At 46.9% G+C, this 63,059-nt stretch overlaps 1 protein-coding gene across 6 annotated transcripts; it reads left to right on the forward strand.

Moving 5' to 3' along the window:
• Positions 1-42,711: 42,711 nt before the first annotated feature.
• Positions 42,712-60,726, forward strand: ZNF275 (zinc finger protein 275). Of its 6 annotated transcripts, none has more exons than XM_064574692.1 (6): positions 42,712-42,853; positions 47,406-47,520; positions 52,812-52,912; positions 53,370-53,476; positions 54,246-54,334; positions 54,653-60,726. In XM_064574692.1, exon 6 carries the CDS (start codon positions 54,676-54,678, stop codon positions 55,837-55,839), a length of 1,164 nt encoding a protein of 387 aa, XP_064430762.1. In that variant the 5' UTR covers positions 42,712-42,853; positions 47,406-47,520; positions 52,812-52,912; positions 53,370-53,476; positions 54,246-54,334; positions 54,653-54,675; the 3' UTR covers positions 55,840-60,726. The 6 variants fall into 6 exon arrangements, with proteins under 6 accessions (XP_064430762.1, XP_064430763.1, XP_045739805.1 ...); XM_064574693.1 differs by having other exon boundaries at positions 52,838-52,912; XM_045883849.3 differs by lacking the exon at positions 52,812-52,912.
• The last annotated feature ends 2,333 nt before the right edge of the window (positions 60,727-63,059 follow it).

The raw sequence follows: 63,059 nt of genomic DNA on the forward strand, positions 1-63,059 counted from the left end.
TACCATCTGACTAGAAGCCACATGATTCTCCCTATTGCAGTCATCTGCTCATGTCCCTCTCATCTCCCATCTCTCGTCTTCCCCACCACTACTTCTCTCTTGGCTCCTCAGGACTCCAGAATTCTCATAAATGGTTTGTCCAATACTTTGGTCTCTCCATTCCTTGTCTTGCTCAACTCCTAAGATCATCTCAGCCACCCACTGCTACAGTCATACCCCTTACCTCTCACTACCACCAACTGCTACCAAGAATCCCACTCCCCAGCCACCCCTTCTATCTCACTTCCACACTCACCTTATTCACCAACAATTGCTCAGCCCCACCACTGTGCCTCCCACCTACTCAATAGCCCCAACCCGGCATATCATCACATTCCTGCTTGCCCAGCTTAAACTCTACAGACCAGCATAATGATCACTCCTTTATTCCACTCTCCTCACATCACACTCACCTGGTCAAATCCCAACACAGTGATGCCAAATGGTTTCCCTTTAAATGGGCCACCACTAATCTGAAGTCACTCCTTAATACCACCCAGCAATCCACTACATGTTTCTGGTCAGTTCATTCTTCTACTTGCCTATTTCACACATTTCCTCTCTTCAAACCTACCACTCTTCCTCCTCATCTCAGCTGATCATAACAGTACATGATAATATTGCCCACCTTGAAGAAACAAGAGTCTCTCTCCATCCCACATTCCACTCCAGCTTCCATCCCATCTCTCCATCCCTTTGCACAGAAACACTCCTTGAAAGATCTGTTGCCACTCCCTCTCTCCACCACCTCCCCTCCCATTCTTTCTTTAACCACTGTATTAACCGCCCATCCATACCCACCACTGCAATGGCTCTTGCCAAATCACCAATGAATTTTCTCTTGCTAAATCCAGTATCATTTCTCAGCCCTCAGCTCTCAAATTCTTTGGCAACATTCGAAGTAGTTGATCACTCCTGCTTTTTAAAACTCTCTTCACCCAAGCTTCTGGGACATTACAATCACATGCTCTTAACCTGTCTCCCAAGCAAGGTGGTGGGGCAGTCCTTTGTCAGGTGCTCCTGCCCTCTCTCCAACTTACCTCTGCTGGTTTTCTATACCACAGTCCTGGGGGGATGCCCCCTGGGAGAGCCCTGCTGACCAAGAACTATGTGATTCAACTTCTTAGGGTCCAAGACTATCTCAGCCTAGTAACCTGAAAAGATACTATCAGAAATAATTCATGTTTTCCTCTTCTTTATTTTTTTATTTTTTAAGTTCAATTAGCCAGCATATAGTACATCATTAATTTTTGATGTAGTGCTCAATGATTCATTAGTTGCATATAACAGCCAGTGCTCATCACATTACATGCCCTCCTTAATGCCCATCACCCAGTTAACCCATCCCCCCCTCCCTTCTGCAACCCTTAGTTTGTTTCCCGGGAGTCCAGAGTCTCTCATGGTTTGTCTCCCTCTCTGATTTCTTCCCATTCAGTTTTCCCTCCCTTCCCCTGGGGTCCTCCGTGTTATTCCTTATGTTCCACATATGAGTGAAACCCTATGATAATTGTCTTTCTCTGCTTGACGTATTTCACTTAGCATAATACCCTAAAGATTTTATTCATTTATTTGAGATAGTGAGCGAGAGAGAGAGAGAGAGAGTGCGCACAAGCTGGGAAGAGGCAGAGGGAGGGAGAAGCAGACTCGCTGCTGAGGAGAGAGCCCAATGCAGAACTCGATCCCAGGACGATGGGATCATGACCTGAGCTGAAGGCAGAAGCTTAACAACTGAGCCACCCAGGTGCCCCATGTTTTCCTCTTCTTTAAATGGAAATTATACTACTCATGTTGGAAAGTCTTCAAACCAGAGTCAGCCTTCGGAGACGTCCTGTGTCTCCCAAAATGTGTCTGGCTTTGGTGCCCCAGCAGCACTCAGCCATTAAAGGGAAGCAGGGCAAACATGATAATAGACCTCAGAAGAGAGTGACCAGAATGGCAAAGGGGCACCAAGTGGAGCCACAATGAAAAGCCAAGGGAACATGGGATATCTACCCTGGAGGAAAAGATGTAGGCAGATAAGGTAGCCACTTGGGTATGGCTCAAAAAAGGAGAGCTGGACTTTAGCTTCTACTGCTGACAGAATGACAGACCTCTCATCATACACCACTATAAAACAGGATCAAGGAGATGAAGTGACTGTTTTCTCCACTGGAGAATTGGCAGCCTAGACTGCACAACTGAGAGAAGAGAACCCACCCTAGGCCCCACCATTGCTGCAACCCTCTCCCTGAGAAGGGCCTGGAATCTGCATAGCAAGCATATGAGGAGGGAGCTGTGCAAAACCAGGGAGCCCCAAAGTGTGTATAGGGGTTCCTCATGAGTCCCTGGGCCACGGCAGAGCTGCACATGCAAGAGGGCAGTGGACACCAGGCCGAGAAGCTGTGCCTGCTGAGGGGTTGAGAGCAGAACAGGACCTGAGGCACAGCTATGGCCGAAGATCTACCTGGACTCTTCATCAAACCTAGACAGCTAGATAAAACCCCAGAAAGGTCACACATCAGGAAGGAGAACCATGACCAGGAGAAAAGGACTATCCTAGACCTGCCCAAACAAAGCCTAAAACTACACTTTGGCAAGAGGCAGGGGTAAGACAGATTGTGGAGAATGAGTCCTGACAAGTAAGAGAGACCCTCCATCAGGTCAGCCCCCCTCCTTTGGTCCTTCATGTCACCCCTCTTTATGCCTCCCTGAGGACCAATGTGCAAGCATTCTGGACATGTCTGTGGGCATGGTCCCAGGGATCCAGAGCCACGTCCAGAATTGCCATGAGGCGCTGCAGATGAGGGACCGCCCTGGGCTTGAGATGCTGCTGGAGGAACAGCAGGCCAGTCTACTTGCTCCGTGCCCCCAGCAGGCCCCTGCCCTGGCGCTGGTGTGTAGGTATTTATTCATGTTCCTGCAGCCCCGGGTCTGACTGACAAGGAGACCACCCAGGCGGGGGCTCCAGTTGCAGGGTCAGGGCCCGAATCCTCCCAGAGGGGAGCTGCACTGGGAGGGAAGGCCTCGGGGAATGCATGGAGAAGCAGCCCCGTCATGCGGAAAGGAGCCCCTGAAGGGGGCAGGGGGTGCATGCGTCTCTCAGAGCTCCTGGCCTGGTGGGAGCACAGGGTGCTCCAGGTGGAGGTAGCCTGGCCGACAGGTAGAGAGGCCCATGGGGCCTTTGGGAGGGCCTGGAAGGGGCAAGACAGGGAGCAGGTCAGGGGAGAGCCAAGCCACCTCCCGGGAGGGCAAAGACTCCTGGCACCTGGGGCCCTGGGCTCTGACTGTGGCAAAGTCCCTGTTGCTGCACATCACTAGGCAACCCCCACAGAGGAGGGGGGCCGCTGGGGCTGCCAAGGCCAGAAGGGCCTGGAGGGAAAGAAGGAGCCAAGGACAGGGGGAGTGACTGAGAGGCGAGCACCACCCTGCGCGCCCTGCAGGTGGCCTCCGTGGTGACTCAGGGCCCCATGTAGTTGCGTGTAGGGCTGCAACTGCCTTCCACCTCTGCGGGACACACCTGCTCAGAGGAGGGGTCAAGGACACATCCTGGGCGGGGGGATCTGCTTCTTTCACTGCTGACCCAGAGGGGGACCCAGGCCCAGGGCATCCGTCTCCCAGAGATGGGCCCTGGGAGGTCCTGGAAGGGGTGTGTGGTGGGGGGGGCATCAGTGGGGTCTGTTGCTGGCCTGTTCCCTCACATCTCCAGGTGGCTGTTCTATTCAGTCAGGCCAGCCCTTGTGCCAGGGCTCCAGGACTCCACTGTCTCTCAGAGGAGAGGCAAGGGAGGGTTTTGCCATCACCATAAAGGTCTAAAGGCGTTGGGACAGACTGGGCCCAATTAACTCTCAAAACCTCCTTCCACTGAGGAAAAACTACTGGGAGCAGAATACCAATCAAGCAAGATAGGAATGGTAGGGTCAAAGAAAAGAGGTCCAGATAAAAGTGAGGGAGAACAAATTGAGATGATCACAGAAAGTAAGTGGACATATTTTTTACAGTTCTCAAAATCAACAGAAGAGGGTGCTCTTTATATGTGAAATTAGAAAATCTATATATATTTTTTTAACCCTCCTCTACAATTGCAAGAAAACTAATTTGGGGTGAAAAAGAGTAACAGAAAAAGATCAAAGGCAAATCTCACACAAAGTTATTAGGATAAAACAAAAAATACAGGACATCCCTCTAGACATTGAAAGCATCCTGGAAAAAAATGTGCACAAAACAGATGGAACTACAATCCTTCATTGTAAAGCAAGTTAAGGCATTAAGAAAATGATTTAAGACATGAAAGAACAACATAAATCAGAATGGAAAAACTCAGGAATAAGATGATAGACTCAGGAAAGAATAGGAAATAAAAGATTTTTTTAAAGATTTTATTTATTTATTTATTTATTTATTTATTTATTTATTTATTTATTTGAGATAGAGAATGAGAGAGAGCATGAGGCGGGGTGAGGGACAGAGGCAGAGGGAGAAGCAGACTCTCCACTGAGCAAGGAGCCTGATGTGGGACTCAGTCCCAGGACTCTGGGATCACGACCTGAGCCAAAGGCAGACGCTTAACCAACTGAGCCACCCAGGTGTCCCAAAATAAAAGATTTTTAAAATTCCTTTAAATTTCAAAACTGAAGACTAAAGTAAAAGGAACTGAAGAATGCATAAATGCCACATATAATGCCTTAAGAGAACTAGAAGAAAATAAGGGAATTGTTTAAAGAGGAAAGATGAATAAAAATATGAAGAGTATTTGAAAGAAAATGACAAACTCAGGAGAAAAGCAAGAAAAAAAAATCTAATATACATATAATAGGAGTCCACAAAAATTAAAAACCAAAGAAAAGGAAAAGAAAATAATTCAAGAAAACTTTCCTGGCACAAAACCAGATTCAAAATTACAAATTGACAGATTACACCAGATACCCATGAAAATCACCCCAAAACAAGCAAAATTGAAACATATTCTAGTAAAATTATTGGATTAAAGAAACAAAATTTCTTTGGATATCTAGGCAGAAAAGAATAAGTATATAATGGAAAGAAAACAAGACTCTCTTCAAAATTTCAACAGTGATGCTTTCCACCAGAAGAAAATTTAAGATAGTCATCAAGGGAAAATAATCTGAGCCAAGAATTTTATATCCAACCAAGCTCACTTTCAAGTATAAACACAGCAAATTCTCACCAACGTGAAAACTTGGAGAATGGTGTGTTGCCATGACTTCTTTCTTACAAATCTATTACAGAATGAACTTCAGACAACCAAAATAAATGAAGGGACACCAGTAAAGGCTGGTGGCAAGGATTAAATATGTATTTGCATGTAGAATAATGCATAAATAAGGGACATGGGAAGAAAGGGGAATATATAGTGGCTATATGTCAGAATAGTTGAACGTAGGGCAACTGGTGTACAAAGGAGTGAGGACAGTGGAAAAAGTGTATGCACAATTTTTAAAACTCTTTTCTTAGGGTGCCTGGGTGGCTCAGTTGGTTGGGCATCTGCCTTCAGTTCAGGTCATGATCCCAGGGTCCTGGGATCCAGCCCCCAGTTGGGGTCCCTGCTCAACGGGGAGCCAGCTTCTCTTTCTGCCCCTCTCCCCCGCTCGTGCTCTGTGTGTGTGTGTGTGTGTCTGAAATAAATAAATAAAATCTTAAAAAAAAAAAACTCTTGGGCACCTGGGTGGCTCAGTTGGTTAAGCGACTGCCTTTGGCTCAGGTCATGATCCTGGAGTCCCGGGATCGAGTCCCACATCGGGCTCCCTGCTCAGCAGGGAGTCTGCTTCTCCCTCTGACCCTCCCCCATCTCATGCTCTCTCTATCTCATTCTCTCTCTCAAATAAATAAATAAAATTTAAAAAAAACTATTTTCTGTAATCATGGTGATGAAAGAGCTGGTCTTGTTATACTAAACATGTTCTTTTATCAGTAGTTTATTTATTTAGTATTTAGTGTTATTTATTTAATATTATTATTTATTTATTATATAAAATTGTAACACCAAAATATTGTTTTTGCAATTTATAATTATGTGCTGGTATAAAAATTAGTTCTATTAAATTTTATTAATAATAAAGTATTTTTAAGTAAAAATGGTCTATATTTTGCTATGTCTAACTGCACATTTTTTCCTATTTCTTAAAAAATTATTTTACTGCAGTAAGAACAGTGAACATGAAATCTACCCTATTAACAAATGTTTAAGTGTACAATAGATTATAGTTGACTATAAATACAATGTTGTGCAGCAAATCTCTAGAGCTTACTCATCTTCTTAACTGAAACTTTGTCTGTTGATTAGCAATTCTCGCATTTCTTCAACCCCTCAGCCCCTGGTAACCAGCATTCCTCTCTTTGCTTCTGTGAGTTTGACTATTTTAAATACCTCATATAAGTGGAATCATGCAGTAAATGTATGTCCTTCTGTGACTGGCTCATTTCACTGAGCATAATGTCTTCCAGGTTCATCCCTGCTGTTACATAGTGCAGAATTTCTTTTTTTTTTTTTTTCTTTTGAGGCTAAATAATATTCCATTGTATGGATGGACCACATGTTCTTTATCCAGTCATCTGTCAATGAACATTTAGGTTGTCTCCACCTCTATGCTACTGTGAATAACGCTGCAATGAATATGGGAGTGCAGAGATCTCTTCCAGATCCTAATTTCAGTTCTTTTGGACAAATACCCAAAAGTGGAGTTGCTGGATCATATGGTAGTTCTATTTTTAATTTTTTGAGGAGACTCTATATTGTTTTCCACAGTGGCTGCATCATTTTCCATTGCACCAACAGTGAGGAACGGTTCAGTTTCTCCACATCCCCACCAACACTTGTTATCTATTTTGTTTGTTTGTTTTGGGTATCAACCATCCTGACAGGTATGAGATGAATATGTGAATATGTGACCTTACATAGCAAAAAGGACTTTGCATATTGATTTAGTTAAGGGTCTTTAGATGGGGAGATTATTCTGGAGTATCCAGGTATACCCAATCTAATCACATGGGTCTTTAAATGCAGAAGAAGGAGGCAGAAAACTCAGAGTTAGAGAAGGAGATGTGATCACAAAAGCAGAGGTTAGAGTGATAAGGCCATAAGCCAAGGAATGCAGCTGACCTTCAGATGCCAAAAAAGATGAGAAACAGATTCTCCCCTAGAGCCTCCAGAAGGAGAGCAGCCCTGCCCACACCTTGACTTTAGCCCAGGGAGACCCATTTCATATTTCTGGCCTCCAGAATTATAAGACATTTGTGTTGTTTGAACACACTACATCTGTGGTCATTTGTTACAGAAGTAATGGGAAGTGAATACAGGGTCTGTCTAGAGAAGTGTGTATTTGTCTTCTATTTATCTCTAGATGTGTTAGATTATCAACTGCCTGAGGGGAGGGACTGAATTGGTCTTCTTGGTCTCTCCCTGGCATCTGGCAGAGTGCCTTACACATTAACCACGTTTAATCAAGTTCTGAGAATATTCTAATTAAGAAGCATGGAGAAGATTGCATTAAAATAAAGTAACAGATATCAGTGAGAAACATTCTTCTGTTTTCCCTAGATTTGTTTTATTATTATTATTAACTGTCTTGTGAAGTATCCTATTGAATCATTATTTAAATTTGATAATGAGATTTCATTTCCTTTGTGTTCATCTTACATCCTCAGTGGGTTGATTACTCCTTGGGGAAGAAATTATTGCCTAGATTTCTCAGCACTCTGGCAGTACATCCACATCTTGCAGTGGGTGACTTAAACAGAAATATCTTGTCTCACAGTTCCGGAGGCCAGAAGTGGGAGATCAAGTTGTTACAGGGTTGCTTCTTTCAAGGGATAGTGAAGGATGAATCTGTTCCAGGCCTGTCTCCTTGGCTTGTAGATGAGCATCTTCTCCCTGTGTCTTCACACTGTCTTCCATCTGTGCATGTCCATGGCTATGTCCAAATGTCCCCTTTTCATAAGGACACCAGTCATATTGGATTAAGACCCACTCTTATTACCTCATCTTAAGTAATTACGTCTGCAGTGGCCCTATTTCCAAATGAGATCACATTCTTTTTTTTAAGATTTATTTATTTATTTGAAAGTGGGGAGGGGCAGAGGGAAAGAATCTTCAAGCAGACTCCCTGCTGAGCGCAGAGCCTGATGTGGGGGGCTAGATCTCACAACCCATGAGATCATGACCTGAAGCAAAACCAAGAGTCAGACACTTAACCAACTGAGCCACCCAGGCACTCCAATATCACATTGTGAGGTACTGGGTATTAAGACTCCAACATATCTTTTGGAGGGAAACACAATTCAACCTATAGCAGTCCCCAAACACCCGCTAATTGTAATCATCCCACATTGGTAGTATGATGATATAATTATTGCCTCCCACATTGCAAATCAGGTTCGATTCCCAAACACTTCCTTTTCTTTTTTTTCTTCTATTTTATTTTTTTAATTTTTTATTGTTATGTTAATCACCATACATTACATCATTCGTTTTAGATGTAGCGTTCCATGATTCACTGTTTGTGCATAACATCCAGTGCTCCATGCAGAATGTGCCCTCTTTAATACCATCACCAGGCTAACCCATCCTCCCACCCCCCCTCCTCTAGAACCCTCAGTTTGTTTTTCAGAGTCCATCGTCTCTCATGGTTTGTCTCCCCCTCCGATTTCCCTCCCTTCATTCTTCCCCTCCTGCTATCGTCTTTTTTTTTTCTTAACATATATTGCATTATTTGTTTCAGAGACCTCACACCAGTCAGAATGGCTAAAATTAACAAGTCAGGAAATGACAGATGTTGGAGGGGATGCGGAGAAAGGGGAACCCTCCTACACTGTTGGTGGGAATGCAAGCTGGTGCAGCCACTCTGGAAAACGGCATGGAGGTTCCTCAAAAAGTTGAAAATAGAGCTACCATATGATCCAGCAATTGCACTCCTGGGTATTTACCCCAAAGATACAAATGTAGGGATCCGAAAGGGTATGTGCACCCCGATGTTTATAGCAGCAATGTCCACAACAGCCAAACTGTGGAAAGGGCCAAGATGTCCATCGACAGATGAATGAATAAAGAAGATGTGGTGTATATATATACAATGGAATATTATGCAGCCATCAAGAGGAATGAGATCTTGCCATTTGCAATGACGTAGATGGAACTGGAGGGTATTATGCTGAGTGAAATAAGTCAAACAGGGAAAGACATGTATGATATGACCTCACTGATATGAGGAATTCTTAATCTCAGGAAACAAACTGAGGGTTGCTGGAGTGGGGGGTGGGGGGGAGGGATGGGGTGACTGGGTGATAGACACTGGGGAGGGTATGTGCTCTGGTAAGCGCTGTGAATTGTGCAAGACTGTTGAATCCCAAACACTTCCTTTTCCAGGACTCAGATCATGTCAAGGAAAAAAGGGGTCCTCATCAAATCTCCTCTCCAAGCCAGAGGTTGGGCATTGTGCAGGGGCTCAAAGAATGACTGGCAAATAAGAGAATTAAGTCTGCTGTTTTTGAACAGTAGTGACAGGACACCCAAGGTCACTGATGGGCTGGGATGTGAAAAGTTTACCAGAATGTTGAGCCCTGAGATGAGCAACTATGACCTGGGCGCAAGAAGAGGCCACAGGGCAAATGGAATGAGGCAGAGCCCAGGGCCTTCTAGCCTAGAGTTAGAGAGAGGCCATGCTGGAGGTGGGAAGGCTGTGCTGGGGAATGCAGGGTCACAAACACCTTTGAGAACTAGATGGATTCTATGGGTCATAACCTGGAAAAAGGAACATAGACACACACGGTTGCCTCCTTGAAGGGCATTCACAGGCACCCTGGCACCATTCATGGCCTCAATTTGAGCATGACTTGCTCCTGACATCAACATCAGCAAAACTGAGCTGAGGGATGGAAGAGAAAGGAAGCTCTATGCTTTTCCTATAATGATACATTGTCATTGTAATAGGTCCTAAGGAAAAAGCAAAGCAAAAATAATCAATTATTATATTTATTAAAAGAATTTTATTATTTTATTTCAAAGTTTAGGAGAGCTTCGGTTGTTTTGTTTTGTTTTGTTTTAAAGAAAAGTTAGTACACAGTATGATCGTTCCCCAAAATATTAAACATAGAATGACCATACAATCTAGCAATTCCACTTCTGGGTATCCACTCAAAGGAATTGAAAGCAGGGTCTCAAGGAGATAGAGTTGAATCTTGAACAATGTGGGGGTTAGGAGCACCGACCCCTGGTACTGTCAAAAATCCACGTATAATAATTCTTCACTCCCCCAAAACTTAACTACTAGCAGCCTACCCTTGACCAGAAACCTTACCAATAACACAGTCAATTAACACGTATTTTGTATGTTATGTGTATTATATACTGTATTCTTACCATAAAATAAGCTAGAGAAAAGAGATTATTATTCAGAAAATTATAATGAAGAGAAAATACATTTACAGTACTGTATTTACTATAAGTGGACAGTGTAGTTCAAACCCGTGTTTGTACACCCATTTTCTTAGCAGCATTATTCACAATAACTAATTCATGGAAGAAACCCAAGTGTCCACTGATGGGTGAATGGACAAATAAAATGTGGTCTATCCATACAATGAAATATTACTTAACTTCAAAAAGAAAGGAAATTCTGACACATGCTACAACATGGATGAATCTCGAGGACATTATGCTAAGTAAATAACCCAAACAAAAAAGGAGAAATAGTATACATTTCCAGTTCTACAAGGTCCTTAGAGTCATTAAATTCATAAAGACAGAAAGTAGGATTGTGGTTGCTAGGGGCTGGGGGAGAGGGATAGGAGGTTGTTGTTTAGTGAAGACAGGGTTTCAGTTTTACAAGTTTGGCAAGTTTTGCAGTTTTGAAAAAGTTTTGTAAATTGGTTACACAACAGTGTGAATATACTTAAACTACTGAAATGTATACTTAAAATGACTAAAATGGTAAATTTTATGTTATATGTATTTTACCACTATTAAAAATGTTTTAAAAAGACAAAAGCTAGGGGCGCCTGGGTGGCTCAGTGGGTTAAGTGTCTGCCTTCAGCTCAGGTCATGATCCCAGGGTCCTGGGATCGAGGTTTGCATTGGGGGAGGGGGGGGACCCTGTTCACCAGGGATGGGGAGTCTGCTTCTTCTTCTCCCTTTGCCTCTCTCTCTCTCTCAAATAAATAAAATCTTTGTGTATGGTGTTAGAGAATGGTCGAGTTTCATTCTTCTGCATGTGGCTGTCCAATTTTCCCAGGACCATTTGTTGAAGAGACTGTCTTTTTTCCATTGCATGTTTTTTCCTGCTTTGTCGAAGATTATTTGACCATAGAGTTGAGGGCCCATATCTGTGTTCTCTATTCTGTTCCATTGGTCTGTATGTCTGTTTTTGTGCCAGTACCATGCTGTCTTGGTGATCACTGCTTTGTAATATAGCTTGAAATCGGGCAACGTGATGCCTCCGGCTTTGTTTTTCTTTTTCAACATTTCCTTGGCGATTCGGGGTCTTTTCTGATTCCATGCAAATTTTAGGATTGTTTGTTCCAGCACTTTGAAAAATGTCATTGGAATTTTGATCCGGATGGCATTGAAGGTATAGATTGCTCTGGGTAGCATAGACATCTTAACAATGTTTATTCTTCCAATCCATAAGCATGGAATGTTTTTCCATCTTTTTGTGTCTTCTTCAGTTTCTTTCATGAGTGTTCTGTAGTTCCTAGAGTATAGATCCTTTACCTCTTTTTAGGTTTATTCTGAAGAATCTTATGGTTTTTGGTGCTGTTGTAAATGGAATCGTTTCTCTAATTTCTCTTTCTGCAGTTGCATTGTTAGTGTATAAGAAAGCAACTGATTTCTGTGCATTGATTTTGTATCCTGCCACATTACTGAATTGCTGTATGAGTTCTAGTAATTTGGGGGGGGGAGTCTTTTGGATTTTCCACATAAAGTATCATGTCATCTGCGAAAAGGAGGGTTTGACTTCTTTGCCATTTTGAATCCCTTTTATTTCTTTTTGTTGTCTGATTGCTGTTGCTAGGACTTCTAGTACTATGTTGAACAACAGTGGTGAGAGTGGGCACCCTTGACGTGTTCCTGATCTTAAGGGAAAGGCTCTTAGCTTTTCCCCGTTGAGGATGATATTCGCTGTGGGTTTTTCATAGATGGATTTTATGAACTTGAGGAATATTCCCTCTATCCCTATACTCTAAAGAGTTTTAATCAGGAAAGGATGCTGTATTTTGTCAAATGCTTTTTCTGCATCAATTGAGAGGACCATATGGTTCTTCTCTCTCCTCTTATTAATGTGTTCTATCACATTGATTGATTTGCGAATGTTGAACCACCCTTGCATCCCAGGGATAAATCCCACTTTGTTGTAGTGGATGATCCTTTTAATGTATTGTTGGATCCTATTAGCTAGGATTTTGTTGAGGATTTTGGAATCCATATTCATCAGGGATATCGGTCTGAAGCTCTCCTTTCTAATGGGGTCTTTGCCTGGTTTGGGGATTAAGGTAATGCTGGCCTCAACCATTCTCTAACACCATACACAAAGATAAACTCAAAATGGATGAAAAACCTCAATGTGAGACAGGAATCCATCCAAATCCTAGAGGAGAACATAGGCAGTAACCTCTTTGACATTGACCACAGCAACTTCTTTCAAGATACAACTCCAAAGGCTAGTGAAACAAAAGCAAAAATGAACTTTTGGGACTTCATCAAGATAGAAAGCTTCTGCACAGCAAAGGAAACAGTCAACAAAACAAAGAGGCAACCCACAGAATGGGAGAAGATATTTGCAAATGACACTACAGATAAAGGGCTGGTATCCAAGATCTATAAAGAACTTCTCAAACTCGACACCCAAAAAACAAATAATCAAGTCAAAAAATGGGCAGAAGATATGAACAGACACTTCTCCAAAGAAGACATACAAATGGCTAACAGACACATGAAAAAATGTTCATCATCATTAACCATCAGGGAAATTCAAATCAAAACCATATTGAGATACCATCTTACACCAGTTAGAATGGCAAAAATGGACAGGGAAAGAAACAACAAATGTTGGAGAGGTTGTGGAGAAAGGGGAACCCTCTTACACTGTTGGTGGGAATGCAAGTGGGTACAGCCACTTTGGAAAACAGTGTGGAGGTTCCTCAAAAAATTGAAAATAGAGCTACCCTATGACCCAGCAATTGCACTCCTGGGTATTTACCCCAAAGACACAGATGTAGTGAAAAGAAGGGCCATATGCACCCCAATGTTCTTAGCAGCAATGTCCGCAATAGCCAAACTGTGGAAAGAGCCAAGATGCCCTTCAACAGAAGAATGGATAAAGAAGATGTGGTCTATATATATAATGGAATATTAGCCATCAGAAAGGATGAATACCCAACTTTTGCATCAACATGGATGGGACTGGAGGAGATTATGCTAAGTGAAATAAGTCAAGCAGAGAAAGTCAATTATCATATGGTTTCACTTATTTGTGGAACATAAGGTATAGCATGGAGGACATTAGGAGAAGGAAGGGAAAAATGAAGGGAGGGAAACCGGAGGGAGAGACGAACCATGAGAGACTATGGACTCTGAGAAACAAACTGAGGCTTTTAGAGGGGAGGGGCATGGGGGAATGGGTTAGCCTAGTGATGGGTATTAAGGAGGGTACATACTGCATGGAGCACTGGGTGTTATACGAAAATAATGAATCGTGAATCACTACATCAAAGATTAATGATGTATTGTACGGTGACTAACATAACATAATAAAATAAAATTTATGAGACCAGTGCTCTAACCCCTGAGCTACGGAGCCCCGTCAGTAAAATAAAATTTAGAAATAAAAAATAAAGTAGGCCATTGAAAAAATTTTTAAAAAATAAATAAATAAATAAATAAAATCTTTTTTTACAAAAAGACAAAAGCTAGCTAAGCATTTTAATTTCAGTACATTGATAGCCCATGTTACAAGGACAAGCAATTTCAACCACATGGATTTGAGAAACACTGAAGCTGCTGACAGCTAGTTAGAACCACTCGTGCCAATATTTCTGGTCTGCAGGCCATCTGGGAGGCAAGCCTCTCAATATCCAGCGTTGCCCTGTGGAGGCAGTGGCCGCCGGGCCCGCAGGACCACAGCCGGCATCCTGAAACCACGGGAGGAAAGTCCAAGACAAGGGGAAGGAGCCTCAAGAAATAGCTCCACCATTGCTGTTTTATGGACAGTGACATCACTGACCCGCTAGAAGTCTACTAAGCAAATATAGTCTTTGGCAATTACTGAAAGAAGAGTCTTTTCTTCTAATGTACCCAGAATGCTTAGCCTGAGTAGCCTGACCTGATGTGGCCTCCTGAGGCTGCAGTGTGTGGACTGGGAACCTCTAGGGACCAGCTCCGTTAGCAGTGTGGTTGCATGGACTCCTCCCTCCTCTGTGCTGAGTAAAAATACATATACACATGTAGAATGCAAAACATTTTTGTCTTTGGATTGATTCAGTCTAGACTGGAAACATTGAGGCTTAAGATCAGCAGGAACATTGCTCTTTCTTTTCCAGTCTCTGAAGAAGCAGGAATGTAAATGGAGTTATACCAGTTGGCCACCAAGTTGAGTTCTAAAGTTTATCTAACTGAAAGCCTATTTAATTTTAGCACAGAGACACATTCATCCATTCAATAATCACTTCTGGAGCACCTCCACCATGCCAATGACTGGGCTGGGGGCTGAAATTACCACACACTCTCAGCCCAGCGCACGCAAACCAGTGCCCAGTGGAGGACATGCTGAAACATGTACTTGTAAATCAGGAGATGTGTGCTGCTCGGATCCAAGATGAGGGATACCAGGGGACTGTAGAAGGTGATGGCAAGGGCACCCTCCCTTACGTAGCCAATAGCGAAGTCTTCCAGGGGGAATTTTAAGCAGGAAAAGGGTAGGCGTTAGCCAGGCCAGGGAGGTGGGAATACAAGGCAGGGAGAAGCCCTCACAGGTAAAAAGGAGCACAGTGAGTTAAAGGTGGGGATGCCAAACTGTTTCTGGAAAGGACCAAAGGGTAAATATTTTTACCTCTGTGGGCTCAACTCTGCCAGAAATGAATTGTGCCAGTACAACTTTATTTATGGGCACCAACTTTTGGATTTCATATATTTTCACGTGTAACAAGGTGTTATTCTTCCTTTCATTTTTTCCAACCATTTAAAAATATTAAAACCATTCTTAACTCGCCAGTCACGCAAAAACAGGCAATGGGTCAGATTTGAGAAGGAAAACAGAAACGGTACATACGATGCACACTGTTCTTCTTTCACATATCTACACAGTTTGGAATCCTTTCCACACCAGTGTAGAAGTAGCCTCAGTCTTTTTGTACACTGCCTGGTAATCCAATATGTAGATATGCCTCAATTATTTAATCTCCTATTGTGGACATTTAGATGGTACCAATCTCATGCTATTACGAACTATGCTGCAGTGAAGATCTTATATATACCTCTTTCACCCATGAGAGTGTTTATCTATAGAATAAATATTCCTACTAGTACAACGATTTGATCAAAAGCTTTGTGCATTTGGATTTTCAGTGGATATTGCCAACTTGCTCTCCATAGGTGTGGTACCAATTTCTACTCCAGCCTTAGCCCTGGGTGTGGGCCTATGGTACCAACTCCAGAGCTCTTCTTCTGCTCTCTGGGTAGCTGTTAACCACAACTTAGATTTATCCTTGCTGTGTTGGCTCTCTTCTTCTGGCTCAATATTCTTAAAGTATTTATTTGGCTATGGTGAGTGCCGTGAATTGTGTAAGACTGATGAATCACAGACCTGTACCTCTGAAACAAATTATACATTATATGTTAAAAAAAAAAAAAAAGAAGATAGTAGGAAGGGAAAAATGAAGGGGGGGGAATTGGAGTGGGAGATGAACCATGAGAGACTATGGACTCTGAGAAACAAACTGAGGGTTCTAGAGGGGAGGGGGGTGGGGGGATGGGTTAGCCCGGTGATGGGTATTAAAGAGGGCACATTCTGCATGGAGCACTGGGTGTTATGCACAAACAGTGAATCATGGAACACTACATTAAAAACTAATGATGTGCTGTATGGTGACTAACATAACATAATAAAATAAAATTAAAGAAATAAAAACATCAAACAGTAAAAAAAAAAAATTTATTTGGTACCTGGCATTGTGCTACAATCTAGGGATACACATGGAGAAAGCATTGTCTCTGCCTTTGGAAAAGACTCTACTCCTAAGGCTGGAGAATGAATGAATGAATGAATGAATGAATGAATGAATGAATGAGGTGCCAGGCAGAGAGGAACCTTTTCCACACCCAAGCCTCCTTCCTTGGCCTGCTCTTCTCAATATGCTTCCCCAGCTCCAAATACTGCTAAATAAGCTTATACCCAGTCTTCAAGGCCAGCAGTCTACAAACCAGGTGGCAGGGCCAGGTAGGTGGGGGCAGAAGAAGGGGGCAATAGTGCATTTTTCTATGGCTCTTACATCATTTTAAGTGTCTAGCTTGTAGGTATTTTATAGTGTAGTACATACTATATTACAGTAGTAACACGTATATGATTTAGAAATAGTTACGTACACGCATCTTTAGGCGGAGGGTGTCAGGTGACTCAAGTCCTGACCATTCAATATTCACCTCTGTCACTGTCATTACTGTGCAGTTTGCTCATGGACTTCAGCCTCCTTTATCTTTATGCCACTTCACATGCTCAGTAGTAATGACTATATCATCCAGTGCCTTTCATCTATGTTTCTCATTAACATACATGAATATTTATTTACCTGTTCATTCTCAGGCCAGGTCATTCAGTTCCAGTGCTAAACCACACACGTCCACATCAGGAGTCCTACACACAAGAATGGTTTCTGGTTACCTAACTATTGAACACATCACTTAAACAGATTTTTAATTCCAAAGGATTTGAATATGATAAAACACTAAAATTATGTTTTAAAATTACACTCAGGGGGCTCCTGGGAGGCTCAGTTGTTAAGCAGCTGCCATCGGCTCAGGTCACGATCCAAGGGTCCTGGGATCGAGCCCCGCATCAGGCTCCCTGCTCAGCGGAAAGCCTGCTTCTCCCTCTCCCACTCCCCCTGCTTGTGTTCCCTCTCTCGCTGTGTCTCTCTCTGTCAAATAAATAAATAAATAAATCTTTAAAAAAATAAATAAAATTACACTCAGAAGTTTGGAGTCTTGGTCAATTCTAAAACCTCCTGGAGCTTTCAAAGGCCATCTTTCAAGGCTTTAGCCTTGCATATGCTGCCCCCATGACATTAGAATAGCAGCTTCACTTGTATATATACTAATATACAATGGAATATTACTCAGCCATCAGAAAGGATGATATCTTACCATTTACATGGACGTGGATGGAACTGGAGGATATTATGCTGAGTGAAATAAGTCTGTCAGAGAAAGACAATTATCACGTGGTTTCACTCATATGTGGAATAGAAGAGACAGCGCAGAGAACCACAGGGGAAGGGAGGGAAAATGGAATGGGAAGAAATCAGAGAGGGAGACAAACCATGAGAGACTCTGGACTCTGGGAAACAAACTGAGGGTTACAGAAGGGCAGGGAGTGGGGGGATGGCGTGACCAGGTGATGGCACATGTTGGGATGAGCACTGGGCATTATAAGCAACTAATGAATCGTTGAACACTACATCTGAAACTGATGATGTACTATATGTTGGCTAATTGAATTTAAATAAAAAAGAATAGCAGCTGCACGGGAGAAGACCACCAGTGCCGACCTGCCTGAGTTTCTAACGTGTTTCTCCCCATCCCCCTGCCCACGTGACCAAATGCAGACTCCAGGGCCCCACCACTGGGAGTCTGATTTGGGAATCTCAGCTGAAGCCCTGGCCTCTGGATTAGCACAGGCCCCTGAGGGCCTGGATGCATGCTCTCCTACTCCGTGGGAGTCCAGCCCTGCCATCAATCAGAGCCTTGGCGCTGGGAAGACGCAAGGAGCTCACTGTGCCTCCCTAAAACCCGAGGTCGCACCTCCCAGAGCCAGCAGACAGCCTGTTTGCCCACATGCCCATCCGCCCCAGGGACCCGTCAGATCCCCAACGGCGGCTCTCCGGCCACGCCCCCCGCAACCTGGGCCCTCGCTCTCGGAACCTGAGGGGCAGCTCACACATCGGGAGGCTGGTTTCGGCTGGTCCGGGTACGGTTAGGGCTTTCAGCTGTCCTTCTGGGAAAACCACAGGACTTCTTCCCACTCCAGCCCTGAGCACCGCTGGGGGAAAGAGTGCCCTGCCCCCTGGAGGCGCTCCTGCCGGAGAGTGATGCTGAGGACACAGAAGACAGTACCAGCAACAAAAAAAAGGACCAAGAGAAGGGTGGGGATCAGTGTGCTGGAGAGGTCTCCTGTAATCCCACTTCCCCGCTCCATCCCGAGTGTGCATTTCATGATCGCCATTCTGAGGAATGAATAAGGAAACAAACTGAGGACCAGAGGAGGGCCAGGGAAATGGTGTTTATTCATTCCAGTGAAATAGGTAATCACCAAAAAGTAAGTCAACCGAGGAACGGGACATGCTTGAGTGCGCCTAGTTTCATATCAAGAGAGGGTTCCTCAGTCTGTCAGCTCATCCATGGACAGCGCTCATGGAAGCAGCTCAGGGCTGCATCCAAGACCAGCCTGAGTGCTGTATATGCACAGTTCTATCCAAGCCTTTCTGCACGCCTGTCAGGGAGAAATCTTCAGCATGGTCGTTTCATAGTTGCAGAAATTGAGGTTCGAATAGGTTGAGAGTATTGCTCAGGATCACAAAGCTGCTAAGGGGTGGAATTGGACTTAGAATCTACACAGTCGCACAAAACCCTGCTGGGCTACAGTGATTCTAGAACTGTCTTCCCTGTCAGAACCACTTGGAGAGCTTGTTAGGACTCAAGAGTGCTGGGCTCCACTCCCAAACTGTCCAGAGTGGGGTAAGGCCTGAGAATTTGCTGTTTCTGGAGTTCCCAGGTCTCCACCTCACCTCATAGCCCACCTCCAGCACTGGCTCAGCAGTGCCCTCAATATTGCCTGCTTTGAGGCAGGTCCTTTGCCCTTTCTGGAATGTTCCCTGCCAGGGTCACCCCAGGAAAATCCTCCAGATCTGCCCACAGGAGATATCTTTCTCTGTCCTGTCCTCCCCCTGCAACAATCCTTCCCGACATTCTATTGCTACTCCATGGAACAATGATCTTGTGGTTTTGCACATACTTACTTTTGTCTTTATCTGTTTCCCATGCTGAGATCTTACTTTTTTTAAAGGAAGTGACCTTGTTCTATTTATCTTTTTATGCCCAACAGCAAGTTTTACAGAAATGCTCGTTCACAAATGCATGACTCCATCCTCCCTTTCAGGTCCCTCCATAGCGCTGGCCTAACCACTGTTTCATTCTTATCTTTTTGGCATTCTTTTGACTCACCCTGCTGCTCCATATTGCTTTCCATGCAGTAACAGCATCAGACAGGACAGATGGAGTGATGAACATCTACAAACGTAACGTGTGTAATTAATCCTAACAGTGACCAGTCAGTGCAATAAATGCATCCCAAGGACCTAGGAAGTAGGGAATAACACAGGAATTCTCAAAGCAGACTCTGGGGAACCCCGAGGAGTCCTTAAGACCCCTTCATGCAGGGGTCCACAAGATCAAATCTCCTTTCATAATGATGTTTAAGATGTTTTTGCTTTGCTCTTTCTTTCCCAAGGGTAAAATGGAGTTTTCCAGAGGCTACCTAAACGTGATACCATGGCAGACTGAAGTCAGAAACAGATATGATTACTCAGCTGTCTCCTATTAAGCCAGACATCGAAGAGAGTTGCAAAATGTAAAACTCTTCCCACTAAATTTCATTTGTTTTGTATAGATTTTTTTCATAAAATATTTATTTTTATTTTTTAATTTTATTTCATTATGTTAATCACCATACATTACATCATTAGTTTTTGATGTACTGTTCCATGATTCATTGCTTGCGTATAACACCCAGTGCTCCATTCAATACGTGCCCTCCTTAATGCCCATCACCAGGCTAACCCATCCCCCCACCCCCTCCCCTCTAGAACCCTCAGTTTTGTTTCTCAGAGTCCATAGTCTCTCATGGTTCTTCTCCCCCTCCGATTCCCGCCCTTCATTTTTCCCTTCATAAAATATTTTATGTTAACATACAATAGTTTTATTGCTGTCATCTTTAAATGAGTGAAGTTTTTAAATTTCTCACTTTAGATTTAAATACAGCAAATAATTCATATGTATAACTCACATAAACGAGAGCTCCTTGGGGTCCTCAGTAAGCGTTAAGAGTACAAAGGAGTCCTGAGAACAAAAAGTTTAAAAACCTGCTTTGATGTTCCACACTGGAATGAAGAAAAGAAAAAAAATCTTTCATAGTATATTTGGTTATGGGGGAGATCTTTACATTTTTAAAGATTACCTTATGTTTTTTTCCCCTCGTGATGGCAGTGCAGGTACCACAGAATATAAATTTAGAACAGCAAGCTTGGAAAATTTTTGTAAAATCCATGCAAAACATCAGGTATTTTCACTAACAATTTCTATGCCTTAATTTAAAAAATTCTCTTAATTCATTTTTACATGGGAAGGGTATATAAATAAATTACAATTAAGGAAATATGGCTTAAGCTGGAATACTGCCTGTGATAAAGAAATTGGTTGCATTACATTGCTGTAACCAAGCACCACAAACTGAGTGGCTTAAACAACAGAAATTTATTGGCTCAGAGTCCAAAACCAGGCTTCCAAGATCAAGGTACTGGGGCAGGACTTGCTCCAGGCTGCTCTCCTAGTTTCTCCTGGGTTTGCAGAAGCATTACTCTGATCTTTACAGAGTGCTCTCCCTGTGCACATGTGTGTGTCTAAATTTCCCCTTTTTATAAGGACACCCATCCTATTGGATTGAATCCACCCTAATGACCTCATTATAAGTCTTTATCTTTGTGAAGACCCTGTCTCCCAATAAGGTCACATTCTGAAGCACTGGGGATTAGGACTTCAACATATCCTTTTAGGGGGACACAATTCAACCCATAACAATGGACAATGATACAAGTTAGAGAAATTATAAAAGAAAGAGGTATGAGTTAAAACCATGGGGTTCAAGTCAAGGAAACCAATTCCATATTTTGGTCCATGGTAATGAAGAGCTGAGGTTCCCATGGCTGAACGTTAAATTTTCTTGTTGTATCGTTATTTGTCACCACGTGCATGAAAAATGTTACTTGGTAACTGGGTCTTCTGCTGTTAAGCTCCTTGCTGGACCTCACAGATGCCAGGAGGATCTGCTGGTCTGGGGGAGAAAGTTCACATTGTTTTACGCCGTTCCTGCTCAGGTGATTCAGGTGCATGGGGGATGATCTGGACCTGCAAGTTGTAGAACCAATCCTAATACCTTTCCCTCAAAAGTCTGGGGGAAAAAAAAAGTCTGGAATAAGAGGGGAATATGGAGGAGGAGAAAGAAAAAAGAAAAGTGGAGTCTTACAAAACTCTAAAATATTCTAAAACTTGGGGCCTCACAGCCATTTAAAGATGCAGCTTGTGGTGATGAGCAATGTTGCTAGGAAGGAAATGAGTTTGGTCAGTGACTATAGGGAAAGAGACCTTGTAAAGAAAGACAATGAGGCAGAAAACCCTGCCGAACTGTGCATTGTTGCAACCAAAGTAGTGAGCTGAGCCAGGAAAACAGTTGAAAGTTGACCAAAAGGAGCCAGGAGACTGAGGGACATTGAGCCCAGTGCCCACCATTCCTCTGAGCCTCAGTGTGGTGGAGAAAATCTATACCCATGGGCCACACCCATTGGAAGGAGCCGCATTTACAGGAGGAATGGTAGGCTGGCTACCTAATCCAGCCTCATATAACCAACCACTACAAATTTAGAAGCTTAAAATCATGCCCATTTATTATGCATAATTGCCCTGGGTCAGGAGTCCAGGCATGGCCTAGTTCCCAAGGCTGCAATCAGAGAGTCAGCTGGCTGGGGGTCTTTTCTGGAGGTTTTGGGGGACAATCTTCCCCGGTTCACTAGGGTTGTTGGCAGACTCCAGTTCTAGTCGGTTGTCAGTCTGGGGTCCCCATTCCCTTGCTGGATGCCATCCAGGAACCACTCTCCACTCCTAGGGACCACCCACATTCCTTTGCACATTTGTTCCCCTCCATCTACAAACAAGCTTCACATCTCTCTGAATTCCCTTTGTGCTTCAGCAGGGAGAAGGCTTTCCTCATGTAGCTCCCGCCAGAGAATCCTAGACAATCTCCCTATCATAAGGCAACTGATTAGTAACCTTAATTACATCTGTCATGCAACTTGGCACATTCATGGGCATGACACCAGGAGGCAAGGGTCATGGGACCAAAAGCCTGCCCACCACAGAGGGCAAGCCTGTGTCTCAGGGAATGCTATCTTTGGAGTCTATATATTTCATTCATCAGAGGATTGTTTTAGTTCTATCCTCAAAATCTCTCCATCCTTCCAAATTGCTTGCTAGCCACTTTTAACTTGTAATCACAGCAGTTCCTTTAGAAGCAACTCAAGTTGGCAACCTGATGCAAACCACCTTTGTGTATTTTTCCACAGAATGTCCTTCCATAGCAGCTTTCAAAAGAATGTTCTACCTGTTGTGAAAAACTTCATTATCAGTTGCTGCTTGCTGCGGAAGCACCCTAAGATGTGAGGGAACAGGCCAGCAACAGACCCCACTGATGCCCCCCCCCACCACACACCCCTTCCAGGACCTCCCAGGGCCCATCTCTGGGAGACGGATGCCCTGGGCCTGGGTCCCCCTCTGGGTCAGCAGTGAAAGAAGCAGATCCCCCCGCCCAGGATGTGTCCTTGACCCCTCCTCTGAGCAGGTGTGTCCCGCAGAGGTGGAAGGCAGTTGCAGCCCTACACGCAACTACATGGGGCCCTGAGTCACCACGGAGGCCACCTGCAGGGCGCGCAGGGTGGTGCTCGCCTCTCAGTCACTCCCCCTGTCCTTGGCTCCTTCTTTCCCTCCAGGCCCTTCTGGCCTTGGCAGCCCCAGCGGCCCCCCTCCTCTGTGGGGGTTGCCTAGTGATGTGCAGCAGCAGGGACTTTGCCACAGTCAGAGCCCAGGGCCCCAGGTGCCAGGAGTCTTTGCCCTCCCGGGAGGTGGCTTGGCTCTCCCCTGACCTGCTCCCTGTCTTGCCCCTTCCAGGCCCTCCCAAAGGCCCCATGGGCCTCTCTACCTGTCGGCCAGGCTACCTCCACCTGGAGCACCCTGTGCTCCCACCAGGCCAGGAGCTCTGAGAGACGCATGCACCCCCTGCCCCCTTCAGGGGCTCCTTTCCGCATGACGGGGCTGCTTCTCCATGCATTCCCCGAGGCCTTCCCTCCCAGTGCAGCTCCCCTCTGGGAGGATTCGGGCCCTGACCCTGCAACTGGAGCCCCCGCCTGGGTGGTCTCCTTGTCAGTCAGACCCGGGGCTGCAGGAACATGAATAAATACCTACACACCAGCGCCAGGGCAGGGGCCTGCTGGGGGCACGGAGCAAGTAGACTGGCCTGCTGTTCCTCCAGCAGCATCTCAAGCCCAGGGCGGTCCCTCATCTGCAGCGCCTCATGGCAATTCTGGACGTGGCTCTGGATCCCTGGGACCATGCCCACAGACATGTCCAGAATGCTTGCACATTGGTCCTCAGGGAGGCATAAAGAGGGGTGACATGAAGGACCAAAGGAGGGGGGCTGACCTGATGGAGGGGACAGTGGGTCTTTTAGGAGTTTTCTCCAGTTTCTCTTTGTCTATGTTACCATGCCATGATCATGTGGGAACATAATCCAGGGTCACCTAAATGTAGTCTTACCATCCCTTAGTGGTATAGATTGGAGGACTTTGATGTGGCTTTTTCCCTGTGCCCTGCAGTACCAGACTCAGGTGGTGTTTCCTAAAGCTCAACAGATGTGATGGGAGAATGACACATGGAAACACTCTTTGGCGTATGTGTAGGAAACAGTCACAATGGCCACTGCAACTTCACAGTCTGGTTCTGTGTGCTGGGGCAGGTCAGTTTAGGAGCTGTTGTGGCCTCCAGTATAAAGAAATCCCTTGGTCTTGCGGAAGGAGAAGGGACCTTTCCCACAAGTGGCTCCTCCCCACCCCCACTGCCCAGTGGCCACAGCACCCCTGAGCCCCCACAACAGAAGAGGGACACTCAGGCCCTCTTCCGGGGCAATGGCAACATGAAAGGGGAACCTTGGCTCCGGTCAAGGTTGGATTGGATGGACTCGGTGGGACGGTACCCTCTGAACTAGGGTGTTGTGAATGCCACTCCCACCCCTCCGTACTTGAACGACAGAGAAAAGGAGGACCCCCTTCCCGCCACACATACATCAGCAGCTGCTGTGCACCAAGTTGGGCCCGGAGACAACCACTAAGAGCCCGAGGTCCCTCAGGAAATCCTGGGGAGAGAGAGACAAGGCCCGAGGCAACAGGCCCCAGCTCAGAGCTGCACAGCTAGAGCCCCAAGAGAGGGAGGAGTTGTCCCAGATCCACCAGGGATGTGGGTGAGGGGGCAGTGGGGAGGGGGGCAGTTGTCCCCAGGGCTGTGCCCGACAAGGTGGAGGGCCTCCAACAACAGGCAATGTGCTTGGCTCTGGGTCAAGGAAGCCCAGCCCTGGGAACACCAAGTGCAATCTAGGGGACAGGAGCTCCCTGTTTCACACTGCGTGGTTGCTGCAGGCTGAAGGGGGAGGTGAGAGGCCTGGCAAGGAACACAGAGTCCACAGCGCGTATGTGGGCAGTGGGCTAACCCTGCTCACCCCAAGGCCTGCCTGGGGCCTTCCTCGGGCCTCTCCCAGGGTCTAGTTTTCTGCCCCAGGAAGGACCCCAAAGGCTCTGGGACGAGGTGGGCAAAGGTGCCCCTTCAGCCAAGCTCAAACCTACTGGCCCCACGGGAGGCTCCCCATCTTCTTGTGCAACCTCATCCGGCCCCCTGCCCATGTGTCCAGGTCCCCTCCAAACCATAAGGCCGTGCCAAGCCCTTTCAGTCCTGCTCCTTGGTCTCTACCAGGGAGCCTGACTCCCAGGATGGAGTGGGAGTGGACGTGGGGGCATGAGTCTCGCCTGACATGCACCTCATTCCAGAACCACCGATCTGGCTTCCTTCAGAATCCCAGCACTTCCACTGAGGGACTATGTGACACTGAGCAAGCCTTTAAATCTCACTGTGTCCAGTGTCCTCATCTGTAGAAGAGGGGACATAACAGGGCTCCTCTGAGGACTCTTGGAGAGAGAGCAGGCCCAGTTGCTCCTCCCAGTGCCTGGGGTGTAGTCAGTGCTCAAAGATGGAAGCTCACTTTTCTCCAAGGCTCTAAACCCTTCAGCGCTTTTGGCGTGGCCAGCTGGGATCATGGCTCTGATTGCCATGGGGGGCTAGAAGCAAAATGTGGGGGTACCATGGAAGACAGTGGCAGGAGCAGTCCCACAGAAAGCATAGCATGGAGGGCATGCAGCGTAAGGATGACCCTGTGTAGAGCCCACATGGGCATGTGCTAGAACACCTGGGTCTGGACTCAAGAGAAGATCAGGGCCTGGTCTTCGGCAGCACAACATGCCCCGGAACAGGACCAGAGGCCCCGAGGGTACTCTCAGCTGGCTGTCTGCCTTAGCCACACCCTGGCATGGGAAAGCAATGTGCTTAGAGGGCTGACCTTCCTTGTGATGTGGATCATGGCTTGCAAGGAGGTGCTAGGAACTTAGGGACCTATGGATTTCTACTGTGAGAATGGGAATCATGAGTTTGAGCCCAGGTGATCAACTGGGGCCAGGAGCAGGGTAGCCAAAGTACTCATGGGAAGGATTCCTGTGTTCAGGGATAGCAGGTCTGGCTGTGAAATAAGCCCTGCTCTGGGATCCATGAGGAAGGGTTGGGGTCTAGAGGAGGATGGTAGCCTTGAGAGGAGCTGCACCCCAAATGACGGGGCTTTGGGCATGGAAAAGCAGAGGGCAGGCTCCTGGTCATGGCACAAGCCTGGCTGGGGAGGAACGCAGGGTACACAGCTGTGGGGTCTCCAGCAACAGGGGAACTGGGCTCATTGCCCAGGCCTGGGGAAGTGGCGGGCAATCACACGGGCTTGGAACCTTGCCCTGCTAGCCTTAGGTGGAGAGGCCAGGGGCCTGGACATGGCGATCCTGCAGAACAGGCAAAGGTAAAAGGAAGAAAAGTGCACATTCATCTCTTTCCAAGTTCTTTCACCACGAGGGGATAAGACAATGAAAGCCTGGGAGAGGGTAATCACCAGGAGCCTCTCTCTTCGGAGCCAGCCCCAGAAAGAGGACAGATTCCCAGGGCCAGACTTGGGCCAGCCGGCCTGGGGACCAGCCCTTTTCCTGTGTCCCCTCCTCCAGAGGGGTGGGAGAGTGGCTGCCCCACTCAATCCTAGAAGGATTCAAAACCCACCAACCCCCCAACACACGCGGGCACACACCTTCTCACACACATTCTATGACACACACTCCTACTCACACATTCACACTCGTGCCCACGCACACACTCTCACATACTCAGGTCTTCTCACATTCACTCACACTTGCACACTCGCACACAATCACTGACACTCACTCACACACACACACTCACACCTGCCCAGGGAATACACATGCACAGGTATACTCCGAACGAGGGAGAGACAAGGGACCAGCCCCACTCCCATCCCTTCTCCTCTTGTCCTGCCTCCTAACCCAGATCCCAAAAAGTTGGTGGAAAGTGGCCAGTTGCCATGGCCCTGCTAAGACACACAGGACAGACGTGCTTAGGGTGGTGCCTTGCCTGAAGAAGGCAAGGAGAACAGAGCCCGCCTGGGGACCTCACCCCAATCCTGCAGCACACCCCGGTGGGACACATCCAAGTGTCCGCACGACATGGGGCCAAGCCCCCGGCACAAAGCGGCTGCAGGCATGGCCCTGATGACCCCCTTCTCAACAACCTCCTACAACCCTCCTTCCATTGCCCGTGTGTCTCATTACCCAGCATCTCCAGGGGCCCCTTCATCCACGCAGCCCCACCGTCCGCAGCTCTTGCCACGCGGCCCAGGTCTCCCTAGATGTGTGGTTCCTGCAGGCTGGTTAAGCAGCTGCAGGCCTGGGCCTCAGCTCTCTGCGAGGTTCTCGCTCTGGCTCCTTGGCTGCTCGGGGACTCGGTCCTTCATCTGTACCATGGGGGTGATCAGAGCCCCTGTCCCTTCAAAACAGCTGGAGAACATCTGTGGGCACAGACTGAGTGAGCGCCCAAGGACCCCTCACCACTTCCAGGTGAACAGTACTATCCCCTCCTCGAACACATGCAGGGAGGGGCCTGACTGCTCCTTCTCTTAAACGCTCAATCAGTTCAAAGGCAGACAGTGGCCTGCCCTCAATTTGTGGAGGGCAGGGCCCAGGAGGGTTGGGACAGGCAGCTCCTGACTCCTCGGTCCTCGTGATGGCCCCCTCCAAGAACTTCCCCTCCAGCCACAGCACTCGGGAAGGGGATTCCCGGATTAGCAGTGCCCTCCACCCTGGACGGGTGCCCTCCTCAGGTGGCACTGAGGGCTCTGTGAGCTGCAGAGATTCAGAGCTCACCTCCAAGCAGGAAGAGGCCACTTCCCAGGCCCTGTCCACAGTCCCCACTCGGGCCCCACTGCCCCGTGCCTGCTCCCAGGACATAGGACTGGTGCCCTCAGAGTTGGTTGGGTGCTCCTTCCCCCCTGGGGACCACCCTGCCCAGGATTCAGAGTGGAGGGCACCTCTCCCTGCCTTTCCTCCTTCCTGGCAAAGCAGAAGCACTGTGAAAACCCTGCCCAGCCTGCTGTCTGTCCCTTGACGTCACAGCTCCCAAGGTACCCCAGTCTTCCTCGGTGGCTAGACTGACTGGCCACTTGTCAGCTAGCAGGGCTAGGCTGATCACAAATGGAAGGGATACTCCCTCATCTTCTGCTCCTTCCTCACCTGCAGCTCCCTCCTCATCTGACACTCCTCCCTCTTCTGCTCCTGCCTCACCCAGTTCCTTCCTCAAGTGCAACTTCTTCCTCACCTGCAGCTCCTGCCACACCTGCCTGGCCAACCCCTTCATGCCTCTGGGGCTGTGCAGGGAAATCTGGTCTATCCTGTGACTCTGAGTCGTGGGCCTGGGGCAGAAAGACCACAGGCCAGGGTCCTCCCTTGCCTGGTATTTGTCGGGGAATCAAACTTCGGTTTAAATACTGAGCAAACTCGACCAAGGCGACCCTGCATCCGAGCTCCTTTCTGAACACTTTGCCCAGCACTCGGTACCTGCCCAGGGGCCATAGGGCAGTGCGCATGGCCTTCTGGAATTCCTCGTCCCCATAGTCGTCAGGGATGCCCAGGATGAGCAGGGAACGGAGCGTGCTCTCGCCCATCCACCTGCACCAGTCACCCAGAATTGTCAGTGGCAGGGCAGATACCTGGCGGGAAAGGGAGCATAACGGGACAGGGGCACGCAGAATGTCGCACTCTGTAGTGGTGGCCTGTGAGTGCAAAGAGGAGAGAGGGACATTGGTGCCAGACAGCCCACCCCACCGCCCCCCACAGCGACCTGGATCTCCTCCCTGGCCAAGTCACTCCCTCCATGCCCCAGCTCAGAACCCACACCAAGCACCCCTCAGCTCTGCAGCAAGGAGACCCCCTTTCGCCCAAAGCCCCTGACCGGGCCACTGCAGCCTGAGCCCCAGCCGCCATCACCTGCAACCCCGCAGCTGGGAGCCCTCCCTTCCTGATGCCTGCAGCCAGGAGTCCTCCCATGGTCTCTTTCCTAGCGCCTGCCCCAGAGGACCTCTGCTCTGCACGGGCAACCTTGAAACCTGGTCCCGCGCCCCCACACCCTGAGTCGGAACCCCGCCCTCTCCCACCAGTACCTGCTCCTGCAGAGTCGCCCTCCGCAGCCCGGAGCCCTTCCCACCGGTCCCCTTCAAGGCAGGTTGGGATCCCCCTCTGCCACCCCCCGCCTGCAGTGATCCAGCCCTTACCCAGGGTGCCCCGTAACTCTAGGGTCCCGTCCGAGCAAAGCCCTTGGTCTCCTGCTCACTTTCTCTGACTCTGCAGGCGCTGCCTGGCGGGAAACACCGCCTGCGGGCTGCGGGGCGACTCTGAAGCGAAAGAATCGGAATCACCTCAATGCCCTGGAGCGAGAGAATCAGCAGACTACACCTCAGCTGCGCAGCCCAGGGCTGCACGGTCCAGAGGGTCTCCCAAGTCCTCGGGGATAAGGCCACGTGGGCTTCCCAGTGCTCCCAGAAGCCCCAGGTAGATGAAGGAGAAAGATCTGGGCATCTCTGTGCAGGGCAAATGCCTGAATCAGGAGAGCATGGGAGGAAGCATCGGTGTTGCCATGGCAATGGGACCTGCTCGGTAAAGGCTTGATGTGACCAGAAGCAACAGGCACACCCACTGGCCCTCCAGCAGCAAAATAGCCCCATCAATAATTGCGACCATTGTGGGGGGCTGCAGACCGGGAGTCAGGGGGCAGAGGAACCTATGAACAAGTCCCTAGTACCATTCTGTACTCCAGCCTTCCCTCATTTAGCCTGGAATCTCCACGGCAGACACAGGTTGGGTGTTCCCATGTCAGGAGCTCATCACACCTTTTTACATTGTAAAGCCAGCCCTGAACCACCCAGGCCGCCATTGCATTGGAAAGTGTGTGGCCTTGTGTTATGTGAATATAGATTCACCTAACAGCTGGGTGCCCTATACAGGTCACTGAACATCTTGTGCCCTGAATCTGTAAATAGGCAATAGAAAAACTTTCCTTTTTATATAGTGCTGGATTTGATTTGCTGATAGTTAAGGATTTTTCCTATACTGTTCTTGAGGGTTATTTTTCCATAATTTTCTTTTTCTACATAATATTTTATCAAGATTTATACTAGCTCAGAAATGAGTTAGGAATTGTCCCCTGCTCTTCAATCTTCTGAAAGTGGTTGTGTAAGACTGATGATTTTCATTCCTTGAGCATTTGCTAGAACTCACCCATGAAATCATCTGGGCCTGGACTGTTCTTTTGTTGTGCTTGCTTGTTTTGTTTTTAGGAAAGTTTTTTGGTAGTAAATTAAATTTATTTATAAGAGGGCGCCTGGGTGGCTCAGATGGTTAAGCGGCTGCCTTCAGCTCAGGTCATGATCCCGGGGCCCTGGGATCGAGTCCCACGTCGGGCTCCCTGCTCAGCGGAGAGACTGCTTCTCCCTCTGCCTCTCTCTCTCTTTCTCTCTCTCTGTCTCTCATGAATAAATAAATAAAATCTTTTTTTAAAAAAATCTATTTATAAGAAATAAGGCTATTCATATTTTCTGTTTAATCTGTTGTCAGTTTTTGTAAATTGCTTTGTTTCCAAGAAATTTGTCAATTTTATCTAAGTGATCAAAATTACTGGCATAAGGATCATCCTAATAGTCCCTCATTATTCTTTTAATACCTATATGATCTGTGGTGATATCCCTCTTTCATTCCTCATATTGATTAGTGTACTTCCTCTTTTTCTTGATTAATCTTTCTAAGGGTTATATATTTCATTGCTTTTTAAAAAATGTATGGCTTTGGGGGCGCCTGGGTGGCTCAGTCAGTTGGACACCTGACTCTTGGTTTCAGCTCAGGTCATGATCTCATGCATTGTGGGATCAAGCCCCATGTGGGGCTCGCGTTCAGCAGGAAGTCTGCTTGAGATTCTCTCCCTCTGTCCCCCCCACACACATTCATGTTCTCCCTCTCTCTCTCTCTCTGGCTCTCTCTCAAATAAATGGATAAATCTTACCAAAAAAATGTGTGGCTTTGTAGGGGCGCCTGTGTGGCTCAGTTTGTTAAGCGACCGACTCTTGATTTCACTCAGGCCTCTGGGTGGTGGGATCAGATCTGCCTGAGATTCTCTCTCTCCCTCTCCCTCTGCCCCACCCACCCCTGTTCATGCTCTAAATAAATAAATAAATAAATAAATAAATAAATAAATAAATAAATAAATAAATAAAATCTTTTAAAAAATATATGGCTTTGCTAATTTTCACCATAGTTTTCTGTTTCATTTATTTCTGCTCTTATCTGTATTATTTCCTTTTTAAAAACTTATTTTGGATTTACCTTGCTTTTCTTTTTCTAGCTTCTTTAGATGAAGCATTAGGGCATTGATTTTATGCCTTTCTTCTTTTCTAATATAAGCATTTAAAGCAATAAATTGTCCTCTAATCACTTTTTTACCTGCCTCCCATTAATTTTAATGTTTTATTTTTAGTTATTCCATATGAAATATTTTCTAAGTTCCTTTGTGTTTTCTTCTTTGATCCATGGGTTTTTTGTTTTTTTTTAGAAGTGTGATGTTGAAATCCAGATATTCAGAGATATATTATTGCTGTTAATTTGTAATGGAACTCCACTGTGGACTCAAATAACTTATTATGTAAAATTTCAGATTTTCTAAATTTGTTGAGACTTGTTTTATGGCTCAGCATTTGATCTATCCAGGTGAGTGTACAATGCGTCCTTGTAAAGAATATATACTGCAGTTGTTGGGCATGGTGTTTTATAAATATTAATTAAGTAAATGTGGTTGACAATGTCATACAGATATTCTATATATTTACTGATTTCTTGTCTAGTTTTATCAACTGCTGAGGGAAGGGTGTTAAAATCTCCAACTATAATTGTGAAAATATCTCTTTCTTTCCTTGTTCTGTCAAATTTCATTTTACATATTTTGAAGCTCTGTTATGAGGTGCATACAAATTTATGAATTATTTGTGGTTCTGATTAATTGACCCTTATATCTCAGGTAATAATCTTCGTCTTTAATTGTACTTTGTCTGGTACTAATATAGCCATTCTCACTTTTTTTATGCTTACTCTTTGCATGGTGTATCATTTTGCATCCTCTTACTATCAACCATTTGTGTCTTATATTAAAACTGCATCTCTTTGTAGACATCAAAAGCCTTGCCCATTTATCTGTTCTGAAAGCTCTGCCTTTTAAGTGCTTAGCCCATTTACATTGAATACAACTGTTGATATGGTTGGACCTAGGTCTATCCTTTCTCTATCTGTGCCCTCTATTTTGTTCTATGTTCCCTCTTTCCTGCCTGAGTTAATCAAATTTTTTTAGATTTCCATTTCCTCTTATATTTTTGGCTATACCTTTTTGCATTGTTTTTTAGTTGTTGCTCTAGACATTAATATATATCCATGTCCTTAACTTTCCACTATCTTCTTAGAGTTAATATTGTACATAAATGTAAGAATCTTTCCACCATACAGATTCATTTCCCCTCTACCCCATCCACTATGCTATAATTGCCGTATGTATTACATCTACATATGTTACAAAATCTATAATGCACTATTACGTTTTTTACTTTAAAAAGTCATATGTATTATAAAGAAATTAAGAGAAAACTTGCTTTAATATTTACTCGCGTATTTACCATTTCTGGTGCTCTTTATCTCTACCCAAAGATCAAGGTTTCCCTCTACTATTATGTTTTTTCAGATTGAAAGACCTCCTTTAGCATTGCTGTTAGTGCAGGCTGTTGATGAATTCTCTTAGCTTTCACTTATCTCAAAATATACTTATTTCACCTTCATTTCCAAAGAATATTTTCCTCAGATATAGATTCTGGATTGGAAGTTCTTTTTTTCTTTCATCACTTTAAAGATGTTGTTCCACTGTCTCCTCAGCTGTTCATGTCTGCCTTTTTCTGTTGTTTTCTGATGCATGCATGGGACTAGAAAACATTCAGACCCTGAGGCTCATGGAACCTGACTTTTTTGGCAGGATGGCTTAATTATTGGTTTTGGTTGCTGACTTAATTTTAAAAATCTATTTGGAAGTTTATGGCCCTTTTCTGACCCTTTATAAATAATTTTATCATTTCTAATAAATGTCTCATAAATCAGTAAAAAAAAAGATTTTTCTCATTAGGCTTTGTTTTCAGTAGTTTGACTACAGTGTGCCTAGATGTGGTTTTTCTTTGAATTTATGCTCTTTGGGGTTCACTGAGCTTCTTAAATTTATAAATAATCTTTCTTCAAATTTTGGGAATTTTCACCCATTATTCCTTCAAGTAGTTTGTTTGGTTTTTTTTTTTAAGATTTTATTTATTTATTTGACAGAGAGAGACATAGTGAGAGAGGGAACATGAGCAGGGGAGTGGGAGAGGGAGAAGCAGGCCTCCCGCCGAGCAGGGAGCCCGATGCGGGGCTGGATCCCAGGACCCTGGGATCATGACCCCAGCCAAAGGCAGACGCTTAACGACTGAGCCACCCAGGCACCCCTCAAGTAGTTTTTCTTCCCCATTCTTTCTATTCTCTCCTGGGATTCTAAATAACCATGTGTTAGACCTTTTGGTATTACTCCACAGACTACGTTTTAAAACAAGATGTTCTGTTCTTTTTTTAAATCTTTGTTCCTCTTGGTGTATCAGAATGGATCATTTCTATTGATCAACCTTTAAGTTTATGATTCTTCTGTCATCTGCAATCTGTCGTTAAGACCATCCAGTGGGGTGCCTGGGTGGCTCAGTTGGTTAAGGGTCCTGGGATCAGCTAAATCTCAGGCTCCCTGCTCAGTGGGGAGCCTGCTTCTCCCTCTCCCTCTGCCCCTCCCCCCTCTCATGCTCCTGCACATGCTTGCTCTCTCTCTCAAATAACTAAATAAAATCTTTTTTTTTAAAAGACCATCCAGGGGCGCCTGGGTGGCTCAGTCGTTAAGCGTCTGCCTTTGGCTCAGGTCATGATCCCAGGATCCTGGGATTGAGCCCCGCATCGGGCTCCCTGCTCGGCGGGAAGCCTGCTTCTCCCTCTGCCACTCCCCTGCTTGTGTTCCCTCTCTCGCTGTGTCTCTCTCTGTCAAATAAATAAATAAAATGTTCTTTTAAAAAAAGACCATCCAGTGAATTTTTCACTGCAGACATTGTATTTTTCAATTCTAGAATTTACAGTCTGTTCTTTTCAATAGTTTCTTTTTTTCCCTGTTAAAATTTTCTATTTCATAAATTCATTATTATTCCCTTGGAGCAGGTATTTCTTGCATTTACATTTTGACATTTTACATTTTTACATATTACACTTTATATTTACATTTTACATTACACACTTGATAATATGTTCATCATAATAAACATAATGGCCAAGGTGTTAAGTAGTAGGGTTGGTGCATATAATCCATTCTTTATTTATTCATGTATTCACCATTCAACAAGCATCGACTGTGTACCTACTGTGTCAGGCATTGTTCTACTTGCTAAGAATTTGGAGACAAACTAGAAATGGTCCCTGTTCTCAAAGAGCTCTCAGAATGGTAAGAAGAGGCAGGCATGTAAATGAATTGGCTGATTTGATATTGGGGGGGGGGGTAGGGTTTATACAGAGTACAGCAGGGACACCAAGTGGGCCAATCTACCTTGGGAGGGTCAGGAAAGCCCTTACAGAGAACGTGACCCTTGCACTGGCATAGAGGAGCTTAAAGAACATCAAAAGGAAGGTGACCAGTGGGCAGACAGACATCGAGATTTGAAAAGCAGAAGAGAATTTGGTCCTGGACATCCAGGTTTGATAGTCTATAGCTTTCAAGTGGTTGTGTGAGGCTGAAGGAATGGCTGAGATTCCGCCCGATGGCATGACAGGCAGCCTAAGAAGATGAGCGTGAAACAGAGTTGGTCTGAGGCTTAGTCAATGAAGGATACTGGGGCAGATTGTGTTGGAACTGAGGACCAGTCCCCAAGTCTGAGATACTCAGAATTAAGCTTATCCTAATACTTTAAGAACACAGACTCTGGACTCAGACAGATCTGAGTTCTCTGTCAGCTGTGTGGCCTTAAAGAGATTGCTTAAACTCTTATTTGGCTCAGTTCCCATAACAATAGAATGGGAGTAATAATAGTACCTGCCTCAGGGTCATTATAAGAATAAGATGAAATAATATTTATAAAACAGTGCCTGGCACATAACGAACAATTATCAAATAGTAGCTGGTGTTATCGATTCATTATTTAAATGGATGTGAAAGACTAGGAACAAATTTTAATTTCTTTACCACTAGACTGGAACACGGATGCACTCATTTATTCAAGAAATATTTTTCAAGGGGCACCCGGGTGGCTCAGTTGGTTAAGAGTCTGACTCTAGATTTTGGCTCAGGTCATGATCTCAGGGTCATGGGATGGAGCCCTGTGTCAGGCTCAATGCTCAGCACAGAGTCTGCCTGAGTTTCTCTCCCTCTTCCCCACCCCGCTCTAAAATAAATAAATAAATCTTGGGCGCCTGGGTGGCTCAGTTGGTTGGGCGACTGCCTTCGGCTCAGGTCATGATCCTGGAGTCCCGGGATCGAGTCCCGCATCGGGCTCCCTGCTCGGCGGGGAGTCTGCTTCTCCCTCTGACCCTCCTCCCTCTCATGCTCTCTCTCATTCTCTCTGTCTCATATAAATAAATAAAATCTTTAAAAAATAATAATAATAAAATAAAATAAATAAATAAATCTTTAAAAAGAGAAATATTTATTGAGTGCTTACTATATGCCAGGCATGGTTTTTTTGTTCTACTTGGGAAAAACAGCATCTGTGACCTTAAGATCTTAACCTGACATTAAGAACCCAAGGGATCTGAAATTTGAGTGGGGGAAAATGTCTTCTTTTTACTAAACTAATTAAAATTTAGCATTTCCTTCAATTATGAATGTAGACAAACCATGGTATTAGCAGCATATGTGACTTTGTCACCACCAGAAATATTTTCATATCATGTTAGTTATTGTAGATATCTAGAAATATTTGCTAGAAATAGCATTACTTCAAAATTAGGGAGTTGGTAGACCATTTTAGATACTGTTATTTTATATGGTAATGAAGAAGTATATATATATCACTGCAAAAATATAATTATTAGCATGATTTATGTCCATAAGCATATTTAGAATAGCTGCTTTGAAAATATTGTCTGTGAATTACAGAGTCAGGATCATCTCAGGGTCAGTTTCCCTTAAATGTTTTTTTTTCTTAAGTGTCACTACATTGTCTTGTTTTTGTGTTTTGTTTTTTTTTTCTAGTAATTAAGCATCATATCCTGGACATTGTCAATAATGTTTTCTGTTGGCTCTGACTTCTTGCTTTCTGTTATATTTCCCCAGCTGCTTTAGCCGGCAGTTAACTAAGCTAAACTCAGACTCCAAACTCTGTCTCCCTCGTGTTGGGCATCAAGTGAAATGTCTGCTCGGTTCTTCTCTTGGAGTCTGTCCTGTGCATACACCCAAGAGTCACCAGAGATTTGGGCAGAGTGTATATGCCAAATTAGGGTTCCCCGTCTATGGGTTCTCTCCTCTCCAGGATTTTCTTTCTTGCTTTCCCTCTGAAATGGTCACCCTGAACTCTGTCCTCTGGGTCTCTGAGTTTTAGCCACCCAGCATGACATCCTCTGTGGCCTGCCCAGGAAACCCAAATTCTACCAATTTTTTAAGGAAGAAACAATGCCAATATCACACAGACTCTACCAGAAAAGTGAGGAGGAAAGACTACTTCTAACTCATCCAATGAGGCCAGCATTACCTTTACATCAAAACCATACAAAGACATATGAAAAGAAAACTACAGACTGATATTCTTTATGAACATACTTGCAAAAATTCTAAACAAACTTTTAGCAAATTGAGTTCAACAAGATACAAAAATGATAACACAATATGACTAAGTAGCCTATCGTGACAATGCAAGCTTGATTTAAACATTCAAAATTTTATCAGTGTAATTCAGCATATTAACAAACTAAACCAACTAAAAAATAAAAAACACATGATTTATGTCTTAGTCCATTCAGGCCGATATAACAAAATACCACAAACTGGATGCCTATAAACAACAGAAATTTATTTCTCACAGTTTTGGAGGCTGGAAGTCGAAAATCAAGGCACCAGCATGGTCACATTCTGATGAGGGCTCTCTTCCTGATTCATAGCCAGAACCTTGTTATTATGTTCTCACATGGTGAAGGGGCAAGGCATCTCTGGAGCCTCTTTTGTAAGGGCATTAGTCCCACTGGGACATACTTACTTCCCAAAGGCTCCATTTCTTAATACCATCACCTTTGGGGGCTAAGGTTTCAACATATGATTTTTGGAAAGATACATTCAGACTATAGCAATCTTCTCAATAGATGCAAAAAAAAAAAAAAAAAAAAAAAGCATTTGACAGAGTCCAGCATCTATTCCTGATAAAAACTGCCAGAAAACTAGAAATAGAAGGGAACTCCCTCAACTTCATAAAGAACACCTACAAAAAACCTACAGCTAACATCATCCTTAGTGGTGAAAGACTGTGGGTTTTCCCCTCAATATCAGCAACAAGACAGGGATGTCCACTCTTAAACTTTCTGTTCAACATTGTATTGGAGGTCCAATTTTGGCAAATTAGGCAAGGAAAAGAAATAAACAGCATCCAGATTGGAAAGCAAGAAGTAAATTGTCTTTATTCACAGATGACAGGATTACCTATGTAGAAAATGCGATGGAATTGTCAGAAAAGTTACTAGAATTAATATGTGAGTTTAACAGGTTGCAGGATATAAAATCAATATACAAAAATCGATTGTAGGGGCGCCTGGGTGGCTCAGTCGTTAAGCGTCTGCCTTCGGCTCGGGTCATGATCCCGGGGCCCTGGGATCGAGTCCCACGTCAGGCTCCCTGCTCAGCGGGAAGCCTGCTTCTCCCTCTCCCACTCCCCCTGCTTGTGTTCCTGCTCTCACTATCCCTCTCTGTCAAATAAATAAATAAAATCTTTTAAAAAATCAACTGTATTTCTATATACGAGCAACGAACAATCAGAAATGTAACTAATGATGTACTATACAGTGGCTAACTGAACATAATAATGATAATAATAATAATAAAAGAAATTTAAAATTTTTAAAACAATGCCACTCAAAACAGTATCAAAAAATGCAATACTTAGGAATAAATCTGACAAAATACATAAAAGACCCGAACACTGAAAACTACAAAATATTGCTGAAAGAAATGAAAGACCAAAATGAGAGAAAGAGACCTTGTTCAGGAGTCAAAAGACTCAATATTGTTAAGATATCAATTCTCCCCAAACTATTCTACAGAGTTTTTTTTAAAGATTATTTATTTATTTATTTGACAGAGAGAGAGAGAGAGAGAACAAGTAGGCAGAGAGGCAGGCAGAGGGAGAGGGAGAAGCAGGCTCCCCGCTGAGCAGGGAGCCCAAAGCAGGGCTCGATCCCAGGACCCTGGGATCATGACCTGAGCCGAAGGCAGCCGCTTAACCGACTGAGCCACCCAGGCACCCCTATTCTACAGAATTTAATCCAATCCCAATCCAAATCCCGGCAGACTTTTTTTTTTTTTTTCTGGAAACTAAGATGATTCTAAAATGTATATGGGAATGCAAAAAAACTGGACTAGTTAAAACAACACCGAAAAAACAAAGTTGTAGAACTTAAACTACCTGCTTTCAAAGATTGTTAGAAAATTACACAAACCAAAACTGTAAAGATAGAAAATACAACAAGAGAACAGCAGAGAGAGTCTTGGATCCACACACTTACTGATATTTGATACAGGCACAAAAAATAGTAAAGAAAGATAGTCTTTTCAACAAATGATGTTGGGGGGCACCCGGGTGGCTCAGTGGGTTAAGCGTCTGCCTTTGGCTCAGGTCATCATCCCAGGGTCCTGGGATCGAGCCCCGCATCGGGCTCCCCGCTCAGCGGGGAGCCTGCTCCTCCCTCTCCCTCTACCACTCTCCCTGCTTGTGCACTCTCTCTCTCTCAAATAAATAAATAAACAAAATCTTTTAAAAAATTATGCTGGAAGAATTGAGTATCCAGAGGCACAAAAATGAACTTGGACTCATTATTTCATACTACATACAAAAATTTACTCAAAATGGATCAGAAACCTAAATAAGTATAAAACCTAAAACCATAAAACTTCTAAAAGAAAACAAGATCTTTGTGACCTTGAGTTAAATAATCTTAGATGTGACACCAAAAGCACAATCCATAGAAAAGCAGATTGATAAATTTAACTTCATCAAAATTTAGAATTTCTGCTCTTGAAAAGACATTGTGAAGAGAATGAAGAGGCAAGCCACAGACTGGTAGAAAATGCTTGCAAAGCATATACCTGACAAAAGACTTGTATCTAGAATATATAAAGAACTCTTATAACTCAACAATAAGAAAAATAACCCAATAATAATAAAGTGGGCAAAAGGTTTAAGCAGACGTTTCACCAAAGAAAGGTATATGATGGCTAATGAGGACATAAAAATATGTTCAACATCATTAGTCAGGGAAATCTAGAATAAAACCAGAAAGAGACTACACTATATACCTATTAGAATGGCTAAAATTAAAAAGACTGACCATACCAAGTACTGATAAGAATGTGGAACTGGAACTCTCCTACGATACTAGTGGGAATGTAAAATGGTAATTTTTTAAAAAGTTAAATGTACCTCTACTATATCATCCAGTCATACCACTCTTGGTATTTACCCAAGGAAATATATGTACATATAAAGGATTATACACAAATGTTTATAGGAGTTTCATTTGTAGTTGCCCTAAACTGGAAACAACCCAAATGTCCATCAACCAATGAATGAATAAACCCATTATGGTATATCCAAAAGAATACTGATTTTATGATTCCATTCATATAAAACTCTAGAAAATGCAAACTACCCTATGGTGACAGTGGACAGATTAGTGGTTGCTTGAAGATGAGAGGAGCAAGGGAGCAAGAAGAGAGGGACTCTAAGGGACACAAGGAAACTTTGAGAGTAATGGATATGTTTATTGCTTCGATTGTGGTGATGGTTTCATGGAGATATATATATGTCACACCTTATCGGATAGTACAGTTTAAACATATCCAGTTACATGTCAAATATACCTCAAAAGATCTGTTTTTTTTAAATACACCTACAAGTAGATAATAAAAAAGACAAACAACCCTATAAAAGTGGGCAATCTATTTGAACAGACACTTCACAAAAGAAAAATATAGAAATGGCCAGTAAGCACATAAAAACATCATACTCAACATGATTAGTCATCAGGGAGATGATAATTAAAATCACAATGAGTTGCCACTTCACACCCACTCAAATAGCTAAAAATAAAGGCTGACAACCACAAACGCTGAGGAAGATTGGAAAGAAAAGGAACTTTCATACATTTCTGGTGGGAACGTAAATTGTACAACCACTTTACAGAATATTCTGGCAGTTTCTCATAAAACAACTATCCTATGACGTGGCAATTCCCTTTCTAGGTACTTATCTGAGTAAAATGAAAGCATATGTCTACAAAAACTTGTACACAAATGTTCATAGCAGCCTTATTTATAATAGTCCAAAATGGAAACCGCCCAGATCATAAACTGGTGAATGAATAAACCAACTCGGATATATCCAGACAATGGAATACTACTCAGTAATAAAAGGAAAAAAGCAATAACACATTCAACAACATAGATAAATCCCAACATCATACTGAGTGAAAGAATCCAGACACGTAATAGTATATACTGTATGATTCCATTCATATAAGTTCTCAAATAGGCAAAAGGTATCTGTGGTGGAGAAAAATTAGAACCATGGTTACCTCTGTGTGGGATTGTGGTGGTGACTGACTGGAAATGCGCACAAGGGAAATTTCAGAGGTGCTGAGTGTTCTATATCTTGACAGGAGATTGGAGTATGCGTTTGTCAAAACTCACTACATGGGGCACTTAAGATTTGTGTGTTTCACTGTATTAAATTTTACCTGCAAAAAAAAAAAATCAGTAAATAAGGGTACGCCTGGGTGACTCAGTCGGTTAAGCATCTGCCTTCTGCTCAGGTCATGATCCCAGGGTCCTGGGATTGAGACTTGCATCAGGCTCCCTGCTCAGCAGGGAGCCTGCTTCTCCCTCTGCCTGCCTCTCTCTCTCTCTCTCTCTGACAAATAAATAAATACAATCTTAAAAAAAAAAAAAAAAAAACCAGAACAGTAGGGGCGCCTGGGTGGCTCAGTCGTTAGGTGTCTGCCTTCAGCTCAGGTCATGGTCCCAGGGTCCTGGGATCAAGCCCCGCATGGGGCTCCCCGCTCCGCGGGAAGCCTGCTTCTCCCTCTCCCACTCCTCCCTGCTTGTATTCCCTCTTGCTGTGTCTCTCTCTGTCAAATAAATAAATAAAATCTTAAAAAAAAAAAAAAAACAGTAAACAGGTATTGATCTCTAGCTAATGTTATGCATGCTGAAGTGTTTGGGGGTGAAGCCTACTGATGTCTGTAGCTCACTTTGAAATGGATCAGTAAAATAAGGATGACCTTCCAGTCAAGCAAGTATAGCATAATGCTAATTGTAGAATATTAGTGTTTGGTACCTAAGTACAGATCTTTGAATTGATCTGTATATTGCAAAGTTTTCATAATAAAATCTGAAGGAAAAGTAAGAAAAAAAGTTGTTAACATGTAATGGATAAAATTGTCACAAGAATATTTAAGAAGTTGGTTATCATTATCACTAATAAAGCATTAAATGTTTATTAATAAAGGATGAAAAACGTGTTAAACCGTGTCTTTTAGACTCCGTTTCAGTGCCCAGCTTCACCCCACCAGTGTGGCTCTTTTTTCGCTTGGCTTACTACAGTCCAGCATTTTCCTTTTGGTCTTAGAATATACCCATTTTATTCCTGGCAGAAGGCATTTACACTTGCTGTCCCTTTTGCCTTCAGATGCCCTTCCTGTCTTCAACAAGCTTCACATGGTTGAGTCCTTGTCATTCAAGTCTCACATCAACGATAGCCTCACCGAATCCCCCCACCATCACTTCCCAAACATCACCTTAACTGATGCTCTTCACAGTTCCTATCACTCTTATGTGTTGTATGCTGACCCTTGTTTATTACCGTCTTCCTTAGGAAACAGGAGTCTTCAAGAAAGCATCAACGGGCTTAGCACACTGCCGCGCAAAGGCAGCTTCCTAGATTTCTGATGACTGGCACCAAAGTCTTCTGGAACTGGCTGCAACGCCCCCCCCCCCCCCCGCGAAGACTCCCGTTGGTTTTTCTTCATAGTATGACCTATTTTGAAATTAACTCAAATACTTTTCCCCTCTACCCCCATTCCCACACTCGTGCGCGCATACCCGCACATACTCACAGGAGCTCTTGGGCGCCAAATGCGCGCCCCCTGAGGGCAGGGACGCGGCCTGGTTTTGCTCACAGCTCTATTCTTCCAGCAAAGGGCTCACAGTAACACTGGTGACTCAGTGAGGCGCTTCGACCCCTCCCGTGAGATCTGGCTTTGCTCTGCTTTGCTTTCTGTTCCCATCCCCCCGCTCACGCCCGTCCAGAAGGCGCCCGAGGGGGCGGGGTTCTTTCCATCCCTTCATTCCTTCCTTCATGGGCTAGTTGGTTGGTTCGCTCATTCATTCATTCGTTCGTTCGTTTGTTCATTCATTCACTCGTACATTCATTCCAGTCCTCCCCCCTCCGCTAGGCAACGGGCCCGCACGCGCAGATCCCCCGTGGTCGCGCCTGACCCTCCCCCCGGGCCTCAGCCCCGCCCCCTTCCCGCCCCGCCCCCTCTCCAGGCCAATTGGGGCTGGCTGGCCGGGCGGGGCCGGGGCCGGGGCGGGGCTTTGCTCCCCCACTACCCCCGGCGGCGCCGGCGGCTCCGGAAACGCGCCGCGGGGCTGCTGGGCTCAGCCGGGCGCTGGCGGCTCCGTGGCGTTTCCTGCCACGCCGGGCCTGCCTGGGCCGCGCCAGCGCCGCTCCACCGAGGGCTGCGCGTCGGCCGCCACGGGGCCGGGGTGAGCATGAGGGCCACGGGAGGATGTGCCCAGGGTGCGGGAGGGTGTGCGGGATCGGGCTGACCGTTTGGGCCACGGGAGGATGCGCAGGGGGGCAGCCTGAGAGAGTGCGCGGGGCTAGGGTGAGTGTTCCGCAGAGTGTGCGGTAGGTGGAGACCAAGCGTTTTGGGGGGGCGTTTCTGGGCCCGCAGGGCCCGCAGGAAACTGCTCGGCCCTGAGGCCATCCAGAGTGAAGGACGAGTCCCAGATGGCGGGTGCGAGGAGGCCCGAAGGCCTTCTCGCGGCGGGCGGGGGGCGGCGGTCAGGGGCGGGAATCGCGGATGTGCCGAGGCCTACGCTGCTTTTGGGGGGGAACCCTGGGAACTGGTCATTATGGGAAGGAGGGGACCCCTGCCCCAAGCGCAATGGAGGCTGAGGGGGGAGGGGGCGTTGGGAAGGTTAAAGGGCTTTCCCCCAGTCTGGGGGAGGGGCTGAGCCGCAGTCTGGGGCGCTGGGTGGATGAGCTGCGAAGGGTTCCTGCTGATGGAGTTCCTCCTTTCCTTTTGGGTGGAGGTTGAGCCTCAGGTTGGTGGGGAGGGATGGGGGGATAGCCCAGAGCCCAAGAGCTGTGAGGGAGCGCGAGGGGGCAGCGCTTGCTGGGGGAAGATGAGCTCAAGGCTCTAGGTCTGAACAGGGCTTTTTTTGTCGTCCTTCTGGGGGCCACCATCTCCTCCTCCTGTGCCTCCCCCTTAAACCCCTTTGCTGCCTCTAGTCTATATTTGGGTGATTAATTACATGTCTTTTTCCATCCTACCCCCACAAACACACACTTGCCTGCCGCCCAAAGCCCATGGTCCCTTTCAAACAACCCCCCCCCCCCAATCCTGGCCCTCTTCCCAGAGGTCCCACCCTGTTCCAACTGACGCCCTCCAGCCAACGTTGGCCTAGCCTGGCTGCCAGCCCCCTTCAGTCTCCTTGGTCAGTGAAATATTTTCTCTTAAACCTCAGACCCGACATTTTTCCTTTACCAAAGGATTTCAGAGGAGATTGCCAGAACAGCACCCCCTCTGGGTACTGATGCCTACTCACCCCCTTCCCCATCCTCCCTCCCCCATTGAGCCTTTAAGTAGAAGCAGCTTGCCAGGCACAGTCCAGTCCATTCCCCCCAAAATGTCCCTGGATCTATGTTTAGAATCCTATTGAACAGTGATTTGCAGCCTTCTTTGAGTGAGAGACCCCTTGGAAAATCACTAGAAAGTGTGAATTCTCTTCCCAGGAGTCTGACAATTGGCGCAGACAGTGGGATCCCATCCCGGAAGCTCACAGGCCTGAGTCCTGTCTGCCGAGTGCTGGTGGTGAGGAAGACTCCAGATTCTAGATAGGCCCAGTACTAACAAGGCACAGTTCTACCTTCCAATCCCCAAAGTGCTGGCTGCAAATGCAGATTCCTTGGCCCCACCCACACCTGCTACTCTGCCCCTTGAGTTCTTAGCAAACCCGAAGCCAGGATTCTCGTGCACTGATCCAGCCTCGGTCCTAACCTGCCTGGGCTCCCCAAATGAGCATCCCTCATACCTGTGTAGACTCTCTCCTATCCAGGGCAATGTAACCTAAACAAACCTATACTTATAATTTATTTTGATTTTTAGTAAGATGCCATGCGTCTTCTTGGGAAAGGGGGAACATAAACCTTTTCTCAATTAAGTACAACAAACACTACAAAATCCCCTTCTGGTCTACCTTCTGGCTTTTTATAGAAGGGAAAGAAAACGGAAACCTAAAGAGAGAGGGACAGGTGCCCAGGCAAAGTGAGAGAGGAAAACCGGGGAAGATGGAGACAGATGCCTCCCACCCACGCACACAGAAAAAGACACGCACAGACACAAACATCCCAAGAGAAACAGACTTTCCTGGTGAAACACCCGCTCTTGGCCCTTTAGGATTCTGCCACTTCTAGCCGCAGTGCGTTTGCACAATACTGGGTGGGCCCCGATAAGGCCTTTGTGGCCACATCCTGGTGAGACAAGTTGAGAGCACGTGGAGGCCAACTTCAGCTCCAGCCCAGAGGCTTGGGTCAGCATCCTGGCCTTGCCTGGCTGGGTTGGACTGGGATCTTGGCAGTGTGTGTTGTCTCATCCTGTCCTTCGGTCAAGCACTCATGACCCAAAGAGACATGTTCCTGGAAGGTGCACCCGAGTCTGCTTCTGTCCCCCTGAATTATTTCAGTCCCAACAGGTGGGACATTACCTGCCTGACTTATCACTCAGAATTGGCCTGAGACACAATGAGCCATCCTTGCATGTCTCTCTGGGGTGAGTCTGGGGGTTTACAGACCATGTCTGCTGGCCTTAAAGCTGGTCGTGCTGTCAGAAGGCCCCATGGGTGAGGATGCAAGATGGTGGGAAGTATCCTTTCGTTTCTGGAAGCACTTCTGTTTGCATATATGTCAGCGTCACTGAGCCGTCTTTGCCCAGGGACAGCCCTCGGTGTGAGCAACAAGACTCGAGGGAGGACAGACACCCAGTGAGGAGAACTGGGAATCTAGGCAGTCATTTGCATGGGACAGAAAGCCACAGGCACCCATCTGCATTAGTGCTGAGGAGTGAGGTCTCTTGTCTGACCTATAAAGACACCCTCCAGGGCATTTTTGCTCTGCCCAGAACTGAACACCACGAGCTCGCTATTGTCTTCCAGGGCCTGAGGACATTCTGCCACAGGTCCTTGTTTAGATGTTCCAGGGAGTCCAGGTATTTCTGGCATCCCTTAGAAGTTTCTGGAAGCTGCTTGATAGAGCCAGTTCGGGTGGCCTTGCTGCCTCTCCCCTGCCCCACTGCCCAGGGGAAAAGGGTACCTGCTAGGGAGGTTGCATGGCTGTTGGTGCCATGGAATTGATGAAATACTGATCTTTTAGGCTCAGATGCAAACTTTACTAGTACATTCTGAGGAGGGATTCTGAGCTCACACGTCACCTTTTAAAGACACCTAATTATTCACTACTTTTTTGACATGGGTTGGTTTTTGTCTCCATTGAATTCAACTCTTAATTTCTGTTCTTTCATATCAAAGTGGAATGGTTATTTTGGTTCTCAGCGTTTCTGATTCTATACAGAAAATTTGATTTAAAGAAGTTGATTAGAATTTACATTGCCATCTAAAGCACATATGAGGAATATTTCTGCACTCACATGAGCTCTCGTGTTGTAGAATACATGATTTTTCAGATTGTCAGGCAGGGGTTTAGCACCGAGAGGATCTCCCTGTGCTCATCAAACAGTTGCAGTCTCTCTGGCACTTTGCTTGGTCCAGGGTGGAATCTGCCGTCAACCTTTGCTAGGGCCTTCACTCTCTGGGAGTGCATAGGCATTAGACTATACTTCAGATCCCACTTAAAGAAGGAGAACAATATTATTTATATTAAGAGACAGAGATTTGTTTTTCCATAATCTTTCTCCAAACTGCCATTTCCCAGGTGGGTGTAGGAGTGCACCTTATGAGTTTTGGGTGAATCCAAGTGCCTTATGGTCAAGGTCAGCATCGTCTTCTGTATCCCATCAGGTGCATTACTATGGTGTTCATATTCTTCCTGGAATTGCTTTGACCTTGACCCCTGCAAGTCCACTTTTGGAAGGCAGTGGACAACTGTATTTGTCACTCTTGTCACAGCATCCGGCTTCTTTCCCAGGTTCCACCATTTCAAAGCAGAGCGGTCGTACAGCATGGCTTCTAAATGATCAGATGATCTTCGGGATTGGTGATAATTTACTTTTAACTGCAGTGGGGGGTTAATGTGTATTTTATCATACAGAATTTAGCAACTTTTGTGAAAGAAGGGCTCACTTTTTCCCTCCTATTTTTATGAGCACTTTCTAAATGATCTCTGTATGTCCGTGAGTGCTGGGACTGTGTGTGGTGATCTGAAGTTCTTGCAGGTTAGGTCCCCTGGGCAAGCCTGATACAGGAAGGGCCACTCCTGTTGCTGCATGGGAAAGGATAATTAATAATTCACTTGGGGGTTGTGGCTTGAGGATTTCAACAGTTAATCATTCCAATTAAGTAAAAACACTTTGATAGGATCTGCTCAATTAAATAGAACGCTTCAGGAGGATGTGCTCAATTAAACATGGGTGGCTTGGAAGAACTGTGTGTAAGTGTGAGTGTGAGAGAGAGAGAGAGAGAGAGAGAGAGAGAGAATGATGTGTGTGACTAGCGCCCAGTGAGGGTCTCTGATGGTATATCAAAAGGATGATTTAAAGCCAGTCCCCTAAGTCCATATATATCGTTAGGCTATTAGGACATTCAGTAACTGCCTATTCTCTGGATATGGCCTGGTGTTAGAGGGCTGCATATTTCCTTTCTTTGGTGTGGCTTGAAAAGTCTTAAATCTTGGGAGCTGGGCCTCAGGCAAGTTACTTAACCTCTTGGATCCATGACTTCCTTCTGTGTAAAATGGAGGTGGTAATAACTATTGGTTGCAGTAATTAAATGACGTGAAGGGAGAAGCACAGTACCAAACATGTAGTAGGTACTCTGTAACTAGAGGTTTGCTCCATTTAACGTGCCCCTCCCCCCACAGTTTATCCCATGTCCACTCGGCGCCAGGAGCTCCTGCAGATGCTGGGGATCCAGGGGTGACCAGGAAAGAGAAGGTCTCTATCCTTTGGGAGGTGACGTTTCTCCTGGGGAGTCAGGTAAAGACAATTTCATTTCAGAGGATGATTTTTAGGTAGTGAAAAGTGTTACGAGTAAACGGTGATTGGGCTCGAGAGTGAAGACACTTTAGGAGGTAACACTTGAATGAGGCCTGAATTCTTAGCAGGAACTACCTGTGGCATGTTCAGAGCCCCGAGGGGCATCACCTTGGCATATTTAGGACAGAATGAATGTCAGGGTGTCTGGAAGGAATGACTGAGATGCGGGGTGCAGGATTTGGGCCAGGTGCGCTGGGCCAGGTCTTTGTAAGGGGTTAAGGCCTTAGGTCTCGGGCTTGAGGACAGTGAGACAAGTTTTAACAGGCCATCTTTTTCAGAAGGTAAATATGAGATGCTCTGTCCATTCCACTTGGCAGCAAAACCTCAATGTCAATGGAAGTGAGTTTTCTTAATGAATTGTATCAGTAATCTACGACCAGTTTGTTTTGTATTGGAAGCCAAAGTCAAACCAGACATCAAATGTATACCAGGAAGAATCCCAACTGCTCAGAGGGGGCCCTACCCAGGTGCCAGTGGGACACAGAGAGCTTGGCCGCTGGGTACCTGGGGCTTCACTCACACACGAGGGAAGCACCTGTGCTGGGCAGTGGGTTAGAGAAGGGAATGGGGCTTCTGTGGATGTTGAGACTAAATGAGGCCTTCTGCTCACACCCATCCATGGCACTGAGAGCCTGGGGAGATGAGCCCAGGAAGTCCCAACCCCGTGGTCCTATCCCTGAGCTTTCTGGGCCTGCCCACACATTGCTCTCAGCCCTTCTCCCCTGTGTCTGCCATGCCCGTGTGGGTACCTCAGGATGTTGCTCAGCTTTCAGGGCCATTCCCCATTGTTTCCTTGGCCTCAGCCCTACCCCCTCACATGCTAAGAATCTTTCTTATCTGAAGCCTACCCAAATCTTTTTAAATTGTTATTCTTTTCTGATTACCAAAGAAATGCAGCTTGGTTACTAAAAATTCACGTGTTGCAGAAACAGAAAGCAGAAGACCTTTCTAAATCTAGACTCTACCCCAGGGTGGCACACATTACAGTATGGGTGTGCTTATTTTAGCTGCAAGTCACTCCGTTTACTCCTTTTTTCTCCCGAAATGTAAATGTATACTTAGCTGTTCTCTCCCCTTCCCCTACTCTCTTTGGATTTTTTAGTAAACAGTTACTGTCTGTCTCCATCTTCTATGAAGGATTTGAATTTTTGTAATCTGTGTGTCATCCGTATTAGCCACCTGTTGATTTTTTTTTTTTCATTTTTATTTCTTTTTCTTTTTCTTGTTGTCTACCACTTGCTGATTTTATGTTTAAGCTCTCCAGTTTTCTTCCTGCTCTGAGTTCTAGGACTCTTCAGTAAGGTCTCCAGAGCTCTGAGCCACATTCATCATTCCCCCTCTCCTCTTCTTATTTTTTTTTTTAAAGATTTTATTTATTTATTTGAGAGAGAGAATGAGAGACAGCACAAGAGGGAAGAGGGTCAGAGGGAGAAGCAGGCCCCCCGCTGAGCAGGGAGCCCGATGCGGGACTCGATCCCGGGACTCCAGGATCATGACCTGAGCCGAAGGCAGTCGCTTAACCAACTGAGCCACCTAGGCGCCCCTCCTCTTCTTATTTTTGACATGGGGATTATTTAGACCTATGGTATATTGTTTTCCATCGTTTTACTTTTCACCTATCTATGTCTTTACATTTAAAGTCTTTATGTTTAAAGTTTCTTACAGACAGCATAGAGTTGAGTATTGTTTTTAATATAGTCTAATAATCTCTGCCTTTCAATTGGAGTGTTTAGTCCATTTAAATTTAACTTAATTATCCATGAGGTTGGATTTAAGTTTGCCATCTTGCTATTTGTTTCTATTTATTCTGTCTGTTCTTTTTCCTTTGTTTCTTTACTCTTTTGGATTATTTTTTAGAATTGTATTTTATCTCCACTCCTGGCTTATTAACATGCATCAGAGTCTCAGAGGGCTTCCTTAAACACACAATCGTATGTTTTATTTATATGTATGTTATAAAACCCACAGTACCTTATTATTATTTTTGCTTTAAATGGTCAGTTATTTTTTAAAGATTTAAAAATAAAGGGGGTAAAAATGTTTTTACATTCCTGGTGTTCTTCATTCCTTTGTGTCCATCCAAGTTTCCATCTGGTATCATTTTCCTTCACTTGAAGAACTTTCTTTAATATGTCTCATAGTACAGGTCTGCTGGTGACCAATTCCCTCAGCTTTTTGTCTGAAAAAGTTTTTATTTTGCCTTCATTTTTGAAGGGCATTTTCCCTGAACATAGAATTCTAAGTTGACAGGGTTTTTTTTTTCCATTAGCACTTTAAAAGTGTCATTCAACTGTTTGCTGGCTTGCACATTTTCTGATAAGAAGTCCATAGTTATTCTTATCTTTGCGCTTCTGTATATAACATGTCCCCCTCCCCCCTCACCCCCCCCGCTGCTCTAAGATTTTCTCTTTATCACTAGTTTTCAGCAATTTTATTATGACGTGTTTTGGTATATGTATGTGGTTTTTTTGGTTTTGTTGTTTGTTTAGTCTTGGTAAGGGTTGGCTGGGCTTCTTAGATCTAGTTTTCATCAAATTTGGGGGAAAAAATTTCAACCATTATTTCTTCAACTATATTTTTATCCTTTCCCCCTTTTCTTCGTCTTTTCAGATTCCAGTTACATGTGTGTTAGATGATTTTCCATTATGTCCAGGTCATTGAGACTGTTTTGTAAATATCTTTTTTTTTTTTCATTTTGATCTTCATTTGGGTTAGTTTCTATTGCTATATCGTCAAGTTTTCTAATCTTTTGGGGGGTGGGGGTTGGACCCTGAACATCTCCCTACCTGTGTGTATCCTGGGAATTGTTCAGCTTAAATCTAATCCTTCTTTTTATCCTCAAGTTTTCTAATCCAGTGTCTAATCTGCTGTTAATCACATCCAGTGAAATTTTCTTTTTTTTTTAAAAAAAAATTTTATTTATTTATTCATGAGAGACAGAGAGAGAGAGAGAGAGAGGCAGAGGGAGAAGCAGGCTCCCAAGGAGCAGGGAGCCCAATGCGGGACTCGATCCCAGGACCCTGAGATCATGACCTGAGCCGAAGGCAGACGCTTAACCATCTGAGCCACCCAGGCACCCCCAGTGAAATTTTCATTTTAACTGTTATAGTTTTCACCTCCAGAAAGCCCATTTGGATCTTGTTTATATTGTCCATTTTTTTCATTATGTTTCTGTTTTTCTTTCAATATTTATACATAGTTAAACTAGCTGTTATCCTTATCGGTAAGTTCTACCAGTAATCATTTTTGAGTATTTCTGTTGACCTGATTTTCCTTGCCATGGATCACAGTTTCCTGCTTCTTGGCATTTCAGTAATTTTATCTTGGCTGTTGGACGTCATAGAGATCATATTGTTGAGTGTCTAGATTTTGTTATTTCACTTTGAAAAGGGTTGGACTTCCTTTGGGGAGGTAGTTATTTGTGGACCAGCTTCATCACATTGAGGCCTATTTGTAAGCTTTTCTAGAGCAGGTGCGGGGTAGCTGTGGCCCCAGGAGTCAGTCAGTCCTTCTACTAAGGCATGGCCCCTCTGAGTCTCTACTGAGTGGCCCAGGTGATCACTGAGGACTCTTTACTCTGGTTGGTTGAACCCTGAACATCTCGCTACCTGTGTGTGTCCTGGGAATTGTTCAGCTTAAAGCTTCCTGGCAGTTCTTTTCCTAGTCTTTGGGAGTTTTATTATGTATGCGTGGCTTGGGAGTCAGGAAAGGCTCAAGGGGAGCCTTATGCTGATTTTTTGGAGCTCTTTTTTTCTGCGTAGCTCCCCCCTTTCTGGAACTCTGCTCTGCAACTTCTAGCTGCATCAACTGCCCTGGATGCTAGTCTGTGTCTTGATGAAGCCACCAAGCTCCGTTTGAGTCCCCCTTCCCGGCACCCTCAGTCTAGAAATTGCCTCCAGGCAGAACCGGGGCAATGATAAGGCTCATCTCAGTTGTTCCTCTTCTCTCGGGGTGATGATCCTGCACTTCCTGCTGCCCAATTATCTGAAAACTTGTTTCAAATCTATTTTGTCCAGTTTTTTTTTAAAGATTTTTATTTATTTCTTTGACAGAGAGAGACACAGCGAGAGCGGGAACACAAGCAGGGGGAGTGGGAGAGGGAGAAGCAGGCTCCTCGCGGAGCAGGGAGCCCGATGCGGGGCTCGATCCCAGGACCCTGGGATCATGACCTGAGCCGAAGGCAGACGCTTAACGACTGAGCCACCTTATGGCAGGGCATTGTTCTTTGTTAACAATATCATAGCCAGAAGTAGAAGGGTCTGTCTATCCCTTTCAATATGTGATTTTATGTAAAAGTCTTTCCGGAGTGTCTGGGTCTTCTACTCCTTGAGCTAGTGTAAAAATGCCTCCTTTTCATTTAGTTAGGAATTAAATTGAATTGACCTGACATCAGAACAGAAACTGTGTTCCTGTTTCTTTTGAATTCGCTGAAATGGGAGGCCTCTGAGGCACACACCTTTGTGGTAATATAATTACACCATTCCACGTATTTTGCAATCTGGAAGAAAAAGGTAAATTGTACATATTGTTCAGATCTTTTATTTAGCAACTTGGTGTTTGAAGATCTTTTCTTTGAGGCTTCTCTTTCTAGTTGTTTTGTCCAACTTTTCGTTTTGTCAGACATTTCACAGAAATGTTCTTGTCTGCATCTGTCTCACTGTCACCTGGTTGACTGTTTGAGCTGGGTGGGGTATGGCCTCTAAAAGGCCTTGCTTCTGGCCCACAACACCTGGATCCTGCTCTTTTGTTGCCTCTCTTCGCTCCAGTGGCCCAGTCTTTTCTGTTGCCCTTACAAAGTTGGAAAGATCTCTCACTTCTCGCTTAGTTATTTCTTCTGATATTCTTTTGGGGACGCTTCCTTCCTACGCAGTGTGAGCCTTGACCTCTTTGAGGCTGGCTGCTGGGAGGCCTGTGGCCGGCCTGTCTCAGAGAGCCAGTCTCGCCACCGTCTCCATCTGTGTCTGTATTCCCTGGGCTGTTCCCGGGCCAGCGTTCATTTGTCTTGTCTGGGTTCCCCCTGGCCTGCCTGTATTAATTCTTTGCCAGTCTGTTTCCCCCAGTGTTTGGGGTATGTGTTCTCAGGCACACCTGTGCTCTGGCTTGTCACTCAGCTGCTGGGCAAGAGAAGACTGAATAAGATTTAAAACCAGGGAAAAGGAAATCACTAATCTTGTCCTAGGGGACCCAAAGGCAGGGCTGCTGTCACTCATGGCTCTTTTCACTTTCCTTAGCTCTGCCTGCCCCCCACCCCCCCCAGGGTCTTGCCCTCCCCCAGGATGGAGCCCCAGGAAACCAGGTCCTGGCAAGCCCTCTTGAGATACTCGAGGCCCAGGTGAGCTGTGCTTCCCTCTGCCTGGCTTAGGAATCTGTCACTGCTCCCTGATTGTGGCCGTGACCTCTACCTCGTTTCCCAGCATGACACACTACGGGACCTGAACTCCAGCTTATGCCTGTCCTCCCTCTGCTTTCTTCCCGAGTCTACCAAGAAATGGACGCCTGCTGGGGTTGTAATTCCCATTATGCTGGTGGGGGAGCTGCATTTCGGTCCAGGAAAGCGATTGTACTGAGGTCCCTCGGGAAGACAGTGGGAGGCCCGGGCCATGGCCCAGGTGTTCTGATGCTTGGTCAGATTCTCTTTCCAGGACTTCTTTAGGCTTGTGCTTAGATCTCCATGCTAGCGACGCACACCCACTCCAGACCCTCACCTCTTATCCCTGCTGTTACTAGTGCTCCCCCCACCTCATTCTAGAACGGATAGAAGGACAACTTATCCCTGGGAATTCTTTCAGGATTCAGTGACAGTTGACGACGTGGCACAGTACCTCACAAAAGGAGTGATTGAGACTGGACGCCGAGCAGAGGACACTGGCATATTACGGGAATGCGACCTCCGTGGGTAAGGATGGCCCTAGCCCCTTCCACCAGCTTCCCCACAGCTGCATGGTCCTACACAGCTGGGTGTGGGGTTAGGGCCACCCGGAGTAGCCCTACACAAGCTTGCCTTCTGGGGCCTTATACCGCCCCCACCCTGGGGATCGGCTGTAAGAAAACCCAAAGTGCCTGCCACCCTCAGCGTTTCTTTTTCTTTTTTTCTTCTCTTTGGTCAACATTTCAAAGTAGCAGGGCTCCCTCCCAACTCCTAATGGCATGGAAAGAAGCCCTGTCAGTGTTTTCGTGGGAAAGAAATTAGAACAAACGGGCCACTGTCATCTAGGAAACTTTTTTAAAAAATCACGAATTACCCAAAAATCACACGGCCATTTTATTATGGTTTACTGTTGAGGGAGAGGTTGACGCAGCAAGGCCCTCTGCCCTATCAGGGGCTGCCCCTGTGCGGTGGGCAGGGTCGCTAAGACAGGAGCCCGCCGGGGGTGAGGTTTGGGCACAGTGCGAAGTGCGGTGAGCGGGCACTGGGGAATGTGAACCCGGAGAAAGGGAGGGTCAGCGCTCCTGGATGGCCGCCTGGCACTGCATCCGGGGGGGCCCGGGGTCTGCCTCATCCGTTCCCTGGAGGGAGCCAGCCCTCGGGGAAGGCATTTGGAACGGATGAACGACGTGCCTGAGGGCACAGCCACGCTCGACTTTGTGGCTTAAAAGGGTTTCATCTTTGAAGGCCCTGCCCCGCTCTGGCTGCCGGCAAAGCCCTTTTCCTTTTCCGTGAGCAGGAGTTCCTGTTGTGAATCCGACCTGGTGTGAGGACACGCGCTGCTGGTATCTGCCCCATCCCCTATTGCCGAGCGAGCGAAGCATTCTGGTGAGTGCAAAAGAAACCCGAAAAATGAAACCGTTGTGGGGGGACACCCAGCTGAGCCTGTGGGGAGGAGGTGCGGCCGCTGCTCTCCCACAGAGCGGGGAGAGCTCCTCAGGGCCGCTTCAGTGGTAGGGGGTGGGCAGCAAGGAGGCCTGTCTGCGCCTTTCGTCTGTCGTCCTTGCCTCTAGTTGGATGGGCACCAGCCGGCCTGCCCGCAGCCTCTCCGGGCGCTGTGTTCAGCAGCTGTGTCAGGAGGACTGCGATTCTCGACAAAGGAAAGTAACCTCCTTCCTTCCTCCTCCTCCTCCTCCTCCTCTGCAGAGGACCAGTGTCTCGCGGTTCTCATGTCAGAAGGCATCTTGGTGACCCAGCAGCAGGCGATGGGTGAAGAAGCTCAGCCGCAGGAGATGGCATCCACGAGCTCCCCGCGGGCCGGGGAGCCCAGCCCCGGGCTCAGACAGAACAGGGGCTCGGAGGGGGGCGGGGGGAGCCTTCAGAACCGGCCTATGGAGCATCACTTCGCGTGTAAAGAGTGCGGGGATGCCTTCCGGCTTAAGGTCCTCCTCGTGCAGCACCAGAGAATTCACAGTGAGGGGAAGGGCTGGAAGTGTGGTGATTGCGGGCAGGTCTTCAGGGGGGTCTCGGAGTTCAACGAGCACCGGCTGGGCCACGTGGCCGCAGAGCCCCAGCCTGGCCCCAGCCGAGCCCCGGAAGATGCTCCGGAGAGAAGGGAGCAAACGGAGAGGGAGGCGAAGCCTTTCGAGTGCGCGGAATGCGGGAAGAGGTTTAAGAAGAACGCGGGCCTCAGTCAGCACCTGCGGGTGCACAGCCGGGAGAAGCCCTTTGACTGTGAGGAGTGCGGGCGGTCCTTCAAGGTGAGCACGCACCTCTTCCGCCACCAGAAGCTGCACACGGCCGAGAAGCCGTTCGCCTGCAGGGCGTGTGGCCGCGAGTTCCTGGATCGCCAGGAGCTTCTCAAGCACCAGCGGGCGCACACCGGCCACCTGCCCTTCGACTGCGACGACTGCGGCAAGTCCTTCCGCGGCGTCAACGGCCTGGCCGAGCACCAGCGCATCCACAGCGGCGCCAAGCCGTATGGGTGTCCCCACTGCGGCAAGCTCTTCCGCAGGAGCTCGGAGCTCACCAAGCACCGGCGCATCCACACGGGCGAGAAGCCGTACGCGTGCGGCGAGTGCGGCAAGGCCTTCCGCCAGAGCTCCAGCCTCCTGGAGCACCAGCGCATCCACACGGGCGAGCGGCCCTACGGCTGCGGCGACTGCGGCAAGGCCTTCCGGGGCCCGTCCGACCTCATCAAGCACCGGCGCATCCACAGCGGCCTGAAGCCGTACGAGTGCGACAAGTGCGGGAAGGCCTTCCGGAGGAGCTCGGGCCTCAGCCGCCACCGGAGGACCCACAGCGGAGCGAGGCGCTGCGAGTGCAGCGCGTGCGGCCGCGTGTTCAAGAGGCGCTCGGCGCTGCAGAAGCACCAGCCCACCCACCACGCCTAGGCGAGGCCCCGCCAGGCCCCGAGGCCCCGGGCGCGGCGGCGGCGGCGGCGGCGGCGGCGGCGGCGGCGGGTCCCCGGAGGGGCGGGGCGGAGGCAAGGAGATGAGCGGTCCCGCAGCGCTGATGCACTTTCGCGTCACCGAGGTCGAATCCAGCCTATACTGGCACCAGCAGTTTCTAAGCGTGCGTGTTCCCCATTTGGCCTATCGACAGCAGCTTCTCCGACGGCCTACTTTATTTGGACCAGTGTGACGGGCATCAGGTCCCTTCAAGGTTTTCCAGCCCGCGGGCCTTGAGCCCAGAATGAGAGGAGAGGAACCTGCGCGTGGGGGTGGAGCGGGGCGTGTAGGTCCCCTTCTCCTGGCTGCTCCCTCCGGGGACGGGCCGCGGAGCTAGTCAGCAGCGATGGCCTCGATGGAATGGGACCCCAGCTTTCCTGAAGACAAGATAGAGCCCCAGAGTTGTTTGGCCTACTTGAATTTATAAATTGTTAGGGATGTACATAGAACCCTCAGATGTCTTGTAATATTTAATTTATTAATTCAGTTATACGTACAGACTGTAAATCACGGATTACACAGAATAATATATTACTGTAGAAAATACTCCTGTTTTGCCCTCACGCCACTCCACAAGATGATTGCATTCGGAATCCTCACATGCATCTCTGACCTCACCGTCTTCACCAACCTCGTAGCCCCTTTTGAGTCCCCCGACAGTTTAAAAGCACATCCGGTGGCTTCCACCCATCGAAGCTGTGTGCCCAAGGCTCTCACTAGAAACTTCCTCCTAAGCCATAATGACGTGTTCACATCACGTTAGGACAGTTGGTGGTGGTGGTGGTGTTTTTAAACTTGTCCCATAGCTCTACACCATAACCACTTACCGTGTTTGCCTTTCTTAAATGACCGTCAAAAGACTTTTTTGACGCATCTATAACTTGGCATTGTGAGGTCATACTCCCAGGAATAAGTACTGAATCTGGCCTAAATTGCTTTTGCGTCCATTTTTCTTCAGCCGGTCCGTTCTGGTGACCTCCGTGTGCGTCCAAAACTAGCATCAGTTGGGGTCTGTTGCGGGTTCATAGGTCTTGTCCTCAAGCAGTACTGTTCTGTTCAAGCTCAAGTAGTTGAGAGAGCATCCCCATAACAGGGACATCTCAAGGACTCAAGTATGAGGTGATGCCTCTTTTTCGGGAGCGACAGCCTCTCCTCCTGTGGAGGCAGCCCTCCGTTTCGGGCTCTGTAACACAGGGGTGATCACAGGACTACCTCCTAAGGTTATCGTGAGAACTGCGACGCCACGCCTGGCCCGAGGGTGCACTCAGTGAAGGTCGTCTGCTGTCATCACCATAATTATTGCTGTCGTTCTATGGCTCCTCAGTACGGACCTGGGGATGGACCCAGGCCTCCTGACTGCTAGTCTCCTCTTCTTTCTCTCGTGCAATGACTTAAGTCGTGTTCCTGTTTTCTTGCATGCAAACCGTACGTTCATCTCCTTTGACCAGTTATCAAGTTACCTTTGGATATATTGACTTTATACAGCGGTTCTTTCTATATCGATTGTGATGATCTCTTTTCCCGTTTTATTGCTTTGCTCTTGGTAGCAGTTTTATTACATTTTTGTCGTGCGAGCTTTAAGTTTTACATATCTGAGCACTCACCGTTGTCCGTTAAGCCGTAACTTTCATTGCTTCCATACTTAGATACGATGATGTTTTCTTCTAGAATTTTAATTACAAATGAAAAGTTGAAAGCCCTGCCCCACCAGAAGGTGGATGCCCCAGGTGGGCAGGCTGGATGGGAAGGGGCCAGAGAAGCAGGCTCTCTCCTCATCCAAGACGCAGACTCTGTGCATGTCTGTGGGCAGTACTTGACTATCCAACCTGGCCACGCAGACACGCAAGAGAAACGTCCATCTCGGATTGGCCAGAACATTCTGATTGTTCCTCAGTATAGCCCTACCTGTCAGCAGCAGGCCTGGGCCTCAACTAGATCAATGGGGTGGTCCAAACGTGGTCTCGGCTGCAGCTGGCTCTCCTTCAAGCTCCGGGGAGCGTTGGCCATGCCCGGCATGGATTCAGTGCCTGAGCAGCAGATCCACCCAAGGCACATCTCCTCGAACACAAGAAGACTCACTTGACCGATGCTGTCATGTGGATGGCATCCTCCTCCTAGTGAGTGACTCTGGAACTAGAAAGAGGTCAGTTTGGTGGCTTTTGCTTTGGGCAACTAGGGGGAAATTCACCCACGTGTTCTGATGTTACCTCCTGCAGCTACACCTAAGAGGAGCAACAGAGCAGAGGCTCGGGGCGGACCCGTGCCCTTCTGATGCCCTGTGCGTCACGGCCATAGAAGCTGGCCACAGCAGGCCCAGGCTGTGACTGTCAGCGGCCATGCCCAGGAGGGGCAATAAAACAAGGGTTTGGAGGGCAACCGTGCCCTTCTGATGGCCCATGTGGCATAGAAATCGAAGCTGGTCATCCTGGGGCTAGGCTGTTACTCCCGACAGCCTCCCCCAAGAGGAACGGCAGCAAGGGCTGGCCGGAAAGCTGGCCTCCAGTGACCTGCCGAACCCGCAGGTACAAGCCAGCCGCACCGGGGCTGTGGTGTGACCTGCCAGCAGCTGTGCCCCAGGGGCCACTAGCGGGCCCCTAGAGGGGGTGTACCCTTCCTGGTGGCCCCCACCCCCACCCCCGCCGAGGCTGAGACGGAGCTTCTCAGCAGGAGCGCCCGGAGGAGCTTCTCAGGCCCCCATCCTGGGAAGCAAGGTCCCCTGGTGACCGCTGTGACCTTAGCCAGAAGGTCCTCTGGAATGGCCGCCGGGCCACGGGAGTGGCTCTCTGTGACGTCTCCATCCTGGCCCTCGGGCTGGAGAGAAGCCAACAGCACTTGTTACATAGCCGCTGCTTTTGCTCTGTGGCTTCCGGGCCGGCTGTGTCCGCAGTCACTGCTGCCTTCTGCATCACTGGTCTGTTTTCGAGCTGTCAGGACGCGTTCGACACAGCCGCCATTGGGTAAGGAACTTGACTCGGACGGGGGGCAAGTCTGGCAGCAGCTCACTAGCCGTTTGTCAGCTTCTCTGAAGGATCCAGATATAGTATTAGCTCAGAGCTTCACGTTGTCGCGGCGTCATGCCCTCCTCGACTTCTGCCCTTCTCAGTTCTCGCGTTCTCTCTGACACAAACCCTCTTCTAGAGTTAACACTAAAGACCGCGTCTTTTCTGTCGCTGTGTTTGCGGGTGACGTCCGTGCTCTGTCCGGCTTTAACATGTGTCCTGTAGTCGCGCCGAGTTCAGTGCTCGCCTCTCGTAACTTGGGGGTGGGTTTCCTTGGGCCCCGTAGGTATGCTGCATCGTCAGGTGCAAAATGTGGTCAAGCGTCCTAGTGTGCGTGCTCATCTATGCATTTGTGTATCTACCTCATTTCGTTTTTTCTTTCTAATCACACACATTCCTTTCGCAAGGGAAATGTAGAGCAGTTGGGTTACATAGAATGCCGACTCTCATTAGAAATAGAGCCTTTTCTTAGATTCTGAAAGAAACCTTCCATTGCTTTTATTAAAGTTTTGAATACTTGCTGAAATTTTTAAATGAAAGTGGTTGTTTACCATTTTTGCTGCTTATTACGATTAACTGTGTTGATTAGTTATGTCTTACCCACTTCTGCACTTCCAGAGTGAGCCCCCCCACCAAATCGCAGTGCTGGCATTCCACGGGCCCGGGGTTTCAGCCTTGTCGTGTGCCCTGGGACCCTCACCAACCCCCCCCCCCCCGCCAGGCCGCATTAATTCAACCAGAACCGAACACTTGACTCGAGGGCAGCAACCAGTCATCAGAGCCGACTGGACACGACAGGCTGGGCCTTTCCGGTTCAATGTCTGTGAAGTGCAAACGAAAAATGAGAGAGGAGTTTCTAGTTGGTATTGGAAGAAAAAGGGAGCCACACGATATTTAGAGGAGTTGACCCCATGGGTGGCACCAGCTGGAAGACGTGTGGGCTCCTGCTAAGCACTCCAGAGCTGCCTCAACTCCATCACCCCGACGGAGTCCTGGCCTCATTATGTTCTTGGATTTCGGGCAACTGCCCCCATCAGATCATTTGTGTCCCCACCGTAGTCTCCCTTGACCTGAGCCAGCTTGAGTGGGTCTCTGCTTTCTGCAATCTGTCAAGAGTCAGTTGCCTTTTACCACTTGGCTGCTTCCTGAGAAGAATCACATGGCTGGTTTTCCTCATGTTCTACCCGGCTCGAGTTCCTGGCCCAAGTCCCACCTGACTATCGGAAACACCTGTTTGAATGTGGTACTGAACTCCGTTCACTCAGATGGGTAAAAATCTATGCCTTTTAGTCTCAGTGAGTTGGACCAATGCCTTTCTGTCCAGGTAGCATAGCTGTACGGATCCCCTGTTTGTCCCATGAAATGAGTTTAAGTCAACACCCACCCTGTTGTTTATTTTGGAGGTGTCTCGCTACTTCCAGAGAATCCATCAGATTGGGGAATTGAGAATTTCTCTATTATTGGTATACTTACATTCTGTACTTCTCCTAGTATCAGTTTAGGTGTTTACCTTCAAAACTAGAAATGGTCTCTTTTAACTTCGCCTTCAGTGTTCTTTGCATATCTAGGAACAGTAGCCGTGTCTGCCCCGGTCCATATTTCAGTTGTTGGCGCTCTTCTCTCATTCCTCCCTGATCTCCTTAACTTGTCTGTTTTATGGCACTTACTATAATCAGCCTTGCACTAGAGCTTCGCCCTCCCCACCTGCCCCCCACCCGTTAGATTGTGAGCTCTTATAAGACAGGGGTGACCCTTCATGTCTGATTCCCCTACCAGATCTAGCACAGTGCCTTGCATCAAGTAGATTTCAATAAATATATGTTAAATGGCATTGGTGTTCCTTGACTTATTTTGTCAAAGTTCAGGTCAACAGCTCTTCCCTTGCTCCTTTCTCTACGCTCTGAAGTTCTTGCCCCCTCCTGGGATCCAGGTGTTATCTTGGGCCTCCCCCCTTACTGGATGCCTGGAGGGGACAGGAGGTGCCCTGATGACCGAGGGCTGGCTTCCCTGGAAATTTGAGCTGCCCCTCGGCAGAAGAGGCCTGTCATTCAGCCAGGTACCTTCTCCCACCCTGGCTAGGGCTCTCCCCCGAGTCTGAATTCCAGTGGGAGCAGAACACCAGGCTGGATCCTGAGCTCCTCCCCTAGGGACCAGGAAGCGAGTGACAGAAGTGGCTTCTGGGCTAGGTGAGGGTGGGAGTGGAGAGGTCAGTCCTCTTGGCCAGTGGCTGGCCCTCTTTCTAATGATCATTTCCTCAAAAAGGCAGGTAGTGAGGACAGGCCACTGGCATCCTAACCCTCCCAAACACAAACAAAGCTCAGCTGTGGAGTCAGCTGCCCAGTCCCAGAAGGACGAGCACAGAGGGGGGGGCCCCAGGAGTGCTTGGGTTGGGACCTCCCAGGCCATGATGTGCTACATCAGCAAGGAACAGGATTTTGGAAAGGCTTGTGTCATCTTTCCTCCAGGGTCCCATCCTCATCAGTCTGTCAATCATTTTTCTACCCCAAATGCAGCTTCTCAGCAGGTGGTCTGATAGCACCAGCCCAGCCATCGCTGCTCACAAGCCAGTTATTGAGAAAGAACCATTCATTTACTTTGCTGGTTTCACGATGTACTTGCCAATGAGAATTCCACCTATTTTTCCCTAAAACACATGCAAGCTCTGTTCGGGCAAGCTTCAGTTGTGCAAAAGTCAAGGCCACAGGTCTGCTCAGACATCTAATACTGGGCCCAGAGGGTAGGGGACAGCCTAGGGCTTCTCTCCAGGGGCCCTGTGGGCCTCTAGTGGGGGTTTGAGAATGTTCCTTTCTGTCCCTTTCTTAGTGCCCCTGCTTTCTGGAGCCCCGTAGCTTCTCCAACACTGCCCTCCTCTGAGACCCCCAAGAAGTCTTTTGCTTCCCTGGGAGTTCACGGTCCCCAGACCCCCACGTCATGGGCCAGCACCTGGGCCTCCGTCATTGCCCTAGCCCAGGCTCCCGCCTTCAGCCCTCTGCCCCAGCCCACTTCTGTCCAGCTCACATCCCACCTAGAAGGGGCCCCTGGCATTGTCTTGGTCTGTTCAGGCTGCTATGACAAAACTACCAGAGAGGTGGTTTATAAACAACAGGCAATTATTCCTCACAGTTCCGGAGGCTGGGAAATCCAAGACCAAGGTGCTGGCCAAGCCAGCGTCCAGTGAGGACCCGCCTCCTGATTCATAGGTGATGGTCATTTTGCTGTGTCTTCACATGATGCAAGGGTGAGAGAGCTGTCTGGGGCCTCTTTTTTATAAGGGTGCTCATCCCATCCCTGGGGGGCTCTGCCCTCATGACCTAATCACCTCCTAAAGGCTGATGCCGTCACATCGGGGGTTAGGATTTTAATGTATGAATTTGGGGGGACACAGACATTCAGAGGTGAGGGTACCTGGACTTCTCTTGGATTTATGCACTTATTAGCTTGATTTATAGATCAGTGAACTGTTTGGATTTCTTTCCACAGAGCACACACTATTATGGCTTTGATTAAAAGATTTGTAAAATACATAATAAAAAACATGGTCCCCAGTTTTTCTTTTCAGGCAAGACAGGTCAGAAAATCCTTGCCTTGCCTCACCCCTTTTCTGACCTTCATTCAACAAGCATTTATTGAACACCTGCTGTGTACCAAGCTCCAAAAGCAACTGAAACAAACCTCACCCTCAAGGACAGACACGTAGTCAGAATGTTACAAGTGGGACCTATACTCACCAAGCTGGGCTCCTAGGATTTGTACATTTTCGGGATGCAGTTTACACTTCAGTTAGGAAAATGAAAAAGCTAAACACACAAGCTCAATATTAGCAAATTAACCCCCCCCGCCCCTGTCTGCAGGTCCTGTTGATTTTACACCTCAACCTCCACACCCGGCCCTGGCTCCTCCCTGGAGCCCCTTGGGCTTTCAGACCCGACCTCACTGCCTGGGAGTGGCCTGCACCCACAGACTGGGAGCCCCCCGAGGCGGGGTGGGGCAGATCCACCCCGGCCCCGCAGCACCCAACCCAGGGCCGGGCCCAGAGTAGGCCCTTGGTGAAGGTGTCTTATGAGCGGGTGGGAGGACGAGACTCTCCCACCCCAGGTCAGGACCTGAGGGACCAGACTGCACAGGGGGGCGGCCTCGGCCTGGGCCTCCCCTCATCTCCCTTTC

Source organism: Mirounga angustirostris, unplaced genomic scaffold (genome assembly GCF_029215605.1).
Source record: "Mirounga angustirostris isolate CCGP_5_RB_7025 unplaced genomic scaffold, mMirAng1.0.hap1 SCAF_11, whole genome shotgun sequence".
NCBI classification, from domain to species: domain Eukaryota; kingdom Metazoa; phylum Chordata; class Mammalia; order Carnivora; family Phocidae; genus Mirounga; species Mirounga angustirostris.

Excerpts from the sequence above, each read along its gene's own strand:
- ZNF275 (XM_064574692.1), top strand. The coding sequence starts at position 54,676 with ATGTCAGAAGGCATCTTGGTGACCCAGCAGCAGGCGATGGGTGAAGAA.